The following is a 72,089-nucleotide window of genomic DNA, read 5'->3' as shown; positions in this document are numbered from 1 at the left end:
GAGGCCAGGCACTTAAACTGAAAGGCCTCTTACAGTTAAGTGGCCAGACTCTCAGCAGAGGGTCACTCTCACACTTAAGGGTTAGGCACACATTTTCATTGGCCAGACTCTCACACTTAAAAAATAGACTCTCATATTTGGGGGCCAGTTTTCACATTTAAGGACCAGGCTCTCACACTTGAGGGCTAAACTTTCAGACTTAAGACAAACTTTCATGCTTAGGGACCAAACATTCACATTTACGGATCAAACTCACCTTTCAGAGCTAGACTCTCCCCCTTAAGGGCCAGAGTTTCCCCTTTAAGGGCTAGAGTCTCCCCCTTAAGGGCCAGACTCTCACTCTTAAGGCCCAGCTAGCTATTGGTTGTGGGAATGGTTGGCGAGAGAAATGAAAGATGAATTTTTGATGGTGATCCAATGGGGAATGACCGGTGAGTGAGAGGGGTGGGGGCTGTAGGAGAGGGGTGAGTGGGGGAGAGTGGAGAAGAGATGTGATTAGGGGAGAGTGGAGAAGAGTGAGTAAGAAAAAGTGGAAGAGAGGGGTGAGTGGGAGAGTGGAAGTGAGTGGGGTAGTGGGGAAAGTGGAGGAGAGAGAAGAGAGGGACTTTAGGGAAATTTAGGAACAGACTGAGTGGACCTCTGAGGGGGAAACGAATATGTGAGAGTTTAAGGAGAGCTAAAGTGGGAACTGAAGGAGCGAGGTGAGTGGCGATTGCAGGAAGAGGGAGAGTGAAATATATGGAGAGGATACGTGGGAATTTGAGAGGGAGTTTCTCATTACGAAACCTACCTGGAATTAGTAATAAGTATCAAGAACGTCTATAATGAAGCTGGGAATTACTGCAGTTCTGTGTAAGTGAGAATTTAAACAAAGATGTGTTGAGGAATCAAAGTCTTTTGAGGCCGAGTTTAAATTTGTAAGTTTTTAAATAGGTTAAGTGAGGATTTTTTTGGAATAGAAATGTTTTATAAAGAAGGAAACGAGAATTTAAAGAATTAGCAAAATTCTGAAGGATAATTGTGAATTTGTGGTGAATAAAATCAAATCTAGTTCTGCAGGTGAATAAGCATATACCAATAAAACTGATCTAGTAAACTTTATTGTTAATCTAATACCACGTGGTAATTTATGGCCGGAATGGAGACTTGGAATATGCAAAACGTTTCTGGAAGTGGAACTTGGGATTAGCGGTGAGGAGTTGGAATTTTTGTGATGGGAAACAAGAATTTATGGTTACGGTGGCAAATCTGTGTCACAGCCAGTAGAAGTTTCCACTGACAGAGTGAAAAATAGTGCAGCATGGACCAGGAATTATTTTAATAGGGTCCAAGCCAATTTACAGAAGGAAAGGAAAATTTTATGGAATAGGAGCCGAGAATTTATTAACTGGATGGACATGTTATGAAAAAGGGATGAGGAGTTATCACAGGAGAGAGACTTTGTGGAAGAAAACCGGGAATTTGTAGGTAATAAGAATTTTATGAAACTGATAATTGTAAAGTTTCAGCTGGTTGGCAATTTTGTGTGAAAAAGTAGTGAGAAACCATGAAATAAGTCTCACAATTTATAGTAAGAGAGACAATTTTAAGAACAAAGGGGGAGTTTATGTATTGGGTGGGAATTTGGTCATGTAGGAAATACATCTTTGCAATAGACATGTGAGAATTTTTAGAGCGAGAATTTATGCGAAGATAATTTATGAAAGAAACAACTGTAGAGAAAATTTATTCAGCGAGAATTTGCAGAGTTATTGTACAACGAGAATTTATTCCGTGAGAATTTGTTTAACGAACATTTATAAAACGAGAACAGAATCTACACAATGAGAATCTGTTGAGAGAAAATTCCTGAAACGATAACGTGTGGAAAAGAAATCTGCAGAACGAGAATTTTGGGAAAACGTAAGAGAGAAAGAGAATAAATGAAGAAATAGCCAGAAAATGTGAGGAGGATTAAACGAAGATTTGTGGAGATAAATGAGTGATAATTTGTGGAAGAAGAAAGAGGGGGAAGTGTAGGAAGTGAGAGAGAGAATTTATGATATCAGGGGAGAGTTTGTAGTTAGGAGGAGGGAATTTGTGGTGGGATCGTGGGAAATTGTGATGGATCAGTGGGAAACTGTCACATAAGCCGTAGGAATTTGTGACAATACGGTGGGAATTTGTGACAATACGGTGGGAATTTGTAACAGGACCGTGGGAATTTGTAACAGGACCGTGGGAATTTGTAAAAGGACCGTGGGAATTTGTAACAGGACCGTGGGAATTTGTAACAGGACCGTGGGAATTTGTAACAGGACCGTGGGAATTTGTAACAGGACCGTGGGAATTTGTAACAGGACCGTGGGAATAAACGTCAAAACCGTGGGAATTTGTCGTGGGACCGTGGGAATTTGAGGTAATAGAGTGTGAGGTCATAATGCAGTATACTAAGAAATCTCTATCAAAAGAGAAGAGGAAGAGGAAGATGATGATAAATGAGTGAAACGGAGAGGAATCTAAGAAGGAAGTAGACAGAGCCGATGAAAAACGAAGGAATGAATATATGAAATTCTTATAGAGATAATTCATTTAAAGCAATTGGAGAATGAGAAGATAAGAGGAGAAGAAGAATCAGAAGAACGAGAACAAGTTGATCAATGGAATGAAAAAGGAGATGGAGTGAAGGTGTTTAAGTAAATAAAGATGGAAATTCGTAAGGAAATGAAGGCAACCACAGAAGAAGGAAGATAAGTGAATCCATCACAACGGAATAAGAAGAAGAAGAACAAGAAGAACAAGAAGAAATTAAGAGGAAATAATGATAACGGAATAGTATGAAATTGCAATATATGTATAAAGATGCAAGGAAGAAGGAGAGAAGATACAATGAATAAAGGAGAAAAGGGGGAAGAAAAGAACACAGGATAAATCACGGAAGAAAGAAAGAAGAAGGGGTAAGCGAGAGGAAACAAAGGAGAAATAGAAGATGAAAGAATATAGGTAGACCAAAGGAAAATGAAGTGAAAAAGAAAGAAGACAATGGGAAGAAAGAAGGGAGAGAGAAGAATAAGGAAAGAGAGAAAGAGAGAATGGAAGAGAAAGAGAGACGTTGGAAGGAAGGAAAGGACAAACACAGAACAACGAACAAAAAGAAATGGGAGATGGAACAAGGAACAAGAAACAAAGGAGAAAGAGGGAAATACAAATAAAAGGAAATGGTACAAAACCTAATAAGAGTAATATTAAGGACAAACAAAAACAAAAACAGTGATATATAAGAAGTAAAGAAATGAAGAAAACGGGATGAACATGTGAAAAGATAAGAGGAAAATGAAGACAAGAGACGATATTATATGAAAGACTACTGCAATCTTACGATAAATGGGGAAGAGTAGAAGAGACGAGAAACAAGGAGAAAGAGGAGCAGACAAACTTAGGTAAGAGGAAGGAATTGAGGAGGCGGGTGAAAGTGAGTTGTGAGAGGGAGAGTTAGCCCGGCTGACGGATGTGAGAGAGGGAGGAGGCGAGGAAGAGAAGAGCCGAGATAGGAGAAGAGAAGGAAGAGGAAGAGCGGGAGGAGGAGGAGGAGGAGGAGGAGGAGAGTAGATGAGAAGAAAGAAAACAGCTAAGAGGGAAATGAGAGAGAGAGAGAGAGAGAGAGAGAGAGAGAGAGCAGGTATAAGGGGGAGGGAGAGGTAGAGTAAGGAAGGGGGAAGGAAAAGATGAAGGAAGATGGGGAAAGAATATAGTGAGGGGGGAAGGAAAGGAAGAAAAAGAAAAAGGCGAAGAAATGGAAAGGGAGGGGGAGAGAGAAAGCAAGAGAGGGGAGGTGTTGAATGATGGGAGATTCAAGGGAGAGAGAGAGAAAGAGAGAAAGAAAGAGTAAATACGAGAATAAAACTAGAGAAGGAAGAGAGAAAGAGAGAGGTGGAGGATGGAGAAGAAGAAAGATCAGTAGAGAAAAGAAAAATAGAGGGAAGAGGATGACGGGAGATGAGAAAAGTGAAAAATCATTAACAAAATACATAAAGACGAAAGCCTCCAACAATAGCTTTCTATCAGACACATACTTGCTTGATCAACAGTTAACAAAAGCAGCGCTCGCACCCTCAACAAAAGCGGTGAACCAGACGAAAAGCTATTAATCAATGGCTACGACATACACTGCACCGCCCCTAAGAGGAGTTATAGCCCCAGGTAAAAGCTACAATAGTAATTCATGGATCTCAATAATAGCTGTAAACCAGATATAAAGCTATAAAACTAATTCATGGTTCTCAACAATAGCTGTAAACCAGATATAAAGCTATAAAACTGAGAACCATAGCTGTAAACCAGATATAAAGCTATAAAACTAATTCATGGCTCTCAACAATAGCTGTAAACCAGATATAAAGCTATAAAAGTAATTCATGGCTCTCAACAATAGCTATAAACCATATATAAAGGTACAACAGTAATTCGTGGCCACACATAACCCAAACGCTGGGGAAAAAAGGCAACGCTTGACCGCGAACAGAAGCTGCGTACAGTACATCAGGCGAAACAATCTTTTACATGAAGCTCGAGTAACAGTATTATTATGGTCGAATTTTAAAACAAGTAACAAAAACGGAATCATTTTATACCATATAATTCTTGAAGTGGTGTTTATGGAGAGAGACACACAGACAAACATACAGAGAGAGAGAGAGAGAGAGAGAGAGAGAGAGAGAGAGAGAGAGAGAGAGAGAGAGAGAGACCCCCAGAAAGCGAACCTCGGAACTGACAATTTCCTTCACAAATTGATCAGATTAAAAGTGTGTGTGGGGAGGATGTTGTGGGGAGGGGGGGTGACTCTTGAAATGGAGGAGGGGGTGGGGGAGATTTTGCTGTCGGATCATCGTGTTAGATACAGGTTGATGTACATTCACACGCAAAAAAGTGTGTGTGTGTGTGTGTGTGTTCCATCTATACACTCACTGCTTCCCACCACACAGTACAGCACTGGGTCAGGTGCTACTTTACACTCCTGCCATCAGTACAGGTCGTTGGCAGTAATAATGGATATTATTATTTTTTTTTTACGGGAATAGCCCACCCGGGCACAGGTCATCGACCCACAACGGGGCCCAGGGGGCGAAAAAATAAAAGTAAGAATAAATTAAAAATATAATAGGAAAAGGTTATATTAATCTACATCACAAAGATGCCGGAAAACCAGCTTTTTTAAGAGGGACAGATTGTATAAGTATGGGAACACAGAAGAAGGCAGAGCATTCCACAGTTTAGCTGTGTGAGGAAAGAAGGATGTACTATAACGGGTTATTCTAGTGTGACCGACATCCACAGAGAAACGGTGGGCACCGCGGGCAAGACGTGTGTTACGAGCCCACGGCCTTGCCGGCGGTACACAGGATGCCAAATCCACCGAACATTGCCCGTTAAAGTACCTGTAAAAGAGAGATAGTGAAGCAACATTGCGGCGAACAGAAAGGGAAGAGATTGTCGACTAAAGGACGAGAGTTAATAGGACGAAATGCCTTTGATTCCACCCTATCAGTTGGACAGAAGAGCCACCCCCAGATATGAGAGCAGTACTCCAAGTTAGGACGAATGAATCCCCCTATAAACTTGAAGCAACTGCTCGGGAGTGAAGTAGCTACGGCATCTGTACAATATTCCCAGCTTTCGGGAGGCAGCTTTAGCAATGTTGTGGATGTGTGGCTTCCCTGACATATTAGAGGAAATGGTGAGGCCTAGCATATCTATTTAAGAACTTGGCAGAATGATGGTACCCTGAAATGTGATTGGTGGGAGATCATCTAATTTGGAAAGTGTGATTGGTAAATACTGAGTTTTATTACTATTGAATTTCACCTAGTTTCTACCTTCCCATTCGGAGATGCTGCACAAATCCGCATTGGGAGATGAAATGATATCAGCTCTAGAAACAGATCTAGTTTGAGAATTAGGGGGAAGGGAAAATGTGAAGAAGAGTGAAGAGTAGAATCATCAGTGTAAGAATGGATAGAATTAGAAGGAGTGTGAAGGAAATCATTGATAAAAAGAAGGAAGAGAGTAGGAGAAAGAACAGAACCCTGTGGGACACCACTATTGATAGAGAAAGAGCGAGAGACCGATCCCTCGATGAACTAATTCCCAGATTCGTAACTGGACTAAATTTTTCACACTAGAATCCCGAGTTTGTTTAGGCTTAATTAGGTTAGGTTTGGTTAGGTTAGGTTAGGTACAGTCAGTTTCAACTGGTGTTTTCAGTTACACGAGGTACAGTCAGTTTCACCTGGTGCTGTAAGTTTCACCTGGTGCTGTAAGTTTCACCTGGTGCTGTAAGTTTCAGGTGGTGAGTGAGTGGGAAGGAGGCGGGTGACCGACACACCTTGAGGACTCGTGAAGAAATAACAAGTGTTTTGGTTAACTCTGCTAATTCACTTACCTCCTTCCACCACTCGTGGAGTCTCACAAGTTTGGGACGTGATGCTGCTCTTGTGGTGGTGAGGCGGGGGTACGGCTGGTGGTGGTGGTGAGGAGACGGGTGTTGGTAGTGGTGGTGGTGAGGTGGGGGTACGGCTGGTGGTGGTGGTGAGGAGACGGGTGTTGGTAGTGGTGGTAGTGAGGTGGAGGGATGGCTGGTGGAGATAATGGTATAGGTGGTGCCGGAGGAATGTTTGTAATGGTGGTGATGATGCCAGAACGTCAATGTGAAGCAGCAGTGTCATTGGTCACTCGCATGAATGCCACTGTTGATACTATTTTGTGATTGGTTGGTTGTCTGTACAATATTTCGGTAAAAAACACGCCACTTTGTTAGGATAATGGCGTGGTGTCTGATTTACACCTCCCGATGACGAAAACAGGAGTAGGTTTATTATGAAGCTTTCCAAGTGGTTGGTCTACAATATGTCATTGTCTACTTACGTCTAATTGGTCAATCTACATTCTGACACTCCCAACACAAGTCCTGATTGGTCAGTCTGCATTAAGTCATTACTCATCCTTGCCCTAATTAGCTACACTACTTCACTGCCATAAACACGCACCAAATTTGTTAATACCCATGATCCACCTTGACTCATCACCTGCCAGCATGTCACTCTAAATAGTTGATCAACACGAATCGTCCTGGTCGGTCAACCTACGGTACGTCATCACCTTGATGCCCTACCATTAGCTGACACAAACGACTTAATTGCCGTGCACTAAATCTCCTTCTCTAAAATCATGACGTCATTGTTCATAAACTGTTCTGATTTGTTGACATTATCACGTCATGGTTTATATAATCCTCTGACTGGTTGACAGCATTATGTCAGTGTTTATTTCGTGCTCTGAATGGTTGAAATATCATGACGTCACTGAACATAAAACGCTGTCATTGGTTGATCAGAATGACAAGGCAACATGGCGACCCTGATGAATGTTTGTTTGCTTCGTGCTTTAGCGACGAATTTACCTCTTTGTCAACTTGTTTCGGGTGACTGTGGAGAATTATAAGTGACCTGAACTTAATTTAAACTAACTTTACGTAACGTACGGTAATCTTACCCTAGCTTAAACTGGGATATACCGAAAAAGATGATAATAATACGGCAATAATAATAACAAAAACAACAATAATAATTACTAAAAAAATACTGAAAATAATAATAATAATAATAATAATAATAATAATAATAATAATAATAATAAAAATAATAATAATAATAATAATAATAATAATAATAATAATAATAATAATAATAATAATAATAATATAATAATAATAATAATAAAAAAAATAATAATAATAATAACAATAATAATAATAACACGCACAAACATCAACATTACAGACCATAACAACAATAATCTACACAACAAAACCAAAATCCTAAGTACTGTACACTGTAGGAGTCCTGATCGACCACAGACCTGACGCAATGGATAGAGGGAATCAATCGGTGTGTGTACGGAGGGAGCCTCACACACCACCACTCAGTCTATTAGTGGTAATTGGGCGCCAACACCATCAAAACACACGGTGTAATCTTACTAATCATGGTAAACTAAACCACTATTTATATTTTACCTCCTACCCCCACGATTGAAATTCTTTACTTCGTTAATATTGAAAATCTAAACAAAAATATATATATAAACAAGTATTTGGGAGGATGTACAGTACGTTATGTAAGAGTTGTTCACCGAGTTGTAAAAAACAGTAAATAGAATAAATTATTTGATGATATTTTATGTTCAATTGTTCATATCTGACAATTGTGTTCAACTATCCGTCTATCTTTAAACTCACACAATAAGAAACTGATGCATGAGCAAAACCTGGCTGTGGTTATTTATATATTAATGGTGTAAAGTCTCCGGTGAATTGTTTCCTGAAGGACTTTATCTTAACTAAGTCGCTGGTAATTACCGGCTAATTGGTACTGTTGGGAAAAATACTGTAGATACAAAATAAAGCCAGGATGCATTTAGATTATTTGTTTGGAATTTTAAATTTAGAAAATCATGCCCAATAGGTGAAACAGTTTTAATTAGCGTATTATCAATATTGGTCACAATCAAAGAGAACTGTAATCTGACATACAGTTGTGGATTATTTAGTTCATTGTTGTAAAAAAAAATATGTACTTTTCTATCAGTAGTTGACGCACTACTGGTTATGGTTATACAAAAAAATAAAATCACATCATATAAAAAACTATTACAAAGCAAATTGCAAAGAATCCTCTAATGTGGCAGGCGGTAGCTCTGTATGAGAGCCATATTGAATAGACACTCACAACACACACACATGTATATATATATATATATATATATATATATATATATATATATATATATATATATATATACACAATTGAACAGTAAATTATTGTTTACCTGGTCCTGAATATATTTTTGTTATTTTCTAAATACAGAGAGTGTTACAGAGAGTGTTACCGATGAAAGAGGTTGTGTGACCTATGATTGTATTCTTCCTACAGTCTGGGTACTATCTGGACCCTCCCTAAAACAACCTCCTCTTACTGTTGCACGATAGTTTGACGATTGGCAGTTTTTTGGGGGTGTTACTTCCCTCCCTCTCTCACGCTCCTCAGATGTTGACAGTACTGGCGGGCGTGCCCCTACCCCCTTAATTTCAGCCTTCTATTATTGCCTGTAGACTCTTCCCGGGGACTGACACCCTACGTGCCAAGTTTGCCGGCGTTAAGACGAGACTTGCAGGATCTATAAGTCTAAATAGACACACACTGTGCAGATAAACAGAGACTGCAATATAACTTAAATCAAAATATGCTAAAATTAGTTCTTTTTTACAAGTGTTACTTGAAAGTTAATATACAGTACTGAATTACCTAAGCCATTAATATAGTATTTTATTAAAGTTCATATTTTCATGACATCTAAGTTATGTTTATGAAAAAAAAAAGATAAATTCCATTGGCAAACGTATTCTGTTTATTTCAGCATAAACTGGTAATCGATACAAAGAGTTATCTGTAAAGTGATACAGCGGTAGAGTATGTAGGCTGTTAATACATCATTTGGTATTGCATTTCTTTTTAGGTGAATTTGGTAATATTTGTAAAAAACAAAAAACCGTCAATCGGAAAAGAATATTATCTACAGAGAACTAAATTGGGAGACATTAAATATAATTAGATAATTTAAATCTAATGCAGGATATAGAGAAAGGGAAGGAGAGATAGACAGTCAGAGCAGAAGAGGTGGAGTGACAAAGAAAGAGGCAAGGACACAGGACACATAATGAGACACACAAGCAGACAGAACGAGAGAACAAGAGAAAGGCAACACACACACACACACACACGAGACACAATCTTACCACCACATCACATAAATACTAACCCAACAATTATTTCTGTCTCCAGCACGTCTAGAATTGCACACTAGGTAACCCACCCAAAAAGACAACCGCGTGAGCAAAGGAGAGTTGTTCCGACCTGTGTGACTAAGACAGGAGAGCCTTACACTGTTTAATAAGCACCATGATACAGCTGTAGTATAGTTCTTAGGCCCCTTTCACACTAAGCTGTTTCTCGCCGCATCTAGATGTGGTGCGGTGCCGGACACAGCAGTCGACTGATAGTTCTTTGTACCTCTTCACACTGTGCGGTTGTGTCGACTTCGCCGGTCCGACGCCGTATTGCATGTGCGGCGTCCCACCGGACTTGTCCTGTACCGCGCCCGTTCGCTGCAAACTGTAGACAAGAGTCCAAAGTTGGGTTTCTGTACGCGGCAGCCGGAAGAATGTGCGGCAGAAAACCGTGGTCTCTCCGGTGCGGCGACCGCATCTAGGTGCTGCGAAGAACCGCATAGTGTGAAATAGGCCTTAGGGTCGGAAGAGCAAGATCACCTGCAATGCTCATTAATATTAGCATCGACAACCCCAAAGGTTCTTTATGATTTTAAGGTCAAAGCCGCGGGTTTGAGGGGAAAACGAAATGATTTAGCACCTGGCTCGAGTCCACTTTGTGCATGCCGGTAAAGAACAGTAATAGAGAATGTTATATAAGCTGTGTTAACTCTGGTTGGACAAAAATTTATCTCAGTCAGTCAGTAAGTCAAGACTCGTATTCATAGAGTTGTCAGACGCATTACCAGTTACCCCCATGACCTGGACCTTTGACCCATGACTTTCAAAGGTTAGTCAGGCCTGGAACACCGCAGTAGCACTCGCTGTATGTGGTTAGTCAATTTTCATTCATCCAGTTTTAATATATCTTGTATAAAAGGTCGAGACGGACGGGCAACCAAATATGTCTGGGTATCGTAATGGCAGGGGAGGGGGTACAAAAAGCTATACTCAGAGAACAACTAATTCTCAAATGTACGGTATATAAACACAAACAGATAAGGAATCTTGATTACGATGGATAACAGTGAAATGCTTTAAATACAGGCACAGTAGTCTCAATATTTCGCAGCATTTGAGACCAAGCTCAGTGCGGAGTAGTGAACTTTACGGAATAATGAGAGTAGATCCACACAACCCTGACAGCCATCATGAATAGTCTACAACTGCATGTATGTATGTATGTATGTATGTATGTATGTATGTATGTATGTATGTATGTATGTATACTGTCATGTAGTAAACTACATCCAAAAGTATTGTAATGTCAAGTTCCTGTATCGACGGTGATATGGCAGGTGGTGAATGACTTTCTTAAATAACATGTACTGTAAATGGGAAAATTATTTCGTCCCCAGCATAAGTAAGTTTGTCTGGTCAAAGGTGAAAAAAAAAAGATTCTATAAGAAACCTTAATAAATCTCTTATTAATAAACTATGTGCTCTAGTGCCACCGTCATAGTAAAATGTCCCAACATAACATACTATGAAGTGCCCCAACACCGACACACTACCCAACATTAGTTTCTGTTGTCGTATAAAGTAAGCAAGCCTCTGCCGCCTGGCGTCACCGTCACCGAAATCATAAAAGAATTACACAGAAAAATTCAGATTTTTTTTTAAGTAGTTAATTTTTGCATACATAAACATATTAAGATAAAATTTGTTTGGCGCAACACAATGAAGAAGAAAAAACATTAATTAATTTTTAGTAAGAGACAAAATAACACTATTACGGCATATATTTTTTGCGTAACACAAGGTAAAAAAAAACACTATAAATTAATTTTTGCGTAACACAATTAAAGTAATGAGGCCACTTTTTCTGGTGAGGGGAGCCCTTAAGTGGCGTTCTCCATTATTGTACACACGGTAATTATCCTGTTATCTGGGTCGTTCACATCTCCTTCATAAAGTACAGGTGGCGTGACTCCCGTCTTATCCCACCATCTCTAGCATTACAGGCGGCAAGAGAGAGCTATACAGTGCTACGTGCTTCTGTGTGGATAAAACACCGCAAAATGTGTTGCTACGGCCCTTTGTACACACACACACACACACACACACACACACACACACACACACACACACACAAGTTGCACACATGTGTGTGTGTGTGTACACACTTACACACACACACACTACTTTCACACACCCTCACCTTACCCTCCCCTTACCCCTCCCTCCTTCTAACCATCCATGGCACTTCTCCTTTCCGTATCTCCCTCCCTCCACCTAACCATCCACACAAACACTCTCTCTCTCTCTCTTCCCCCCCTCTACCTCCCTCTCTCCCTCTTTCCCCCTCCTCCCTCATCCTCCGTTTTTTCCCTCTGCCTTATCTCCTCCCCTCCTCCATCCTCTCTAACTCTTTTGTTAAGCTTCTCTTCCTACCAGATTTATCCGCTGTGTCAACCTCTCCCTTTTTGTTTCTTTCAGTCTTCTTTTGTCTCTCTCTACTCCCTGTTTTATTACCGTTTGTCTCTCTCTACTCCCTGTTTTATTACTGTTTGTCTCTCTCTACTCCCTGTTTTATTACCGTTTGTCTCTCTCTACTCCCTGTTTTATTACTGTTTGTCTCTCTCTACTCCCTGTTTTTGTTTGTCTCTCTCTACTCCCTGTTTTATTACCTGTCTCTCTACTCCCTGTTTTATTACTGTTTTGTCTCTCTCTACTCCCTGTTTTATTACCGTTTGTCTCTCTCTACTCCCTGTTGTATTACCGTTTGTCTCTCTCTACTCCCTGTTTTATTACTGTTTGTCTCTCTCTACTCCCTGTTTTATTACTGTGTGTCTCTCTCTACTCCCTGTTGTATTACCGTTTGTCTCTCTCTACTCCCTGTTGTATTACCGTTTGTCTCTCTCTACTCCCTGTTTTATTACCGTTTGTCTCTCTCTACTCCCTGTTTTATTATCTTCTGCCTCTCCTACCTCTTTTATTTTATCTTTCTATCTTTTCATATTTATGTATATCTTTTAAGCGTGTTTTTGTATCTATCTCATTTATCCTCTTCTTTACCCTCAGCACAACATTCATACCATTATTGTTTTCTTTCTCTGTATGTATCATCCTTTATCAGCTTTTTCCTATTTCCTTCATTTCTTCATTGTGATTTATTCGTTATTAAGTACCTCTCTTCCTGTCATCTGTGTGTTGGTGCCAGTGTCAGCCTGTCTGTTGTTCGAGTGTCTGTCTGTCTGTCTGTCTGTCTGTCTGTCTGTCTGTCTGTCCGTGTTTCGGTCTGTCTGTCTGCCCGTGTTTCGGTCTGTCTGTTAGCCTGTCCGTATGTTGATCTAGCTCTCGGTGAGTGGAATAGGTGAGAGAAGAAGAAGAAGGTGTAAAGGAAGTAGACGGGGCCAAGTGAGAAAGAGAGGGGAAGTGAGAGGGGAAGAGAAAGGGGGGAAAGGCGGTGGAACAATGAACCATGATGAGAGAGAGAGAGAGAGAGAGAGAGACGTAACGAGAATACAGCAGGATACAAACAATATGTCTCACTTATCTTATATCTCTCACCTTCCTTCCATCTCTCTCACCCTCCCTTGTCACTTGTCCCTCTCACTCGTCCTCTCACTTTCCCCTGTTCCTTTTATCTTCGACCTCCACTTCCTATCACTCTTTTGTTTCCTTTTCCCTCTACTTCATCGTTCTTCCTCCACATACACCTTTACCCCCCCTCCCTCCCTTATCTCTCACCTCCCCCATTATCCTATCTACTAACCCTTACTTTTCTCCCTTCTCCCTCCCCATCCTTCCCACTACCCTATCTAGCACTCTCTCTCTCTCTCTCTCTCTCTCTCTCTCTCTCTGTCTCTCTCTCTCTCCTTTACGTCTCTCAAAAAGTTGTGTTATTGTTTCATTCCCAGGATTATCTCCGAATACCAAAAGTAAATGTTTATGCAGAAGATATAACAATCCTGGGGGAAAAAATCAAGCCAAAACTTGGGGCAGAAAATTGAAGATCATATGAAACCGAAAGTGAAAGTTTTAAAATAAATCTACAGACTTGGTGAAACTTTCCGGGATTCTTTTTTTTTAAATACGAAAAAATGTAATTGGAAGTTTTGAACCAGAGAAAATAATTATAGATTATTTTCATAGTTAAGTGATCTGTAGGTGAACGCCCTAATTTAGTGATTATTATACGTCCTGGACATTTTTTTTTATAATAACAATAATAACAATAATAAATAATAATAATAATAATAATAATAATAATAATAATAATAATAATAATAATAATAATGATAATAATAATAAGAATAATAGAACAAGAACAACAACAACAACAACTATGTAACAACAATAACCATATAACTGAACTGTGCAACTATTAACAACAAAATATAACAACAGCAATAATTATAGTAGTAATAATGACAAAAACTACACGACACACACACATCCTATACAGACACACTAACTAACATCCTTCACAGACACACTAACTAACATCCTTCACAGACACACTAACTAACATCCTTCACAGACACACTAACTAACATCCTTCACAGACACACTAACTAACATCCTTCACAGACACACTAACTAACATCCTTCACAGACACACTAACTAACATCCTTCACAGACACACTAACTAACATCCTTCACAGACACACTAACTAACATCCTTCACAGACACACTAACTAACATCCTTCACAGACACACTAACTAACATCCTTCACAGACACACTAACTAACATCCTTCACAGACACACTAACTAACATCCTTCACAGACACACTAACTAACATCCTTCACAGACACACTAACTAACATCCTTCACAGACACACTAACTAACATCCTTCACAGACACACTAACTAACATCCTTCACAGACACACTAACTAACATCCTAACTCACTCGTTTCTCTCATGTGTTCGCAGGAGGGAGAGTGAAGATGTCTTCCAAGCTGCTGCTGTACTTGACGACCACCATCCTCCTGAGCAGGGGTGAGCTACCTTAACTTTACGAGAGAGAGAGAGAGAGAGAGATGGGGGGGTACGGTAAATATTAGGAGGGAGGAGAATGAATAGGGAAAGAGAGGAGTTGGAAGGTAAAAGAGGAGAGAGAGAGAGAGAGAATATGAATAGAAGGAAAGAAAGAAGAGATGGGTAAAGACTGGGAAAGGATGAATAGAAGAGAGAGAGAGAGACAGAGAATATGATTGGGTAGAAGTAGATGGGTAAGACTGGGAAAGGATGAATAGAAGAGGAATGTGGGTAGAAGTGAAAGAGCGAGAAAAGAAGAGATGGGTAAAGACTGGGAAAAGATGAATAAGAAGAGTAGAATGGAGGGATAAAGGATGGATATGGAAGAGAGAAGGTTGGGAGGTAAAGGAGGGATGAGGCAGAGCAAGGAAGATAGAGAGGGGTTGGGGGTGGGAGTTCAATCACTTTATAAGGGATTCAGTACATCTCGTTATGGACTTAATGGACTTGAATACGACCTTTGCTGCTTTCTTGGCGACCTGAGATGGATAGTATATACTCCTATAGGTATATACACGTGTTCGAATTACTCAAAAGATATTCGAATAGTGGTAGACACGTGTTCGGATATATGTAATTTGTCTAAACTTTTTTCGAATGTGGTTATACAGGTAATTGGATATATGTGTTCGAAATGCCTATAGGCTTTCAAATATCCACTCACACGTGTCCGGATTTATCCAGAGATGTTCGAAAATGCGGATACACGTGGTCGAATATGTGTTCATGTGCTCGTATTTTTCCCCAAGATGATCGAATGTGTTCCAATATGTGCACATACACGAATTCCAATATGGGTAAACGCATAGAAGGAGCTTAGACGGAAGTGGTGACCGAGGCTGACCGAAGGTAAAAGGAACTTGGACGGAAGTAACAGAGGCTGGACGGAGACGAGAGGAACTGGGACGGAATGATAGAGAATGGACGGAGACGAGAGGAACTGGGACGGAAGTATGGGCCTTATGCGTCTACTGGTGGACAGGAAAGAGATGGACGGGGAGGGATATGTAACACCTCTTATTGTAACACACTTGACACGAGAGGCAGACAGACAGAGACAGACAGACAGACAGACAGACAGACAGACAGACAGACAGACAGACAAACAAACAGATAGACAGACAAACAAACAGATAGACAGACAGACAGACAGACAGACAGACAGACAGACAGAGACAGACAGACAGACAGACACAGACAGACAGACAGACAAAGATCTAGAAAGTGATAAAAAGAAAGAGTGACAGATAGATAAAGACAACGACAAACTGATTAATTTATAAAGATAAATACTGAAACTGAGACTGAGAAAGAGACAGAGTAGAAAGAGAAAGGAATAGATAGAAGGAAAGAATTGCAGATAGAGAGAGAGACAGGGAGGAGGAAGAAGAAGAAGGAAGTGTGAGAGGGAAGAAGAGAGGTTGGGAGAATGAGACGGGATAAAGATGTAAACAATAAGAGAGATGAGTACACACACACACACACACACACACACACACACACACACACACACACACACACACACACACACACACACGCGCGCGCGCGCGTATACAAAGATGGAGACAGTCTGTGAGATAAAGAGAGGCAGATAAATGATAAGAATAAGAGAGATACAAAGAAAAGCTGTAATAATGAGAGAGAGAGAAAGAAATGGTTTTGTTTCTGATATTTCCACGACATCTTTAAAGCCTGTCACTTAAATTATCAGGAGTCAGGAATATTGTGGCAGAGAAAGAGAGAGAGAGAGAGACGGGAAGAGGACAGATAGAGAAACAGAGAGAAAGAGAAACAAACTGAAAGACAGACAGAAACAGAGAGAAAGAGAGCCAGACAGACAGAATAGAAGAGAAAAAGAGAGAGAAACAGACACAGACAAACAAGAGGAGAATAAGCTTATTGTTTCTGATTCCCTCCATTTTTTTTTACCTCTGTCATAACCAAACACACCCAACCAAACACACCCAACCAAACACACCCAACCAAACACACCCAACCAAACACACCCAACCAAACACACCCAACCAAACACACCCAACCAAACACACCCAACCAAACACACCCAACCAAACACACCCAACCAAACACACCCAACCAAACACACCCAACCAAACACACCCAACCAAACACACCCAACCAAACACACCCAACCAAACACACCCAACCAAACACACCCAACCAAACACACCCAACCAAACACACCCAACCAAACACACCCAACCAAACACACCCAACCAAACACACCCAACCAAACACACCCAACCAAACACACCCAACCAAACACAGCAACCATTCAATCATCGTTTCAACATCATCACTTGCTTGCAATCTATTCATCCATCACAATTTTCTCCATGCGTTAGTCAGCAGCTATATGAAGGTCTTTTTCCTGACTGACTCGTTCACTGATTGACTTAAAAATTCTCCTACACCCCTGGGCTTGTACGCCAGGCTCCCCTCACTAACGCAGCTGATGACGAAATCCAGTATGTTGTACCTCACATCAACTCATAAAGTAATCATTGAAACAAAAATCTTACTTTCGTTGATGTATGGTCAGACAAAACCAATCCTGTAAATTATGTATCTACTATATATTTTTATCTATATCTATCTATCTATCTATCTATCTCTCTATCTTTGCCACGCAGTATCTGTCTATCTAATTTCTCACTTTATATCTATTTATCTACATACCTCTTTCTCTACATGTTAGAAAAAGCGTATTTAATGAGAAATTTCTGGAGATCCAACACTTGAAATACGCCTTTCAGTATGTTTGGTGATGCGTACCTGGAGGGTATATGTAGTGGTGAGCCTCTACCTGACTATATATATATATATATATATATATATATATATATATATATATATATATATATATATATATATATATATATATATATATATATATATATATATATATATATATATATATATATATATATATATATATATATATACGACAAACGTTTAAATTTTGTCCGTCATCTCTCTCGCCAAATTAAAAATCTTCCCTGGTCGTCAAGTTTTAATTCAACGACTGAAGGTCAAAAAACATGACCAAAAATGATCCATGACTTACACAGCGAGGTCCTAAAAGTGTAATATTGGCGGGTTTTAAAGTTAACTAAAAGTATACACAATAACCTGAGGTATATATTTATAGCGTGTGTTTGTTGGCCACAATGAGCTACAGGTTATATATTACAAAACTATCACTCAAAAATATTTCCAATTGCTACCCAGTAAAAGACGAGCTTGACACAAAAAACACTGGCGGGGTTATTCTATGTCAGGTTAAATTTTTTGACAGGTGTTTTTTAATAGATGTCACATGTGGCAAAACTAACGTTGTATTTTATTGTATCTCCTGATATTTTATGTTGATACACTTCATACTGGAAGGTTTCACTACTCATGTACTTTATATATATCATAAATTATATTAGTAACTCAGTATTTTGTAGTATTTTATTAACGCTTTTACTGATATTTTATACCGAAAAAACTTATAAATGACTTAGTTTATAGTTAACACAAATAAAAAGATACTCGGTAGTTTGGAGAATCGTTTTATTGTATTATGTAATGACATTATATACCGAAACTTTTAATATATAAGCGGTATATAGATAAGAAATAGAACAAAGATATTATTGAAAGACAACACAAATAACAAAACCCAAACTCTTTAACAGGTTTTAAAGTCGATATTATTTTATACAGAAATTATTTTATTGAAAAAGTATTTTACAGATGCAAGAACCAAGACTATTATTGTATTATATTCTTATAGCGCAGTTAACATTTATATTGATATCATCTTTCGTGTTATGAAGATGTTCGGCTCTCTCTATCTCTCTCTCTACGTTTCTTGCTACCCTTTCTCTATTTGTTTATTTCATGCATCGCTTCCCCCTTTACTTATTTTTCTTAGTATTATGTCTCTCTCTCTCTCTCTCTCTCTCTCTCTCTCTCTCTCTCTCTCTGCCTAGGTATATTTTCCAGTAACATCACTCACCCTATTTTTTTCCTTATCGTTCATATTTCTTCCTCCTTCTTTCCTTCATTGTTCCCATCTCTCAATTCCCTCACTAGTTTTCCTTTATTATCTATCTACTTCATTCCACTTTCTACCCATAAAAATTTACCCCAAGTTTATCGTTTTTATGACATTTTTCTCTCTTCGTTTTCTTTCGTTATGCTTCGTATTTCATCCCGTTTCTTCTTTTTTTTACACTAAGTTTTATAAAAATTTTCTTCAGTGATCTGTTTATCTCTTCTCAGTTTCTATCAAATTCCTTATATTTTCAAATCGCTTTTCTCCTTCTCTTTCTCACTTCCTACCACAATTCTCTTTTTCCTCCGTCTTTTCCTATTTTATCAAATTATTTTCATTTTTCTCTTTTCTTTCCCCTCATTTCCTCTTACGACTCGCAATCTTTCTTCGTATATTCCTACTTCTCCCTTTTAGTTTGCAAATCGTTTCTCTTTGTCTTTCTCTTCTTCATCTCCTACCACAATTCGCTGTCCTTGATCTTTACAAATATCCTTCCTTTATTGGCTCACCTGAAGAATCACCACCCCAGCTTATTTCACCTAAAGATTAACCACCCTCACCTAACCCAGCCCAACCTAACCTAACACTATCTAGGAGGGACGAGGTTAGCATCAGGGCGGTTAATATTATTCTCTCTATCACTATACATCATTTCGTTTCATGTCTGGGAAATATTTTAATCACTTCTTTCTAGGTATTAATTATTTCTGTTCATTATTCTTTTTCTCTTATTACTTCTTCGCAGTTCTCGACGATTTAAATGCTCTCTCATATATTGATTTTTTTCCGTTTCTTCTATTCTGTTATCATTGCTTTGTCACTACTATAGTTCTCATTATTTTGGTTATTATTATTATTATTATTGATATTATTATTATTGTATTATCATTATCATTATTTTATTATCTGATCATTAATCACCCACACCCCCCCTAAATCAACTAACCCTCCCTCCACCATCCTTCCCCTCCCTCTAACCCCCTACCAAGAACAAATTTCCCCTCTCCTTCCCTCCCCTCCCTCTAACCCCCTACCAAGAACAAATTCCCTCCCTCCCTCCCTTCCCCTAAAAAAAAAAAATTACCAAAAAGCCATTTGCATATTGCGATACACCAGCGCGTCCCTTTAAACTCTCAATCCAGTTTAGAAATCATCAAAGTCTGTAGCTGGTCCCGGAAAAGGAATACCCCGCGGTTGACCATTAGCGATGCTTTCCTGAAGTTAGTCGTCGAAAACCAACCCACCCCTCCCAACCCTCCCAACCAACCCACCCCTCACCCTCCCACCCTCTCCTCACCCTCCCAATTTTCCCTACTCTCCCACCCTCGCCTCTCCCACCCTCCTCCTCACTCCCACCCTCTCCTCACCCTCCCACCCTAACTCTCGCTTCACCCCCACCCTCACTGTCCCCTCACTCTCCCATCCCCTCCTCTCTCTTCCCCTCCCACTCCCTCCTAACCCTCCCCCTCACTCTCCCACTCTCTCCTCCCCCCTTGCCCTCCCACAGCGGAAGGGGAGAGACGAAGAGAAAGAGGTGCGGTGTGGGAGAGGGGACGGAAGAAGAAAGAGGTGATCAGGGAGAGAGAAGGAGGAAAGGAGAGAGGAGGGAGAAAAAGGGATGTGGCAAGGAAGAGAGGAGGGAGAGAAGAGGTGGCAGCAAAAAGAGAGACGAGGAAAGAGAGAGGGAGAAGATATGGAGGTGGGAAGAAAGGGAGAAGTGAAGGAAGAGAGGAGAAGGGAGAAGAAAGGGAGAAGGTGGGGTAGGGAAGGACGGCCAGGAGTGAGAGAAGGGATTATTTCAGAGAGAGAGAGAGAGAGAGAGAGAGAGAGAGAGAGAGAGAGAGAGAGAGAGAGAGAGAGAGAGGATAGAAGGAGAGGAAAGGAGTAAGTGTTTTGCCATTCCATTTGTCTCTCCCGGAAATGTTAACTTGATAAGTAGAAATGAGTGGGAGAGGAAAGGAGAGGAGAGAGAAGAAGAAGAAAAATGGAGAGAATAGGGGGAGGGAATGAGGGGGAAGGGAAGGGGGGGAGGGAGGGAATAAGGAGGATGAGTAAGAAGTGGAAGTGATAATAAAGAGGAGAGAGAGAGGGAGACGGAGATTGGCAGGTGTTTCTCTCTCTCTCTTTCTCTCTCTCGCTCTCTCTCTCTGACGGCCTACAGATGAGTTATGACCTCTGCCTCATCATTAACTATGTAGATGTTGTTTTTATTACGACCTCTTGAGTTAAATTCTGATATATTACCTTCAAGAGGATCTACTTATTTTTTCTTTGTATACATGACGATTTTTTTTTCGATTTACACGATATTTTCCTTCCCAATATATGCCTCTAGTTTTCCCGATATACGACACGATTTTTTCACGATATAAAAGACATTTTCTTAACTTAGCCAGTGTAACCTAACCTAACCGAACTAGCGTAACGTAACGTAACCTAACCCAAACCAACTAGCGTAACCTAACCTAACCTAACCTAACGTAAACGAAACGCTTCTCATTATCAACACGAAGTCTTCTCACCATACAAAACTCGGTGACATTACCCTCAGGTTCAGTTTATTACCCGGACATAGATAATAAACAAGACCCAGGAGAACACGGCCCACAGCAGTAATACAGTACCCCGTAAATATGCTGGACCTCATCAACACCTACAGTACAGCACAGTTGATGTTATCGTAGATCAGGGCAACACGGCAGCTACTCTCACCACTACATAAACAGAGCGAAAATATCCTTAATCTTCCGGTTTCATCAACACAACTAACTGAGAGGGAGATTATTCCCTCAGTCAAACAAATAAAGTGACCAGAGGCGATATTCTCAGACACACAGTAAGTTAGTTGGCATGAAATAGATAAATATAAATGTATATTTACTATAGCATCAACCCTTATTATAGTTATAAACCTTTATTATAGAATCACCCTTTATTATAGCAGTGGGGTAATATAGCACGGGGAGCCTCTCATTATATTGATTGTGTTTAAGTCTATTACAGAGGTGCTCACGCTTTACCTACTTCTAATTATTTACCTTTTTTTCAATAATTCAATATATATTTTTTTAGTTTTACCACTTTTTATTATTATCAATTTATTAATTTACAATATGCTTACTAATTATTATTTCTGCGTGCACATACAGTATACCTTTATACATCAATCACTAAGTGCTGACCTCCGAACACACACACACACACACACACACACACAATCAACCATCCCCTACAACACATTTCGAGGTAATTCTCCCAAGAAGGGTTCCTGACCTTGAGACGTCTGAGATTAACCTAAAAAGTGGATGATGGGAGAAAATTACTTAATTTCTGTGTGGGTCCTGAGTCCAATTTACCACTACCTCGAGTAGGTCGTTAAGTGAGGTGTCCGTGAGAGAGGAAGGGGAAAGTGGGGGGAGGGAGGGAGGGAGAGTAGGGGGAGATAAGGAGAATGAGTTAGGGGGAGGTAGAGATGACAAGAAAAAGGAAACAAAGAGATGGCGAAAGGGAAAGAAAAGAAGGGAGAGAAAATGAGAGATAGGTGAGGGAGGGATCAGCGAAAATAGAGGGGGAGGGTGTGGGAGTAGAAAGGTACACGTGGTTATGATTTGCGCACACATACACACACACACACATACATACACACACATACACACACACATACATACACACACACATATACATACACACACATACACACACACATACACATACATACACACACATACACACACACATACATACACACAGAAGCTGAGAGAGAGAGAGAGAGCCATATACATCTCTGTTGAACTTTAGATTTGTATAACAGACAATAAAAAAAACCGACGAAAATATACAAAATAGGAATATTGGGATAACAAATAAAATAAAAACTAATCAATTAAATTCTGATTAAAAAAGAATTAAGATTACAAGTAAATCCTCATAAAACTTAACGAAATAAGATAAGCAAATTTTAAATGTCAACAAAAATAAAAGACATAAGAATAAAAGAAGATGATAAAAAAATATAGGAATACATTAAAATAAAATAGAGATGGAAATAAAAATAATCCAGAAAAAGAAGTACCCAAATTTCCGAGTGATAATTATATAATAAACTAATAAAAAGCAATAACTACTGTACACAAAATTACATAAAACAAGAATAAACAAAATCAGTTACTTGTTATATGAATATAATAAAAACAAATATAATTATATATAACAAGTACAGAAAATGAAATACGAATAAACTACAATAATACAGAATTACTGAAAATAAAGAATAATAAACACAAAACAATTATACGAACTAAGAGTAAAGATAATAATACGAAATTATACAGAAATAAAAATGAGTAAAAAATAAGTCTACTAATAAGAGCGTTGCATGACACCATCTCGTTAAGGCCAACACCACCTGTACCAAGTGGTCCCCCTCTCCCTCTACGTATATTAAGGCATTTCCCACATTTCCTCCTCTATTTATATTTCCATCTATTTACTTTCTCCGTCCAGTTACTTTAATCACACTGACCCATACCTGTACTCACATTAACCCATACCTGTAATAACACTGACCCATACCTGTACAGTTGTCGCCAATAAAGAATACTGTACATTGAAACACAAGTTGCAATAAAAGTTCCATCGACTTTTATCGTTAGAGAAAACAACATGCACAGTGTTCACAACATTTACACCGAGAAGATTGGCAACATTGTTCTACTTAATAAAATCCTGGAAACAGTTTTCATCTTCATATTTTGATGGAATGTGAATTATTTATATGAGCCTTAAGGTGAAAACTATGAGCGTGGTTGAAACGTTTAACTGTTCAGACTCAAGTTATTAAGTACAAATTTGCCTCAACCTTCTGTTATATAAACAAAAAACAAATAATGAATTATTTTACCTTGTGTCTGAGCAGTGCTGACGTCACCAGCGTGTCCCTTTTCTTCTGCCATTAAACCTTCTCACTGTTTCTTCACTTTGTCTTCTTTACATCTTGAGGTGAAGTGACATAAAACTACTACTCATCTGTGCTGACCACAACACAGACACTAGGACCTACCCTGTAAATGTGTGTTAGTAGAACTGATCCCTAAAGCTGAACATTTTACTGTACAAGCCTTGGTGTGTCTCAACACCTGAAGTTGGCACCGTTATACGTTTCCAGCACTGGCGGGGCAGGTGTTAGTACAGTACAGGCAAAGAACATCTAATATCCTCCCCTGACACATCAAGGCTCAAGACTCAACAAATCACAAATTCTGGATGTGCAGATTTTAAAACTGCAACACCTTGTAATGTTACGTTAATCAGTTAAGTTTCTAAACCGGTAAACTTGCACTTACCTTAACCCGTTCTTGGCGCCCCGCGGATATTTGGCCTCCTTATTAATTCTTGACTGCTATTCTATTCTCACCTGTAAAACAAAACAATATTAGATGTGTGTTCCTCAGACGGCTGTTTTATGAATCAAATATATGTATTACAACTAAAACAATCTTTCTTAAGAATATATAATAGTTCCCTGCGTCGTTAGGCTCCCCTACCCGGCCTACCAGAGTCACTTAGTATAAACTAAACCAAATTCTACTCAGCTGTAAACATGTTTGTCACCAATGGTGAAGTCAATGACGTAGGGAAATTTAGTTGTGATAAGCTGCTAAACCGATCAAACCCACATCATATATTCATCTCAAACTAAAGTCAACGAAACTGAACTAAACTAGACGAAACATGAGCCCTAGACATGGCATTGTTACGGTCACTCATGGAGAACAAATATTTAGCAGTTCTGTAAGTTTACTGCCAGCAATGATTATTTAACACATATCTCTATATAATTTATGAAAATGTTTTCTATAATATCCATCATTAGCCTGTAACATATTATGGGTCTTATGGTAGTGATAAGGCTAAGTGTAACTACATCATATATTACGTTAGTAAATATTAGATTGGCGGCTGACCGTTCTTGTTCACATTTGCTAATCATTGGTCTTATGTTCTACGAAATAAAAAGAATCTCTACTCCAAATTGGTTATCACAATTTACTGCAATTTTCTGAACATTCTGATTTTCCAGTCAAAGTTTCATTTCCTTCTGACGTCAGTAAATGCAACCATTATTATTTTATTGTGTGTGTGTGTACGTCTTTGCCTATGACACGGTACATCCTCTTTCATTTCACCTGTAATTCAGACACACTTTTAACATTTTATACAGCTGGTTTAATAAGTGTTTAGACCTGCTTAAGAATGTACTTCAACTCCTATTCCAAATAAAACTACTGTAGACATTCCGCTACCCACTTCATATATCATTATTTAAGACATGCTTTAATTCATTTCTACCACTACTATTTCAGAGACAGCTTCCCAATTTCAGAAAAAAATCTGATATAGCTATACATATTTCTGACATATTTAACCTATTTCAAACATACTTTAAACTATTCCCGACATACATATTACCGTTATATCTTTTCCTCGTTTGACAATTGCGTCATATATGCCTCTACCTATTTCAGAAATACTTTAACCCTATTCCAAACTTACCCATTTCAGACATACTTTCTCTCATTTTCAGGAAATTCAGCCTATTGGCTTTCATATCATAACACCATCGTGTATGTGGCAATTCCAACAATACTTTTACGCTTATTGTAAAACTGATACATTCCATTTGCTCAAAGTTGGGAAGTTCAATAACCATAAACTTTGAGAGAGAGAGAGAGAGAGAGAGAGAGAGAGAGAGAGAGAGAGAGAGAGAGAGAGAGAGAGAGAGAGAGAGAGAGAGAGAGAGAGAGAGAGATAATGTATTGTCTGCATTCGTTGTTCAGTGTGTTCCTGGCTTATAGATCATTATTATTATTATTATTATTACCGGTTTTATTGTCATTACTATTCTTCTTATTATTATTGTCATTGCACACACAGACAATAGGTATAACCAGGTGTGTACAGTATGAGGTAGTATTATTTTGTCTCACTTCTGTAAAATGTTCAATCAGTAACCATGAAGAATCAGGGACTTCGGTTTCCAAAGGTTCGTACGTTTTACTTTCCCGCAAGCTGTAAATGTGAAGACGCATCTGATGGGTCCCCTTAAGTGGCATTACTAAGGTGGATTCTCAAAGGGTCGTACGTTAGATTTTTCTCCTAACCTAGATGTCGATATAAGAACACCTTACTTATGTTGCGACAAGGCGAATTCTTACAGCTTCACGGGTTATTCTTCCCCTGACTATGGATGAATAAACGTCTTGATCTGGCTATTTTGGGCGAACAAAATGGAGTGGAAATTACAATAGGACTCTACCTGACCCCGTTGTGCTGAGATTTGATATACGAATATCTTGAACATTATTTATCTACTTCAAAGGTTCACTATTACTGTATAATCTCACATATTCAATCGTAACTTCCCCTTGGCCACCATCTTCGGGTGAGTCAGCTAGATGTGTTCTTATAGCATTAACTACGGCTCAGTTTGAACGTGCGAACCATTAAGAACCTCTATTCGTATCGCAGTGAACCAGGTAGATACGTTCTCACATCTGTAATTTAGAAGAACATTTAACATAGAACCACTGAGAATTTATTGTTGTATCACATTTAAAGTAAAACAGATAAAAATGTTCTCGCATCTCTAGTTTGGAGGAAAATTCAAAGCACAATCTCTTGAGAGACCATCTCTGTGTCACAGCTTGAGCAAGTCAGATACACTCTCTCGTCTCCAGTTGGAGAAATATTGAGTACTTCAGCCCACGAGGCTTTGAGAATCTCTCTAAGTTGAAGCCTTAGTTAGATACATTGGGAGGAAAATTTTTACGGGCAAAATTTAAGAATCCGCCATTGAACTAAAACATAAATATACCAGTTAGATGAGTTTTTACATCACTAGTTCGGGTATAAATTGACTGTCGGAACGAAGGTCGCAGCTAGTCAGATAAACACGTTGTCACATCTCCAGCTGTGAGAGTGAAGGAGTCTTGTACAACAGGGACCAAGGCTCAGGTGGGGCCAGCGAGGATCTGCAGTGCTCACCTTGTTAACAGAGACACAGTAAAAGCACAGATTTATCTTTGCTTCTTACAGTCAAAGTCAGGTCAAGGGAGTGCTTGTGTACATTGCCCTGGCTCTTATGTATTAGAATTTATTTAAAATTAATATTTATTCTTATTTATGAGAGGTAGAGAGGTGGTAATTTTTTTTACATACAAGTTCATCATAAGACGCCACTCCAAGTCCTACAACCATGTTATCCCAACCACCAATTATGTCTTCTGTCTCTCTCTCTCTCTAATAATAATAATAATAATAATAATAATAATAATAATAATAATAATAATAATAATAATAATTATAATAATAATAATAATAATAACAATGATATTAATAATAACATTAATAATAATTATGACTGCTAATAATGAGCATGGTGACGATAATAACATAAGTATATATTTGTATTAGCTGGTGAGGTCGTTGATTTTATAAATATATATATATATATATATATGTATATATATATATATATATATATATATATATATATATATATATATATATATATATATATATATATATATATATATATATATATATATATATATATATATATATATATATATTCTCCCATGTTTAACTCTATTATCCTCAGGTAAAATTGAGTATAACAACTTCCTTTGATGTTGCAATTTTGTGGAGGCATTTCACCGTCGGCGACTTGAGAATTTACTACATAAACACCAGCGTCTGTGTACACTACAAACACCACTTCATTTCGTCTGAAACTTATGCACAAAGTCAAATGTTTCACTTTTCTGTAATCTATCTCAGACGAGGCCAAGATGACAGGAGCTCGGGGAATTATGTCTCGAAGCTTCACAACATGCCTGAGGTTTACTAAGTGTGTGATACAGGTGATGGACTAAGTGAGTGAAGGGCCTTGTTTTCCGGGGTCAGATGCTGGTGATTGTAAGTTAGTAGTAGTGGTGGCGCCTTGTGGAGTCGTGTTGTGCGTTATGATATACCACTCGTGTGGTCTTCATGAAATGATTCAAGACCCGATTTCACACACACACACACACACACACACACACACACACATATATATATATATATATATATATATATATATATATATATATATATATATATATAAGAGGCACTTAACGTTTTTCCCAAAGGAGGATAAGTTAATGTTTTACTTTCTCTAACTGAACAGACAAAAACAAACTCTATGAAGACAATATCATAACAAATCGACACCACACCTAAATTATGATCTAGGTTAAGTTGTCAATCATACCGTTCAATTATAGTTTGTAATATGTAATCAATACACAAAAAGACTACAAACTACGAGATGAGTCATGCGTCTTCATAACTGTGGAAATACATTGGCCCGCGGGTAAAGGGTGCGGGTATACCCCTCCGACACTGGACGGTGTACCACCTACCCGAGGCTGTCCGCACCAGTCTACCAAAAACCACACAAACAAAATATATATATATATATATATATATATATATATATATATATATATATATATATATATATATTATACAAATCATCTCCAAAAACGCAACATACACACAAATACAAATACCACACACACACACAGACACACACACACACACACACACAACGTGTACACCCCACCCTCCAAACACATTACACTATTTTCACGACGTTTGTACTAAGCAAACCAATCCAAGAAGCAATCAAGGCACATTTTCTCCACATTTTCTGGGCCAGAGAGCTCGGCGTCCCCCAGTGGGGCCGTGGAGGAGTGGGCACGAGTAAACTTCATTTCATGGGCACCAGTTCGAGCACCGGGATTCACATGAAAACGTCTTTGATGCCCGACTTCGTTTGGTTTAAATCGGTTTGGTGCCTTCATATTACTAGCTGGTCTCTCTCTCTCTCTCTCTCTCATTAGTGTGTGTGCGCGTGCGCGTGTGTGCGTGCGTGCGTGCGTGCGTGTGTGTATGCGTGTGTGTGTGTGTGTGTGTGTGTGTGTGTGTGTAATAAACAGCATATTATACACATATCTATCTGTCAATCGCTGTTCATTTAGCTATCACTCAATCTCCTAATCTGGGTAAAGACTTAAGATAGAAACAAATGTAAATCAACAAACAAACACACATGTCTCCCCTCCCCGTCCCCGCCAAAACACATTTCACACACACAAAAAAAGAAAAAAAATCGCGTTTTTCTGTAAATGTTTAGATGAAAAAGGACAACGATTTACGCTCTGCTCGCCGTCTCATCAAAAGCCATAAGCTCAAATAATTTCACGGAGATCGGTCAAGTGGTTTCAGAGATGTGCTTCGGACATGTTTGTTGGGGGAAAAAATTTGAATAAGATTAACTCTAATGGACGATAATATTAACGAAAATAATAATAATAAAAGTAATAAAAGTAATAATAATAATAATAATAATAATAATAATAATAATAATAATAATAATAATATTAATAAGAACTACAAGAATTACACTAATATTAATAGTAATAATAATAACAATAACAGTAATGATAACAATAATAAAAGTTCTTGAAACAGGAAGCGACTACACAAAACAAAACACTACTAAACTAAAGAAGAAAGGTGGAATGGACGTACGGAAGGAGAAGAGGAAGAACCGATGAAGACATAATGAGAGCGAGGGCGGTTAAATGATGATGAAAGAAGAAAGAGAAATAAACCGAGAATAAGAAAAACCGGAAAGAGGAGAGACTAAAACAGAGGAACCAAATAAAGACAATAATGAAGGTGAAAATGAGGATAAAAAGTGGAAACGGGAGACAAGAGAAAAAGTTACGAAATGAAGAGAAAAGAAACACACAGAGACAGGCAAAACAACAGCCGTTTAATGGAAATGGAAGAAAGAGAACAACAACAAGAGAAAAAAGAAGTAATAGAGAGAAGATACGTAAAAAAAGAATCAGAACGAGAGAAAGAGAGACAGAAAGAGAAAGAAAAGGAGAGTGAGAGAGAGAAAGGGTGAGGGGGGGAGGGCAAGGGATCGTTCGTGACAGGGAAGTCGACAATAAAACTGAGAGACGCGACTCTATAAAACACTGGAAATACCTGTTTTGTTGTGTACTACTGAACTTGTGCCATCTAGGAACATGGGAGAGAGAGAGAGAGAGAGAGAGAGAGCTGACAATACAGTTCAGTTATATAAAGTTGTCCCACACATCATAAAGATAAATTTTGAGATAAACAGAGATAAAAGAGATAAACTACAACAAAGAATAAAAGAAAAGTGATTAAGGAAGAAATAAAAGAAAATTTGAGACAAACTGACAGACTGGCAGACAGAGGCATAGAAAATAATGAGATAAAAAAAGGCTATGGAATAAATGAGAGACCGTAGGAATAAAGTACAATAAAAAAAAAAAAAAATAATAGAGAGATATTTGAGAAAGAGAGAGGATAAGAGAAGATAGAGATAGGATAAGAGAAGAAAGATAGAGGACAAGAGAAGAAAGAGAGAGGATAAGAGAAGATAGAGATAGGATAAGAGAGGATAGAGATAGGATAAGAGAAGAAAGATAGAGGACAAGACAAGAAAGAGAGAGGATAAGAGAAGATAGAGATAGAGAGTACAAGAGAGAGCAGATCTTAGCCAAGGTGTACTCAGGGTAATTTCCTAGCTGACAGAAGAGCACGCCCCTTGTACCTGTGAATTAGTCAGGTAAGGGTATATCATGTGAGGAAAGGAGGAGGCCGGGACCCCCCAACCCCGGCCTCTCTCTCTCTCTCTCTCTCTCAGGTATTGAAAAGCCTTCCCAAGAAATCTGAAACACTCACTCCATCTACCTATAGCTTGTAGTAAGTTAAACAGCTCAGAGTTATATAAACCACGAGCCAATTACACATAAACCAACTCGTTACATACATAAACCACTGAACGACGTGCAACAATACCACCACCACCAACAACAACAACAACAACAACAACAACAACAACAACAACAATAACACCACAACAACAACAAAAAGAGAAGCAGAAAAAAGACAAAGATCAGATAAAGATGTTGAATCAAGATAATGTATGAATATGCAAAAGAAAGACTTGAGGCAGAAAAGATTAATAATAGTAAGAGAAAGTGTGTGTGTGTGTGTGTGTGTGTGTGTGTGTGTGTGTGTGTGTGTGTGTGTGTGAAGGAGGGACATGGAACAGAAGCAATAACAACAAAAACATCAGGTTAGAGACAGACAAACAGAAAAAGACAGAGACAATAAGACACAAAAAAAAAGGGAAGAGAAAGACATATAAGAAAAAATAAAAAGAGAGAGAGAGAGAGAGAAACAGAAGAGAAAGTGAGAGAGAGTGGGTGTTACTCCGCGACGATCAGGCAGGTTTGGACACACAACAAAAGCAACAATAATAGAAATCTCGTCAGCACAAAGGCGACTAACAGCAGGAAAATGGGAGCAAGAACGGGAGAACAACGGGTAAAAGAAGCAGAAAATGGAATAGGAGAATGATAAGAAGGAACAGAAAAGGGGAAAAGAAGAGGAAAAAAAAAGGTTAATAAAATGAAGAAATAAAAACAGTAGAAAGGGAATACAAAAAATAAAAACCAAAGACTAAGTAAGAAAAGAAGAAGTAAGAGTAGAAGAAATATATAAAAAATGGAAATAAAAGTAAAAGAAAGAGAAGAGGAATAGAAGATGATGGAAAAGTAGAAGTAGAAGAACGAAAGAGATGAATTAAAGAAAGAAGAAGAGACGTTTAAGAAAGAGGAAAAGAAGAAACAAAAGCAAGGAATTAAGGAACAACAAAGAGGAACGAAGGAAACGAAGGAACAGGAAAAAGAGAAGGGGTAGAGGGGAAAAAAGAGCAGAGGCAATAGGAGAAAGAAGAGGATGAGGAGTAGACAGTGAAAGTACCGGAGAGAGAGTAAGGACCGCAAATTTGTGTGTGTGTGTGTGTGTGTGTGTGTGTGTGTGTGTGTGTGTGTGTGTGTGTGTGTCTTTTGCTTTATAATTGAACACACGCAAAAACTTACTTGTAAACAACACAGATCATCAAAAAAATAAACAAATAAAGTAAGAAAGTGAGGAATAGAAGCAAGAGAAACTTCACAGAGGAGAGGTGTTGTCTAGCTAAGTGAGGAAGGAAGGTAGGTGTGTGTGTGTGTGTGTGTGTGTGTGTGTGTGGGGGGGATGTGCAACAAGACACACAGCAGGGGACATCTAAAAGGAACACAAGGAGGAATAGACGTAAGGAGGTAGAAGCAGTGGTAGGAGGAGACTAGAAATTGAAGGTGTCAGTCAGCAGGAGATGGGAGGGAGGAAACCAGTGTGTGTGTGTGTGTGTGTGTGTGTGTGTGTGTGTGTGTGTGTGTGTGTGTGTGTGTGTGTGTGTGTGTGTGTGTGTGTGTGTGTGTGTGTGTGTGTGTGTGTGTGTGTGTGTTCAGAGGAGCAGGAGGAGGCAGCTTGCGTTAATAAGAGAAGAGACAAAGCAGAGAACCAGAATGTGTGTTGACAGGAACATCGCCACTCAACACCAAATCTATCAAAAGGGGGAACAACTCTAACAAGACACACGTGAATTTAGTGTCATGCAGCACTTTGTCTCGGGCTGATAAACACCTGAACGAAATTGCATCAAAATAAGTATACAGACACCAGGGTTATGGTCCGCACAAGGTTTTGACCTCTGACCTTCAACTGTGACATTAAACTTTGGTGTTGTGTTCACTAGTCTAGTGCTGAAGCATATTCATGGCGCTACATCATATTGACTCAAGAATGGTCCTCTTGGGGAGGTTTTGACCTTTGATCTCTGCTGTGACCTTGATATTTTAATGCATCCTAATGCCAAGAAAGCTGGTGCATCTGTACACGATGGTTATTATGTCTTACAAGTTTGAAGTTAATTCACTTGAAACTATAGTACTGGTTAGGTTAATAATCTTGTCGAGACGGACGAATAAACTGACGTAGGGGCGAACAGGGAAATCGGAATAACAACGAAAACGAAGCACCAACAGCAGAAAGAGGAAGAATAAATGTATGAGAAGTATAAACAGGAAGAGTAGGAGGAGGAGAAACAAGTGTTGTCCAAGGTGGGTAAGAGGGGCTGTGTGTGTGTGTGTGTGTGTGTGTAGGAGAAGGAGGAACAGAAGTAGAAGCAGCCACTAGAAAGAGGAGCAAAAGGAGGTGAAGGAGGAGGATACATAGCAGCAGCAGCAGGAAGAAGATGAGGAGCAGTCGACACAAAAGCAGCCGTAGAAGCAACAGGAGGAGGAAGAGCAGGAAGAGGAAGAAGGGGAGGAGGAGGAAGAAGAAGAAGAGGAAGAGGAGGAGGCGGAGGAGGAAGAGGAGAAGGAGGAGAAGGAGGAGGAGGAGGAGGAGGAGGTGTTATCCAGGGCGGGTGAGAGAGCGACGGGGCCCACTGTGTGTGGTGGTGTCCTCTCGCCCGTGGCACTAGTGAATAATTCTTGGCTGATGCGACTTCCAGCCTTCCGGTCTGGCTCCATTACCACGACGGCTGGGGAGAGGGGTGAGAGTGGGAGATGGCTGAGAGTGGGAGTGGGGTGAGAGTATGAGACGGCTGAGAGTGAGAGAGGGATGAGAGTAGGAGAGGGCTGAGAGAAAGGCTTAGAGTAGGAAAGGTGTAAGGGTGGGTGAGAGGTGGGGGAAAGAGACGATCTGAGAGTGGGAGAGTAGAAGCGAGGTGAGAGGGGATGAGTGGTAAAAGACTGAGAGGGAGAGGATGAGTGGGAAAAGGAGTAAGAGAGAGGGGATGGGTGGGAAAAGGAGTAAGAGGGAGAAGATGAGTGAGAAGATGATTGAGAAGGAAGGGATGAGAGTAGGAGAGGAGGGAGAAGAAGAAGATAAGAGGAGAGAGGGAGGAAGAGATGAGAGTAATGGAGATGGGAGTAATGGAAGAACGGAGGGAGAAGATGGGAAGCGATGACAAGGTATATGATAAAGAAAGATAAGTGGAATAAGAAGAAACAGCAAGAGCGAGAGAGAAAAAAGATGAAAGAATTGAGGAAGTAGGGAATGAGAAGAGAGAAAAGGTGTAAGAGAAGAAGAGATAATAAAAACGAGAAAGGTATGGAGAAATAAGTAGAAGACGGAGATAATTAGACATTAGACATTAGACGGAAGAGTGGAAAAGGCAAAAGATGGAACAGAAGCAGAAACAGGATAGAGGTAAAAGGAAGAGGAGATGGAGAGAGAAAAAAGTGTAAATATAAATAGGAATAATACCACTACGAAAGAGGGGGAGTGGTAACATAATAAAGAGTTGAATAAGCGAATAGGGTGAACATACCAAGGAGCAGAATAAAAAGGAGTTAGAGGAGGGAAAAGATGAGGATATGGATGGGACTTTTTAGGGGAGAGGGAGGTAAGAAAAAAGTGAGAGGCGAGTAAGGGACGGAAGAGGGAGGAAAGGGAGAGGAGAGAGGAGGACACAATGAAGGAGTTTAGTACAGAGACAAATGAGGAGAGTTTGGGCTGAAGAGGTCGGGAGAGGAGAGAGAGAGAGAGAGAGAGAGATGAGATAAGAAGCAAAAGAGAAGAAGACAGATGGGAAAAAAAAGGAAAAGATTGATTAAAAGTGAAGAAAGAAGGCCGGGTATTAGAAATAAAAGAAGGTGTACGGAAACATAGAAATTAAAAGAGATCAAGAAAAAGAGAGAAAGAAAGAAGAGAAAGAGAGAGAGAGAGAGAGAGAGAGAGAGAGAGAGAAGAGAGAGAGAGAGAGAGAGAGAGAGAGAGAGAGAGAGAGAGAGAGAGAGAGAGAGAGAGAAATTGAAAAAAAGAAAAAGAAAAAATGACCAAAAATTACATCTATTGTAGAGAGGAAATTAAAAGTCAACAGAATGAGAAGAGAACGGATACAATCTTGTGTGTCTGTGTGTTAGTGTGTCTGTGTGTTAGTGTGTCCGTGTGTTAGTGTGTCTGTGTGTTAGTGTGTCTGTGTGTTAGTGTGTCTGTGTGTTAGTGTGTCACCTGTGTGTAGTGTGTAGTGTGTTAGTGTGTCTGTGTGTTAAGTGTGTCTGTGTGTTAGTGTGTCTGTGTGTGTGGGTATGTGTCATGTTAGTGTGTCTGTGTGTTAGATGTGTGTGTGTAGTGTGTCTGTGTTAGTGTGTCTGTGTGTTAGTGTGTCTGTGTGTTAGTGTGTCTGTGTGTTAAAGGTAATGTTTGTATGTTAGTGTGTTGTTTGTGTGTTAGTGTGTGTGTTAGTGTGTCTGTGTGTTGAAATGTGTCTGTGTGTTAAATGTGTCTGTGTTAGTGTGTCTGTGTGTAAGTACATGTCTGTGTGTTAGTGTGTCTGTGTGTTAAGTGTCTGTGTGTTAGTGTGTTAGTGTGTTGGTGTGTGTGTGTGCAGTGTGTCACCAGCTGTGTTAGTGTGTGTGTGTTAGTGTGTCTGTGTGTTAGTGTGTCTGTGTGTGTTAGTGTGTTGTGTGTGTAGTGTGTCGTGTGTTAGTGTGTCTGTATGTTAGTGTGTCTGTGTGTTGGGTGTGTTTGTGTGTTGGAGTGTGTCTGTGTGTTGGGTGTGTCTGTGTGTTAGTGTGTCTGTGTGTTGCTGGTGTGTGTCTGTGTGTTAGTGTGTTTGTGTGTTTGTGTGTGTTAGTGTGTTGGTGTCTGTGTGTCAGTGTGTCTGTGTGTTAGTGTGTCTGTATGTTGGAGTGTGTCTGTGTTGTTAGATGTGTCTGTATGTTAGTGTGTCCTGTGTTAGATGTGTTTGTGTGTTAGTGTGTGTTAGTGTGTCTGTGTGTTGGTGTGTCTGTGTGTTAGTGTGTTTGTGTGTTAGTGTGTAGTGTGTTAGATGTCTGTATGTTGGAGTGTGTTTGTGTGTGTGTAGTGTGTTAGTGTGTCACCAATGTGTTCAGTGTGTTCTGTGTGTTAGTGTGTCTGTGTGTGTTAGTGTGTTTGTGTGTTTGTGTGTGTGCATTGGTATGTGTCTGTATATTTAGTGTGTCTGTGTGTTAGTGTGTGTGTTAGTTGTGTCCTGTATGTTAGTGTGTCTGTGTGTTAGATGTGTTTGTGTGTGTGTGTTAGTGTGTCTGTGTGTTAAGTGTGTTAGATGTGTCTGTGTGTTAGTGTGTTGTGTGTTTGTGTGGTGTGTTGGTGTGTGTGTGTCAGTGTGTGTCTGTGTGTTAGTGTGTCTGTATGTTGGTGTGTCTGTGTGTTAGTGTGTGTATGTTAGTGTGTCTGTGTGTTAGTGTGTCTGTGTGTTAGTGTGTCTGTGTGTGTGTTATTGTGTTAGTGTGTTAGTGTGTCTGTGTGTTAGTGTGTCTGTGTGTCAGTGTGACTCTGTGGTAATGAGTCTGTGTGTACAGAGACCTGGTGGCCGGTGTGAGGGCCGGATAGACAGAGACGGTTGGTGGAGGGCCGGGTAGACAGTGAGGGCTGGTGGCTGGGAAGGGCTGGTGGCCCGAGAGGGCCGGGTAGACAGAGAGGGCCGGTGGTCAGGGAGGGCCGGGTAGACAGACAGGGCCGGTGACCGGGGAGGGCCGGGTAGACAGAGAGGGCCGGTGGCCGGGGAGGGCCGGGTAGACAGAGAGTGCCGGTGGCCGGGGAGGAACAAGCAGAATGAGTTATCGCATGAATAAATCGCCTTCTTAAGCCCACGTCGCCGCCACCGTAACACTAGACGGGATATTGAGCACCCTAGCTCCCCCGCCCTAGATTTTCCTCGTGAATAGACAACTTCCTAACACCGTCTTCCCCTTCTTTCCTCCTCCTCCTGGGTGGTGAAGGAGGGCAGGCGTGGTGGTGGTGTGGTTGCGAGTAGTCGTTTCCCCTTAGTAACGGTGGTAATGAAACGGGGTGGGGGTGGGATACACGTCCTCCTAATTGGTTTATCGCGAAATAAAGCCCGACCTTTCCCCTCTCTCCCTTCCCCCCGGGTGTTCAGGTGGGTGGTATTGTCACTAGTGGTGCTTGAGGAGAGTAATCGCGTCTCTCCCTTTTTCCTGGGTGTAAGGGAGATCCCTCTCCCTTCTGACTGTCTCGTCAATACTAATCACAAAAATTTGACTCAGACAAAAACAAGACTTTCTCACTTACACTAACACGATATTATTTGATTTTCACACAGGACAAACTGTCTCATCTGCAAGAACCTAGAGATACTTTAATTTAGGTGTAAGAGACTGTCTCGCTCTTGTTAACGATATATATTTTGATTCAGATAAAGCCTGGTGCACTCATACGAAGGAGTCATATTCTGGTTGAGAGAAATTGTCTCGTTTAGATAAATAAGAAAGATTTTAATACAGATACAGAAGAATCTGTCTCTCTCACACTAAAACAATAATATTTGATTTGCACGTAAGAGAGAGAGACTGTCTCCACCACACGAACGACAGATCAGGCAGAGTTAAAGACAACCTCGGGGTCAAATATCAAGGCATTATGTTGCACGGGCAGGGGACGTCTGCCAGGTGTAATTTATAATTTGTTGTGCAAACTTCATCATCCTCCCAAGTTGCTGACATCCTCTCTCTCTCTCTCTCTCTCTCTCTCTCTCTCTCTCTCTCTCTCTCTCTCTCTCTCTCTCTCTCTCTATTAGGAAATATATCGTGGGTGGTAAGAGAAGATACGGACAGACAGAAAAGACTGGGAGGCACAAAACAGATACACATAGACAAAGACAAATACCCAGACAGAAGGACATACCAACAGACAAAAGGAAAGCCAGAAAGGGATATACGTAGATGGAAAGACAGACATGCAGACAGAAAGATATACAGACAAAAGGAGAGCCAGAAAGACAGATACACACAGATGAAAATACAGACGCATATAGACAGAAAGACAAACAGACACACACAGGGACGGGACAGATAGGTGGAGAAATGAAAATTTCTTTACTATCACTTCCTTGGATAGACATCTACACTGCAATAGGATAGAGTGAGAGAGAGAGAGAGAGAGAGAGAGAGAGAGAGAGGAGAGAGAGAGAGAGAGAAACACATGTAACATATCCAGACTCGCTCGTGGACAATCTATCCCTTGTGTATGGACAGTATTTCTATGTTTACGTTGGACATAATTCCCTATTTATTATCGCTATGTGTCGTGCTCTTCCCTCGTCTGTTACCACACGACACATTTATAACCTCGCTCAAAAGAGGAACAGGACCCCAATTCTCAAAGGCTCGTACGGGAATTTTTCCATCCAAACTGGTCATGTGAAAATACATTTAACTGACTCACTTAAATAAAGAACCACACAAAGGTGAATTCTCTTAACGTTTAGAAATATCCCCTTATCTAAATGGCTCACTGAAGCTACGATACAAATATGGGTTATAAAAGATTAGTACAATATATAAAGTTCTGGGCGTTAATGGTGTGTCTACAGTGGCTATAGTTTGCGTTAGGGTCTCGGTGTAATTTCGACGCCATTTTCGCCTACACCTTTGGGGCATAACCTGAGTGAGGCTCTCGGTCCAGATGCGTTCTTACATCTTCAGTCAGGAGGAAAATTCGACGTCTAACCTCTGAGAATCTATCTTGTGTCAACGCTTAAGTGAGACAGTAACATGAATGCTGATATTTTCTGTGGGAGAGAGAGATAATATATATACAGTATATATATATAAAGAGAGAGAAATACAAATGAAGATATATGAACAGATAGATAGACCGACCGACCTACAGAAAGGTACACACAAGGATAAGGAAACAGATAGTAAGGCACATAAGTTGACAAGAACTGAGACACATAACTATAGCTTGACAGAGATCAAAACATATAAATAAATAAATAAAGATCCAGAAAAAGACTAAGAGACAAGAGAGAAAAAACAAAGAAAATCACAGACAAACTATGAACGGCATTTTTACACTTTCACGAGTGTCAAAAACCAACAGAAAAAAAAGCTTGGTGAATTGTATTGTTTTCTACGGGTCGTTGTCTGTGTTCCTTCCGACCCATTTACAAAGTGAGGTAAGATGTCCCTATACCCTTGGCTACTCGGTATCCAGTTCTTTTACCTCTGAGAGTCCATCATTGTCACTGTATAAGACCGCTACTTCTCCCTCGACTCCAACAACTAAGGTCTGCCGCGATAACTTAAAAATCAGTTCATACACTAAATAAATATTCTTAAAAGTCAGGTAAGGTTGAGTTGGGTTAGATTAAGTTAGATAAGTTAAACCAGATTAGGCAAGATTAAAATCAAGGTTAAAATAGGATACGTTAGGTTTCGTTAGGTCAGGTTAAATTACATTAGGCTAGGTTAGATCAGTTTAAGTTAGGTTAGATTAGGTTGGGTTAGGTTAAGTTAGGTTAAGTTAGATTTAGTTACGTGTGTTTTTCTCTTTCGGCGTAAATTAAAGTGTCGTTACGTTCTACGAGACATCTTTCATCGCATGTCTGACCAATGAGAGACAACGTCCACCCTTCTGCTCGGAACCGTACCAATCCCAAATGAGATACTACAGCACCGTCTATAGTTAATTAAACGGTTCGAAGACTCTTTCCAGCGGTTCGGAGTCTCAGAGGAGCAAATGGCTATCCGCACAAGGTCGACCCGTCCGGCACAAGAGGAATAGAGAGAGAACTTTGCACTTCATTGATCGTATACCTAAAGGTTATGTTTAAGTTAGCAGTGAACTACATCTCTGACTCTCCCCCTCTCTCTCTGTATCTATCTTTAACTCTGTCTCTTTCTTCACTCTAATCTGTTTGCAATACTAAAAGAACGAAAAAATAAATGAGAAGAGCAGGTAAAAGAAAACTGAAACGAAGAAAAGAAAAGAAAAGCAGGAACAAAAAGAAGGAAGGAAGGAAAATGATGACGAAGAGAGAGACAGAAAGAGAGAAAGAGCTAAAGAGAGAGAGGCGTACCTTATAACATTTTAATCGAACAGTAGAGAGCAACATAACACACCTGCCTATTACTGTATTGCTTCATATCGGTTCACTGCACCCGCCATACAGCACCTCCCTGTGTAGTTGCCACACAGATGGGGTGTAAAAAAACGACTTTATTTCAGTATTTTCAGTTATCCCTTCGCAATCTGTGTCATTTTTCAGACAAAAAATGGAATGTCATTTACTTTTAGATTTCAAAATCGAAATTGACGGTCAGAATTAAATGTCGCTGCCTTTTTCGGTTGCAGAGTTTGTACAGTATTTGATATTTCCATATGCGATTATCTGTATGTAGAGCATGCAATATTCTTTCTGTATATCTGTTTGCATTTTTTACCAGTATTAATGGTATTATTTTCTTTTAAAGTAACGATCAACATTCAACGTCGAAGCCTTTACGAGTCATAAATCTGCAATAATATATTCAAGGTATAACTCACAAATAAATAATCGTATTTATATTCACGCAAACTCTCTTTTATTTTTGCTAACGTGTAACTTACTTAATTCAACTTACTAAACAAAACAAAATGAAGTTACGCCTACCATAATTGACACGCACACTGAAGCCTATACAGTACATTAAAAAAAAAAAGGTTACAACTCTTTTCTTCTCCCAACTTCCGGATTTTCTAAGATTTTTAGGTCAAATTCTCCTTTAACTAACTGACTTCCTTAACTTGCGACACCTAAATGAATTCCAAGAGTTTCCTACGTGAGAAAGCATCATCTGACTGCTTCACTTCAGCTACGACACATACAGCATACGTCAGGCCCAAATTAACGTCGGAATTGCATTGAAATTCTACCGTAACCTAGATGGGCTCTCCCGTACTCTGTCAGGGAGAAACATATAACATACGAATTAATGAGACGCCTGATCTAAATTAGGTTAGGTTAGATTAGGTTAGGTTAGGTTGGGTTATAGTAGCTTATGATTTGGTTAAATTAGGATAAGATTAGGTTAAGGCCACCTTAAGTTTGGTATGGTTAAGGATTGGTTTGTTTAGGTTAGATTAATACAAAGTTATGATACGTTACTTTAATTCTAGGTAATGTTTAGTTGAGTTAATTCTAGGTTATGTTAAGTCAGGTTAATTCAACGTTATGTTGGTTAGGTTAATTCTAGACTATGTTAAGGTTCGTTAATTCTAGGTAATGTTAAGGTTAAGTTAGGTTCAGAAAAAAGGTGAGACACGTGAATCAATTTTTCTCCAGACATTTGGAAAAGAACCAATGAGAAAATGTCACAGTCAGTTGGCTCGGGGTCAACCTTTCTTTCTGGCCTTAGCTTGTACGTATACATTAGGTGGACAGCCAGCTTGTTCTTCCGACTCCACCACCACAAGAATTTGGTAGCCGGTACATGTTTAAGGAGTCATTGCTATTTTTTTTTGTGTGTGTGTGAGTGTGAGTGTGTGTGTGTGTGTGTGTGTGTGTGTGTGTGTGTGTGTGTGTGTGTGTGTGTGTGTACGAGTAATTTTCATCTAGTTTGAGATAGGTGGGAGTAAGATACATTTTTGACAGCTCTCCTCTCAATCTTCCAAATAGTGAGGCAATCACCCAGTGACTCAGGAGTGAGAGCTATAGGATTGTAACTGATTATATGCTATATTATCAAATGAGCCCCAATGAGTCCTAATGGTCTCATAGTAATGGATCCCGGTCATTATACTCCCCATTCATAACAGAACCTAGGCCTTATAATCCCCAATCATAATGGGCCCATCTGACCTACTACGACCTGGCGAACACCTGGGTGAGTGGTAACACGTGAGTTTCCCTGACGTGTTCTGGTACTTGTTATCACTTGATCATTCGTTCAATAAAAGTTGTGTGGAGTCATTTAAACTACTGTACTGTACTAAGAACAGGTAATAAAACAAACTGGTGAGGATGTCGTTAGGCCAGATATTACGACAAACTGGTGGAGGTGTGGTCATACTACTATCACTGGCTCAAACCGCACATCAGTCACACACTGCCTCCTCATTGGGGATCCAAACCAGTGATCGGTAAATCACCAATACAGTACGATAACCACTCCGCCACCGTACACACGCCCATCAGATTAATGGTTATGTCTCTACACATATGTTTGGCAATATTGCAATCGGATCTGCTCTTGCCCATCTGTCTGACTAAATGGATTTAAGTCACTCCAACGAGTATTTTCCCCCAACTTTATCTGTGAGATTAATTGCAGATCCGCATATACAGTTTTATAGCCATAAGTCTGGTCTACATTTTGTACTTAAATAAATCTTATTTGGAGAGTTTAGGAGTTATATAATTTAATACGTAATGTCTGAGTAGTTCTGTGTTCTATAACTACGACTGTGGTGACAATTTTATTCTTAACTAATATGATTTTCTTTTTAAGTTGAAGCATTATAGCTGCGAGGATGGTTGTTAGCTTATCTTATGTGATTCTTTAAGTCAAAGTATTGGAGGTACAAGCTTTGTTTAGGGCTTCGTGCTGAAGTTACGTGATTTTTTTCAACAAAGTTGTATAAACCAAATGTTACTCGCAATAATGATTAGGGCTACAGGTTGATGTTGTTTATCAGATGGGTCAACTGCTGAGGTTATATGTACCTGTTTTTAGAGTGGAGTGTACTAGTGATAAATATAAAGGTCTTACCCATAATATTCCACATATAACCATGGATGTGGGTGGGTCATTGGGTGCTGTTTCATCTTAAATGGGTCACCGGTGCTAGTTGGTGCCTCGTCAAATTGAATACTCGGGAACTCGCACAGTTCCAGCTCGTAGTTTTATAGGCCACTCACCCTAGTAGTAGAGTAATAAAGGCTGGGATAATACCGTTATTACACCGACGTCAGTATACCTCTATATACCCTCTGCTATCAATAAGTAATACATTACGCTTATCCAACAGGGGACTGATAAAGACTGGGGAGCTATTACCCACAATAATAATACATTAAGGCATACGGTAACCAACCTAACTCCTGATACAGTTATGCAGTTTTATCCCACAAACAATACATTAGTTGAATGACAAATACAATCAGTGAGTATTAATTAAAAATAATAATATGAGAAGCCCAAATTCTATACAAAAATGGCATCGTAGGTTTTTCTCTTAACCTAACAGAACCAAAACTAATCTAACCTAACCTAATCTAACCTAGGATAATGCGGTCATAATTCAATGAAAAGAGAGACTCTTAATAGCCCATAAACCGTCAATTATCAGTACACTGTAGTTCCCTTTAAAACATACAATATACTGAACATCATGGCCATAACTTAACGCTCAGCCTTTATTAATACCCCGATTCCTCCGGTTTCGGGTCAAATGGGACTCAGTTCCAATGGGCCCCATTCCTAATGGGTATCAGTCCTAATGGGCCCCATTCCTAATGGGTCACAATGTTAATACCCGTTAGTCACACTGGGTCCCAACATAATCCAAACTAACCTCTGGGATTGGGAACCAATTCTAAAGGATCCGAATCCTAATTTTGGTCCCACTCTTAGTGGTATGTTTGGGCTAAGGTGGGACTTATTAGGAGTGAGCCCCATTTCTAATTTGGCGTGTTTAGTTTATGCTAGGGCCTATTGGGACTGGGGCCTATTAAGATTGGGAACCATTAGAACCGGGACCTATTATGATTGGGGACCCATCAAGACTGGGGCCCACTTGACCTGTACCTTAATCCCCCTAAACCTGACCTCTTCATCGCCCATTCGTCTTGGGTTACCGACAGCTGAAGTGAAGTTGCCTCTGACTCACGCCGGAAGGTTGGATGCGAAAAATTATCGCACGAAAATGATCGTTACGTTACTATCTTGTTATAGTTTGTTTTATCTGGCAATTAATTTATTTCACGAAGTCGGTGATTAAATATTTCTGGCGCGGTTTAATAGATGTGATCCCTGGTGGAGATTAAGGGAGAGAGAGAGAGAGAGATTCCTCGGCGTCAACGACTTGGGGGCGGGGAAGACGAGACAAGAGAATCTTTTTACAACATGAAATAGACAGATACAGAGGTAGAAAAATGTTGGTAACTTGACCACATGAGAGAGAGAGAGAGAGAGAGAGAGAGAGAGAGTTCTTTTAACAACCAGACCAAAATGAGCAAGCTAGCTAACTAAACCATCTCTCCACCTACGTCATTCCTGCCCCAGATACTGAAGCTACAGTATAATGCATTTGTGGACTTAAACAACCAACTACGGTACGAAATCAAAAAAAGAATTAAAAACTAACAAGTGACAAATTCCACAAATCTCTCTTCCTGCTCCAGTTATTGATGTTACAATGTATTACTACACCTCAACACCTAATTAGCTGTAAGTCATCAATAACTAATTCCTAAAGGAGACAAATCACTTTTCCTGCCCCCCAGATGTGAGGTGCTACGACGACAAGGCGGTGGAGATCACGGAGCTGCTGGTGCCAGAGTCCCCAAGAAGCGGCGACGACGTCACCCTCACCTGCCGCTTCCGTCTGGTGGGTTACAACCACCGCCTCTACACCGTCAGCTGGTGGCGGGGCAAAGACCAGTTCTACACCTACAAGGGCACCAACATTGACCCCAAACACGCTTACACCTTCAACGGTATACAGGTTAAGGTAGGTATACATGTGTGTGTGTGTGTATGTGTGTGTGTGTGTGTGTGTGTGTGTGTGTGTGTGTGTGTGTGTGTGTGTGTGTGTGTGTGTGTGTGTGTGTGTGTGTGTCTGTGTGTGTGTGACTTGAAACAAGAATGAAATATATATCAATAACGTGTATGATTTTCAACAACAGGCATGCTCTCTCTCTCTCTCTCTCTCTCTCTCTCTCTCATAATACCTGTATCTCCTTCCCTCCCTCTCCACATATACATTCTATCCACCTCCATACCCCCTCCTCTCTCTCTCTCTTTTATCCATCCAATTACTAATCCACATTAATTATTCCTCCCTCCGCCCATCCATCCGTCCGCCCGTCGTCCCAACAGAAGGATGAGTCTACGGAGGAGTCTGTGGTGCTGGAGAATGTCTCAGAAGACACCTCGGGCCTCTATAAGTGCGAGGTGATGGGGGAGGGACCCGCCTTCAGAACAGCTGTCGAAACTAAGACGATGACTGTAATAGGTGAGTGTGCATTTATGGGGGAGGAATGGGTGGTGGTATTCGAGGGGTAATAATGGGTGTTGTTTGGTTAGGTTAGGTGCATTAGGGGAGGAGGGGGGGGGATGGGGTAGAATGGGTGTAAGATGTAAGGGTGAGAATGGGTGAATAGGGTGTAAGACGTAAAACTGAGAATGGGAGAAAACATAAAGGACTTGATAGGGGAAGAATGGGTGTATGGGTGACAATTGGGTTAAAGGTGTAAGCAAGAAATGGGTGAAACATGAAGGAGGTGATGGGGGATGGGGAGAACACAAACACCTCAATAACCATCACCCACAAATACTCCCCCCTCACCCCACCATAACCAACACCCACAAATACTCCCCCATAACCCTCACCCACAAATACTCCCCCATAACCCTCACCCACAAACACCCCCATAACCTCAAGGTGATCACACAAACCCATAGCACTGATCTACCAAACTGTTCCTTCATGCACATTACATCATCACACGTAATTGGTGGAGAGCCAAGTTACCGCACAGTGGGATTTGCGTTATTGCCACATTGCATTCGCGAGGGGATTTTGGCGATGTGATTCTCATAAATTTGGCGAGAAGATTCATTAAATTTGGCGGGATGATTCATAAATTTGGCGAGACTATTCATAAATTTGGAGACGGTGATTCGTAAACATTTGGCGTGGCGTATAAAAACTTAGTGAGATGATTTATAAAGTTGGCGATGTAATTTACATATTTGACGGGATGACATAAATATAACGAAATGTTCAATAATTCTGTGAGGTAACTAAAAAAACAGCTGAGTGACTTAACACCTAATCCTTAACTCACTCACTCCCTGTAGACACTCCGCCTCCTTTACTCACACAATTCATTAAAGAGAATAAAGAACATTACAATATAATAAAGCAAAATACAATACACGAGTATAATTCAATACACCAAATACAATGTAACCAAAGATTACAATAATACCAAATAATACAACACAATACAATATAATACTAGTATATCATACAAAACAAAGCATACAGCAGCAAAATTTAGTACAACAGAATACAGTATAATACAAGAGGACCTCCCTGGGTTCCACGAGTAATATACAGTAGTCATAACTCATTTAAACCAACTCCACACATTGTCAACCTTACCCCCTCCCCCCTCCTCCTTCACCCCTCCTCCTTACCCCCTCCTCCTTCACCCCTCCTCCTTCACCCCTCCTCCTTCACCCACACACCTAACTAGCCTTCACTCTCTATTTTTTTTTTTTTTACTCCCTCTCAATTATGACTCTTGTTTCAACTTCGTTCAGCGACGTGTGGGAATTCTGGGATAAGTTCACAGTCATAAATTCTCCAGCTTTAATTTCCCGTGTGATGGTAAGCATTTTCTTCATCGACTTGTTTTATCTAAGAATTCTTGTGGATCTACAAATGCTGGCTGTCCCTTCAACTCCCATAAACACTACGAGAGAATTAGATTAAGTTCTAAGGCTCGTAAATTACGTAATTATGTCTTCGCCGTGCTTCAGAATTTCCTCAGCGTAATTTTAACACGAATATCAGATGAATCAAGAATTTTTTTGTCAACTGCCAAGGACAACAAAACGGAATTTGATGAAGTTCCAATGTTTGTAAATTCTCTAGTGCGCGTCTTCCGTCAAGTTTCGCATTTTCTTGGCAACTAATTTATATAGAACATAAAAATTCTAGTGGACCAATATTTACTGCACTTTCTAATTCCTTTATCAACATAAAAGAAGACGGATAAATTCACAGACCATAACAGCCTTTAACTACATCTAATAAATTACATTAAATATTCCAAAACTCATAAATTCTATATATTAATGACCCATAGAAAATTAATAAACTCCCATACATCATCTTCATAGTGTACAGAAAAAAAAGCTAAATAAAAAATCCTAGATATGGTAACCAAAACAATCTAGAAATATGGCATCCTAGACAATATTTGTCTATAACACCCAATATAAGACTATGGCAAGGCTAGACAATACAATAGCATGAAAAATCAAGAAAATATGGCAACATAGAAAAAATATATGTGGTAACTAGGATAACATAGCAAAATGGCAACCAAGGAAATATATCAATATGACAATGGACAAAATCGAAGCAAATCTGACCGCTGGACGAAACTTACATACGGTACATATTATATTGTACCAGTACTGACCACACCAATGTTTACTCTTCGTTAAACCATATTGCGATGATTTTTTTTACGGATTACTCTATGTCTGAGGCCAAAAAGAAAATTATACCAGCATGACATCGGACAAAATGGCACCAGATCTGACCAGTGGACGCAGAGACAGCCGGACACATCCCACACGGCCGCCGGCGTTCATTTGGAGGGCGAGATTGGCAGTAGAATACACCTCTCACTGCGGTAATGCCCTCGTTAAGCCTGGCTGACTCAACCACACCCCCCCCCCCTACGGTTCTGTGGTTCTACTGGTAGTGGTGGTGGTAGTTATGGTGACAGTGGTTCTCAGACACCATTGCTGGTTTATGTTGGTTCTGACTTAAAAATCCCCATAATGACGCTAAAGAACCTGGTTGGTATTATTGTGATGCTGATAGTGGTTCTCAAACACCACTGTTGTGTTCATGCTGCTTCACTACTTCCACGCACACATTATTTTCAGTTCAATCCTACTGACAACACCTATAGGCTCACAGTGCTGGACTTCACCATCACACACACACACACACGAGTAATATAGGGGAATAGGTTATATGTTCAGTAATTGACACGCCCCTCCTATCTCTGGGGCGCGCTGGACCAGTAACCCCACCTTCTTGTATTCGGGTACTAAAAAAAAAAAAAAAGTGTGAACATGCACGTAAGTAATGACAGTGAGAAGGTATGAATGACTGTAAATGTGATGTGTAAGGATCCACCACGTCCTGATTTTACGTTAAACTGTAGAGCAAAGAAGGGGTCAACTGGGGACAGGTGACGGGAGTAGAGTGTGGTGGTATTGTTGTGTAAAGAAACACGGTGATGTGTGATAAATATAAGAGAAACAGTTCCAGAATATTATGGATGATATCAAAAATATCGAGTGCATGATCTGTATACAATAGGAAATGAGAAGAACTACGAGGAAAGTCAGAGGTTCTAGGAAGACCTGATGACTGTACAAAAAGCTTTAGTGTGAGATATAGTGATAATAATAGAAAATTTAACTGCAAGATCTAGTACTAGAGAAGAGAAGAGGATTGTTGGTGAAATAATGATGCACCAGGAATGAACGGTAATATAGAAAGACTGATACAAATACATGCTGAAAGAGGGTTGAAAGTAAGGAATAAATGGTTCAAAAGGGAACAAATTCACAAGTCTACCTGGGGGCAATTTAAGTCTACCTGGGGGCGGGATAACAGAGGAGAAAAAGGTTTGTTTGACTACGCTTTGGTGGGCGTAAAAATAAAACATAAGTCGACTTTTTTGAAGTATTACGAGGGGCGACACGTGGAGTCTTTGACCATTATGTGGCAGAAGTGAGATAAATAGTGAATGGAAGGCTCAGGCAGCAAAAGAATCATACGAGTGCGAAGAAACTTAACAAATTCATAAGTTAATGAATGAAGGTGAGGACGTGTATAGGGAGTCTTGAAGAGGTGTGTGGGAGCAGGATAACAGTGTGTGTGTGTGTGTGTGTGTGTGTGTGTGTGTGTATTTTGCACTTACAAGTCATAGTTCCCTCGACATAAGCAATTCTCAGTTCACAAGAAAGCTGACATTGATTTACATGAACTGACAAACCGGAATAGTTAATAAATATACCATGATGTACTGTGCGTCAGTTCTGGGATCAACCTCGGTGTTTCAACTACGACTTGCAATATGTTACGAATGAATGCAAATAACATTCTTTTGTGGTCGTTGAATAGCGAGAACCTATAATATAACTACACAACTATGGTATACTCCATCAATTACAAGCTGCCCAACAACAGCCGATGGACTCACATTATAAGATAAATGGTAATTTTCTTTGTCACTAAACAGGAAAAAGTTTTAAAATTATAGACCTATGGTACTTCACATTCCACAAGGTCACCAGGAAATACAAAAGGTGGTCGGGGGATGTATGGAGAGCATGAGTAACCAATCTTCACTACGCCTGTTGCTATACGCATAATAGAGTTCCATTCGTTTGTCCTAGTAAGTTATATTCCCCATTTGTGGTTGGGTTGGCTTAAGGGAAGGGAAGGCTTTAAGTAGTTTAGGTGATTTAAAGTGTTGGGCTGCTTTAGGGGTGGGTCTTCCTTTAAGGGTGGGACTGGCTTTAGGGGTGGGTCTTCCTTTAAGGGTGGACTGGCTTTAGGGGTGGGTCTTCCTTTAAGGGTGGGACTGGCTTTAGGGGTGGGTCTTCCTTTAAGGGTGGGACTGGCTTTAGGGGTGGGTCTTCCTTTAAGGGTGGGGCTTTAGGGGTGGGTCTTCCTTTAAGGGTGGGACTGGCTTTAGGGGTGGGTCTTCCTTTAAGGGTGGGACTGGCTTTAGGGGTGGGTCTGCCTTAAAGGATCGGGCAGGCTTCACGGAAGAAGCTAAGTTTAAGGAACAAGCTGGCTTAGAGAGGTCAAACAGGCTTTAGGGGTCTGCAATTATTGTTCTTCATTAACAGTAAACAGAATCTCAGTGTAATGGTGACGCCGTCTGTGTGTCGCGTACCACCAGTCACGAGGGAACTAAACAATAGTGTTTGTGAGACAGGCAAGTACTCAGATGGATAAACGGATAGTTAAATAGATCGGGATGTGTACTGATAGATAGGTCAGCAGATTAAAAAATTTGCATAGATGGATAGATAGATATTAAAACTTCAGATAGATAGGCTGGTATTGAGATAAGTAGATATACATTTTCACAATTAGATACTGTAGAGACGTAGACAAAAGGTATAACCATATATCAATAAATGTAGAGATAGATAGATAGATAGATAGATAGATAAATATTTATATAGATAGATAGATATTTAGATAGACTACTGCAGCCACTAACACCCCACGTTCACCCCGGCAGTCCCACCTAAACAAGTGGACCTCAGCGCCTGGTCCAACCCGGATCCACTGACTTACCGCTCCGGGGACATGGTAGAGATTAACTGCACCGCGACAGGTGCCAAGCCCAAGGCCAATATTAAGTGGGAGATCAACGATTTACCGGTGAGCTCTCTCTCTCTCTCTCTCTCTCTCTCTCTCTCTCTCTCTCTCGATACAAATATACTCACGGTAAATAGTCAGGAGTTTAAAGGTCTCCCCAATTTCATTCACCCCCCATGTTGTTGACAGTGACCTTTAACTTAATGTCAACACGCTCACTGAATGGTGCATGTTTAATATCGGATTCCCTTTAACTGATTTACTCTTTATCTCAAATTATTTTTGTATCGTCTGTATTGGAATTCTTTTTCTTCTTCTCCTTCATCTATATTTCTCTATCTGGTATTATTATTTCGTGTTTTTAATCCTCTTTATTCCTCTGTTTGTCTGTCTCACATTCTCTCTCCTCTGTATACGTATCCATACAAATATATACGTGTCATTCCATAATAACAGCCACCCAGTCTAATCATCACCCAAATCGCCCACCATCGGAACAACAACCCAAACCAACCACCACCGCCCTAACTAACCACCACTCAAATTAACCACCAACCAAACTAACCACCACCCAAATTAACCACCACCCAAATTAACCACCAACCAAACTAACCACCACCCAAACTAACCACCACCCAAACTAACCACCACCCAAACTAACCACCACCCAAACTAACCACCACCCAAACTAACCACCACCCCCGCCACTTCCCCAACAGGTCAAAGAGCGTAATCTGATGAAGTACTCAGATTTTGAGGACAGTCGCGGCCGTGTGACCTCCAAATTGGGACTTCGTTGGAGGGCGCCCGACTACTTCCGCAACAACCTGGCTCGGGTCACGTGTATTGCCATGGTCGGGGGTCACGCTACCAGGGGCTCCAAGAACATCTATCTTGACCCAGCCTCCAGTGCCGCCTTCAATCATCAATTTGGGGCTGCAGGTGAGTTTTTTTTTTAAGTGTTTTGAAGGTCATCACATTTTTAAAGTGGTTGAAGTTCTTTTTTTTTTAAGTGATTTTGTTTTGCGATTTTGGTTAGAGATTTTTAAGGGGGGTTGGAGGTTATGTTTCTTAAGGTATTTTGGAGGTTAAATATTTTTTGGGGGTTTCGGATTCTTATTTTTTAAGGATATTTTGTAGGTTGGTTGTTTGGAAGGGGTTTTGAATGTTTTGAATGTTGGATTTTTAAAGGAGTTTTGGAAGTTACTTATTTCAATGTGGTTTTCGAGGAGGAAACTGCGCAATGGTGTGGTTTTGAAGGTAAAATTTAACCACTTAATCAGTTTTGAGAATAATACTAATTTTCCACATAAATAAATCACATGACGACTGTACAAAACCTGCAGGAAAAAATAATTTCCATTACAACTATACAACAACTGGTGGGAAATATCACAATAATATAACCAACCAAAGAATAATTTCCATCACAATTAAAACACCCAATGGAAAATGATCCTTTGTTTAATAAAAGCACAACAGTTTGCAGGTAAAAAATGCACAAATACACTTGAAAACACATTTATTTTGATGATGACGAAGAAAAAAGATTGAGAGGACTAATCTACCCCCTGTGTGGACGTGGTAATGAGGTTATGTACCCGCTTGTAATTATCTGCCACACATTTCACCTCTGCATTCTAGTAACTCATCTCGTGGGGTATTTCGTTAGGTAGGTTCAAGTGTCTTCCCTAACTCGGTGTGGGTCGCGTAGGTGATACTGAGAGTGTGAGGGTGTGAGTGAGAGGAGGGTGAAGGAGTTAGCTAAAGTGAACAAAAACTAAGGGCAGGGAAGCAAGCTAGGGTGAGGGAGCTAGCTAGTGACGTGCCAGCTAAAAGGCGAGACAAACAAGTTAGGGTAAGGAGCTAGACTTAGGGTGATAGCTTACAGCAAGACTCGGCCACAGTCACTTATTTAGAGGCGACGCAGGTCAGGTACCCCCAAGACAAGTTAAGAATGCCGGGGCTGCCTCACTCTTCCTCCCCTCTCCACCCCCTCTTCTTCTCCCCCCTCCGCCTCCTGCATCCCCAGGTATAAATATCAACTCAGGCGGGTTATCTTGTTGTTCTTCCTCCTCCCCCTTCTCACTTCTCTCCCCCTCTTTCTTCCTCCTCCACCATTTCTCCCTCTTCAACCTCAGCTCTCTTCCTCTCCCTCTCTCTTCTTTATCCACCCCCCCCCCGTCGCTTCTTCCCCATCCCCCTCCTCCTTCGCTTCTCCCCCTCCCCTCCCTCACCCACAGGTACAGACACAGGTACTAGTACAGACACTTATCAACACAGAAACTATAACACAGGATCAAGTACACCTACATATATCAGAGGAAATTACAGCAAAGGTACAGATTCAGTGACTACAAAAGGACACCACACACAAGCATCTCTTCACGATGATCAGTGGACCTAACCTAACCTAAACTTAGTGTCGTTTATAAGGCCATCGCGTGCATGTATAGACAATAGAGTTACTTGTCAAAAATTCTCTCACATCTAAACCGTACACCGCCTCACCATCTCCCATTAAGGTGGCGACTATTAATTAATGAAGTACAGGTTCGTATTTAATTAACTGGTATATATAAAAATATATATATTCATGACTAGAGAGCATTATTTTTTAACTTATTTGCGATAAAAGGTTTGGATTTCAATAAATTATCTGGGGATTTTAATGACTTTTCCATAAAACTGTCCGGATTTTCTGTACGAATTGTAATATTTTAGTGAAGGCGATGGGCTACGGGTGGTCATTTTATTAAGTGAGTCAGACAGTTCTTTGACTGACTGACTGACTGACTGACTGACTGACTGACTTACTGATTGATTGATTGAATAAATATCTCATTACTTAACTGCTTGATATTGACTAACATATACTCACTCACTCACCACATCACCAACTGACTGATGCACTGAGAAAATTTTTGACCATCTTTCTCTGATCCTACCCCACGACTAAAGATATCTTGAAACCTTCTTTATTTATTCCGTTTAATGCCTATTTAGAACGACCTTTCTTTAGCACACGTGAATGTCATCCCGGAGAAGCAAGATGCATTATTCACCAGGGAGAGTTAGTAAAGAAGGCAGAGTAGTGAGGTCTGTCTGAGCGCTTTTGGGACAACCCTGATTTAAATATACGCTTAACAGGTACCAGCTACACCAGGTAACAAAGGTGATATTTTATTTCGGGTTGTGGAGGGAGGCGTGGGAGATGTGTTGGTATGGGGGTGTGTGGGCTGTGTTGGTGAGGTGTTGCGGGTGGAGAAGGATGTTGGGGTGTGGGGATGGGGGGTGAAGAAGGGTGTTGGTGTGGAGGAGGGTGTGTTGGGGAAGATGAGGGGGAGTTTTGGGGGAAGAGGAGAGGATAAGGGTAGCAAACTAGTTTCATTTTCAGGGGTAAGCCAGGTTAGGGGTAGGTTAAGTTAGGATAGGTGTAAGTATAGTAAGTATGGTCTAGCTCTAGTTGTGCTAGATTAGTTTTCGAAAAGTTAAGACAGGTTAGGTTGGGTTAGGTTAAGGTTCTAGGTCCGATCCAAAAAATATAGTTAGTTTCAGTTTGGTTCCTCGCTTCGCTAGATCAACAGAACTAAACACAGACTCTTCACTGTCTATCATTGGTGGCATCGACAAACCTTTGAGCGAATAAACAATGTGCTCAAAATCAGGTAATGAGTTAGCGAATGAGACGGGGCCAAGTTTGGAATACTTTTGTTATTTGTGAAATATGAAACTTGAGGTCATGTTCTAAGGTAGCTGGTCAAATGGGACCCCAGTCTTAATAGTCTCAATCTTACAGGCCCTCAACCAATCATAATCGGCCCCATCCTACATGACCTATTGGAATGCTGCCCAGACCTATTACGCCCAAGTTCTACTGTAATAGGTCAAACCTGATTAAACCATCTCGTTTGGGGTTGAGTCCTGTTGGCACTAGTCCAAAGGTGCCTTAACCCAACTAAGCCGCCATCGTAACTCGCAATGATCTAACGGGCTAAGTTAGGTTACACTAAGGTCTATCAGGACTGACGCCAATTTGTCTTCCAAACAATTCTACGATTCAACAGGTCTCAGAAAGTTTTATCCATTCGTGATATTACTGAAATTTCTGGTAAATCAGGAGTGTAATAAAAAAAATCCAATTACCTTAAGTTTAGACACTCTAGTTTATTTCACTTGAACATTAACTCCTAACCTAACCTAAACTAACTTAACCTACCCTATAGATTTTCTACTCATGTAGCGTTATGACTTTATGGTGATTAATCTTGAGGTGAAATAAGCTTGGGTGCCTAATCTTCAAGTGATCCTCAATTTCTTTAGATCTTTAAAAAGATATCGAATTATCTTGCAAACTATTAAGTGTGTTTTTCGCTCATAAATCTTATGTTTCAATTGTATAGTTTTAGTGTATTATTATTATTATTATTATTATTATTATTATTATTATTATTATCAATCCCACGATTCCCACATACACAAACATACACACCCACCTACACGTGTACAAAATGTTGTTATTGCTTACCCTGGACCAGCTGGTGTCAAGCCCCCACAATACCCCTCCCCTCCCCCCCCCTCCACATCCTCCGCCGGCTATTCTCAACTCGTCTCCACCTGACTTACATTCTGACTTATTCTTGTTCCCTCAGGAAGTCAGCTGCCAACCACCTGGACCATCCTGAGCCTCGCGTCCATCCTCATCGCCCGAAGTTTCCCCTAGGACGAGGAACTTACTAAAACACAACACGAGGAGGAAGATCGAAAAGGATGACGAAGATAAAGAGGGAAGCAACGCGAGGTGGACTACCTCCCCCTCCCTGCCTGTATGTTTTAGGTTCTACTTGAGCACAATTTTGGATTCTAGGGAAAGAAAAGGTTGAGGGAAATAGGAAGTGCACACGCAGGGATGAGTTCCCTCCGCCTCCACAGCCTCGTGGTAGGACCTCATGACAGAGCGCCATCTTGGGCCTCAGGAGGAGAAGGGGTTTAAGAAAACAACGAAGGACATAAACACGAGGTGGAATCTACGTGTCGTCTTTCTTCCATCAGTCCTTCTCTGTTGAGTCTCATACATACAACACCTTCTTGAGGGTGACCAAGAAGATAAAAACAAATGATAAATAAGACAACAACGAATTATAAAGATGGCGAAAATAAAGACGAGAAGAACAAACACGAGATGAAATTCACATACTGCGGCTTCTTCCACTTCAGCAGGACCTCAGGACCACCATCTTGGAGACGAAGTGGGGGAATAAAAGGGTGCGGCTTCTTCCTCTTCGACTCAAGCTCAGCTAGATAGGACCCTCACCAATTTGAAGTTGGTAAGGAATAATAACACACGAGATTGATATTGAGTAAGATAAAGACTTGCCATGAACATAAGCTGTAAAAGGGGGATGGAGAAGAGCCAGCGTGCGTGTGCGTCTCCCTGGTGCTTGTGTTTTAGGTCGCTTGACTGCTGCTGTGTTTCCTTGTGTGCTCCTGCCTGCCTCTGGCGTCGCTCTCTCCAGGTCGTGATTTATTCCTGCCAGTGTGAAAGACAGTGGGAACGCGTCGTTATCCTGCACCTCATGAATTTATTTCTCGAACGCTTCGAAAGTGACGATTGTAACCCGCAAGAGCTCGGTGCACCAGGTGTATTTTACCTGTCTACGCCGCACCACCATTGTGAATAAGGTGGCTTTCCTGGCAATCTTTGTTGGGGTTATAAACCGTAAAGCCTCACTGGACAAGGTTTATTTCTTCTAAGGCTGTATGTCGTAAGAACACACTAGCAAAGGTATATTTCCTTGAATATATAGCGCTGGATGTATACGTCTTAAGTGGAGGTTTGGTATGATGACAGCGAGTCTCGATACATCCATACTGGATGGGGCTGATAGCCCAGTAGACTGGCAGTTGTCTGGGTCGTGGTGTCCTCAGGAGGAAGAGAAGAATCAGCATTGCATATATTACAAGAGAGCTTCAGTTTTACTTTAAAGGGTGATCTATTTCACAGTGAGCTAATAAACTTTTTTTTCTTTCCCAGATCATATCTGCCCTGGAGGCTCTGTCGTGGTTATCTCTTTACAAATGATCCTAAATCCCAACACACAAAAAAGAAACAATTATATAACTGAGACCCTAGTATGCATATAACATTCTACCATATGTGTTTTTCTTTCCAAATTTTTATGGATCCAATGATAATTGAAAGCAAAATAGCTTTATTTACTAAAATTATTTCTACGTTCGAATTTATTATCTATATGCAAAATATTATCAATCATTTAATATATCTGGAGTATTAAAGATTGATTATGTTGAATTTTTAGTATCTATTTCGGCCTTTGGTTACATTACACCTGAAAATCCCAAATGACAAAACTCCCCCATTATTTCCACATGGATACAGTCCAGATGAAATACCCCCAAAAAACTTTACATTCAAACTAAATGTTATGTTCCTCTTGTTTACTGTGTTACTTAGAGGACCCGTAATTAGTTACACGGCTTATCGTAATTGAGACTCACTATCACTCGGTACCCGGACAAGGAACCAAACCAAACTGAACTGAACTAAAACTAACATATCCTAATCAAACCTAACCTCCCTTAATCTAATATAAGCTACCTTAACCTTATCTAACCTCTCTTAATCTATCTTAACCTACCGTAACCAAGCTGACCTTAATCTAATTTAACGTAACCGAACCTAACCTAACCTAACCCTTTCCAATCAAACTTTAATCTAACTGAACTAACCTAAACTAACCTAATCTAACCTAACCTATTTTAACTTAATCTATCCTACCTCTAGCATGACTTGAATGGATTAGTTAAGGCCCGTCGTCATTTCCCCATCCAGACCTCACACACACACACACACACACACACACACACACACACACACACACCGCCTGTACTCGCTTCTGCCTCGTTATCATCAAGCACCGCCACCGACATACACTTCTGTGGTGTTTTCCTTTGTCGTTGAGTACTTGCTGCTTCAGGACACACTCACTACACACACTATACACACACTTACAGTAATACACACGCTATACACACTTACAGTAATACACACACTATACACACACTTACAGTAATACACACGCTATACACACTTACAGGAATATACACACTATACACACTTACAGGAATATACACACTATACACACACTTACAGTAATACACACACTATACACACACTATACACACACTTACAGTAATACACACACTATACACACACTTACAGTAATACACACGCTATACACACTTACAGGAATATACACACTATACATGCTTATAGTAATGCACACGCTATAGTCACTTACAGTACTATACACACAGTAATACACACGCTATATATACCTACAATACAACACAAATTTGTCTGTACATGCTATACACATACTTACTATACACACTTAACAGACACCCTTACTATATACATTTATTCCACACATTACACTCATACTTTACACCTTAACCTACTACACACTGACTACTACTTTACCTTACTATACACTTTAATCTACTACTACACACACACACACACACACACACACACACACACACACACACACACACACACACACACACACACACACACACACACACACACACACTTTAACCTACTCAATACTTGACACACACTTCCTAACTTCTCCCGGCCTCAAGATCTTTCTCTCTGGTTCCTGTGTTGATATATAAAACAACTTGATACTCCAGTCTTACTTATAAAACAGAACTTATTGGCTCGTTAAGAATGATAATTATTACAGGACTTAAGAGCTCGACATAAGAGAGAAAAAAAAATTATTGGCTCATCTTTAGTGAAAAAAATTATTAGCTCAGGAGTACAATAATAAAAAGTATTGATTCAGTAACAGAGAGAGAGAAAAAAACAATAGAATTTCATTGCTGGGAAGTCAATGCAAACCCCAACATTTCGCATGGGGCCTGAGACATAAATTTTCGAACAGTTGTCTAGAGAGAGAGAGAGAGAGAGAGAGAGAGAGAGAGAGAGAGAGAGAGAGAGGAGTTGAGTCGACGTGAATAAAAGAGAGACAGACACTGAGGGTTTGGATGAACAATTCCGAGAGACGAAAAAATTGCCACGAAAAAAGAACACGTGTCTAAAAGTTTGGTGAACAGTGCCAAGTGAGACAAAAAAAAGATAGTGTAAAGCATCTGGTGAGCAATTTTAAGAAACAAGAGAGCAACTAAAACGCCAAAAACAGACAATTAACAGGAAGATATTGTGATAAGTGAACATTTATAGGTGAGAAAATAATTAAGTGCCACGTGTAGAAAATTTGAAACTCACATGAAAACATTTTGATGGACATTTCTATAAGTGAGAAATAAAGAAAAGTGAAACATCTAGTAAACTTTAAAGACAAGACATGAAAGAAAATGTCACATATAGAAAATCTCACAGGAAAAAATTATGAACATCTTTGAGCGAGACAAGAATAATACATTCTATGATAACATACTGAAATATCTCCGAGATATTTTCATATACAGATAAATAAAATGCCAGGGCACTTACAGGTCTACTTAATATTTTAATTTAGGATAAATGCCACAAATGCCACACATAATTCCAGAGAAGATCTTAATATGAAAATAACCCAAACAAAATCGTATTTATAATGTGTGAAAATTTAAAAAAAAAATTTAAAAATTACAGAAAATATTTGAATGTAAAAAAAAAATATCAAAAGCACATTTTAAGTTCCAGAGATTTTTAGTGTGGAAAAATGCCACAAAAACAATGAAAGCTCCAGTGAACAAATAAATGTGGAAAAATGCCAAAATTAATTCAGAATTCCAGGAGATTTCCACTGGATAGAAATATAAAATACCATATATACATTTAAGGATTTACTGAAGCCATTTCGACATGAGAAAAATGACCGAAAAAGACAAAAACTGTTAAGAAGAAAATGCTTCAGTGTGTGTGTGTGTCACTCATCACAACATGTTCCTATGTACAACTGAGCGTTAGCTTGTGAAACCGTGTGTGTTTGTTTGTCTGTCTGCTAAGAGAAGTAAGAAAGTAGACTTCATGAACATTACAGACACAGACGACACACCTTAAAACTTTAGATGAAAAGAAATCGTTGGTGAGAAACAGGAAACAGAGTTAATTACAGAAAACTGTGAGAGACAACATATGTTGCCACACATAAAAACGTTGTTAGACACAGAAACGTTGTGAGGTGTTTTACATATGAACGGAGTGAGACAGAAAACGTGGTGAGTCAGAATAAACGTATACACAGCAAACTTTGTGAGGCATATTTAATGTTGTGATACAGAATACATAGTGAGTATCTATATAAGAACATTGTGAGATTAGTAAATAATAGGAGACACTGTCAGTGTAATTATGTACTCATAGAATGATGTGAGGCATAACATCTGTTGTGAATCATTGAAAATGTTGTGACAAAACAATATGAGTTATGAGAACGTTGTGAAACAAAGCATATGTTCTGAGTGTATTCATATAGATGTCGAGAGGCGTATCTACAGTATACACCCTAAGCGGAGCGAGGCATAGAAAACGCTGTGTCAACGTATATAAGGATATGTACCCACAACTGCTTTACCCGTTGATATACGCGTAGGGATAAGCACTGTGTATAGAAACACTAATGAAACGATTGGTAACCTTTGCAAAGAAGGAATTTGACTTTCGAAGGGGCGCCATTGGAGAAAATCGTGGAATAAATTGACAGTCGTTGAGGTTTCACTAGAAAAATAGTGAAATTAGTAGAGGTACCGCTGAAAAAATGGTGACCTTAGGTAAGGCACCAATGGAAAATTTTTGACTTTCTGAGGGGTACCACCAGAAAAATTATGACCTATGTAGAGATATCAGTGCAAAGAGTGGTGACCTGTGTAAGGATACCAATTTAAAAAATTAGCAACCTTCTTTGAGGTACCACTGAAAAATTAATTCTTCCTACCGATACCACTGGATAAAAGGTGATATCCCTATGTAAATGCATCAATGTAAAAATGGAATGGTGGTTACATGGCTACTTCGCGTTACAACTAGAGAATAAAGCTTGTCTAATCTGAGAAAGAATATTTAATTTTATTTAAAAAACGAGCTGAAAGATAATAAAATAATGTGTTACGAGGGGTGAAGAAAAGTAAAATTAAAATTTAATAAAAAGATGGATTGCAAATAAAGAGAAAGGGAAATTAACGATAAAAGAATATGTAAAATGTGAAACAGAAAGGGAATAAAACAGCCAATGAAAAAGTTACAAAAATGTGACACAAATATTAAGAAAAGATCAAAATATGACAAGAGACGTACTGTAGTAACAAAATATAACACAGAAGAAATCGAAAAAATATGACACAAAGGCTTGTTGAAAAAATGTGCCACTGACACACTTAAGGATAAACATGACACAGAAATATACGAGAAATGTGACCGGAAAATTATAATTCACGAACATCACACAAACAAGAAATCAAGTTACAGTCACGACAACAACAAAAATATAAATAAAACGGCGAAGGTAAAACAGAAAAAAAAGAATATGAAGGAGAAAGAGGAAAACAGAGGAGAATAACAGACAAGGATAACAGAAGGGAAGGGGTCAGGTTGCAACAGAATTAACACTGAATAAAAATAAAAGGCACGTATGACATTATGTTAATAAGAGGCAGCGAGTGATGCGGTAAAACGGTTATTACTGAAGTGTGAGAGGTAAATGAGCTCTATAAGCGGCGTTTAGTATACATATACCTGCATACGTTTAAAGTGTTATTCTAAAGGCAAGGGCGAGGAGGGAGGGAAGGAAGGGGGAGGGAAGGAAGTGGGAGGGAAGGAAGGGGGAGGGAAGGAGGGAAAAGAACTGAAATGGCTATGCTTCTTCCTCTCTCTTATGAAATTGAACTGGATAATTTATCTTTATTTATATACATTACTGAATTTAATAGGTTCTGACGGAAGATTCATATTGTTTTATCAAGGAGGTAAAAATATCCTATGTCAGTATTTTACGTATTAATAAACTCATTCTCTTATTTACTCCGGAAAATCCCCCAGTCATTTAGAAGAGAGCAAAATAACCATGTCTCTCTTGAACGCAAAATTCCTCCGTGTTTATTTTGTGCATTTATGAATTCTTTCCATGGACTGTGGTTAACAAGTGATACTACACATTGACCTAACAGATAGACAAGAGGATAACTTTTTGCTAAGCAGTAATTCAACGAGAAACCTTTAGAAGAAAAAAAACTTGTCTTGCTGTTACGTGATATGGATTTGTGTTTTTATTCTATATAGCATTAAATTATTTCCCCTGGTAGTGATGAAGGGTTCGTAATATATTTAGTTTGATAATTAGTGAGGAGAAGGGTGAGAGGTGTTACTCCAAGGCAGGCAGAGAGCTGGGAATAACATTGAGTTTTGTGAACGTAATATTCATTTACGTTCTTATTGGTGCGTTAGTATGTTCTTCCTCTGTTCTTATCGGTGCACTAGTGAGTTCTTCCTCTGTTCATATCGGCGCGCTAGTGAGTTCTTCCTCTGTTTCTAATGGTGCGTTAGTCAGAACAGTTTCACAATACATTTTAGCAGAAAATTTATTGTAAAAAAAAAATATCTATTCCAAGGAAAATTTAGTTCTAAAATAATATTTGTTCTTATGTAACTAAAACAGATTTTTTTTCTCATGTGTGCAGTCATGTATACTTTCTTCTCGGTGCAAAATTAAATTCCTCTATATTTGTTAAACAAGAGATCACTGTAGGAAAACTTATCAGAATAATTATTTCAAGAATGATAGGAAATTGTAAAAATTCTGTCTCTTGTAAAGTTGAAATGGAAATGCGACTTCATCTAAGTAATAATGAATTCTTTCCATTGGTTCTGATGGATCGACTCATACTATATAATGCAGGAGATCAGACGAGGGAAGATTGAGAGTGATTCTAAAGCAGAGAGAAAGCTGAACTAATTTTGTCTTGTGTGTGGGGAGAATCCAAATCTGTTATTACTTGTGCAATCGTGCATTCTCTCTTTGCACTGAAGTATATAAATTCTACGCTATTTCTTTTGCAGCAAATTTATGTGAAAATTTTTTGAAAAGGGCTTTTTCGCAGAAAGTTGCTTCCAGTTTATTAAAATTTTACTTAGTATTTTTTACTTGTGCATTAATATATTCTCTCTATGGCCCTGAGATAACCAAAATTCCTCCATATGTGTCTACTAACAGGTCTACTGTATGTACAAGTTATTTCCACTTTTATTTGTGCATTTGTGAAGTCTGTCCATAAGGTTGATACAAATGTTTTATCCGTACGTTTTTATGTGAAACTGAGATCCGATTCGTGAATTAGTGAGTTCTTACTCATGGTCCAAACACTGTATCTGCGTATGGAGAAATTACCCCTTATATTTTATTTGTGTGATATTGATTCTTCTCTTGGGTGACGTAGTCAAGTTTACTCATATTTGTTGAGGACTTCAGTTTAGGGAAAGCAAAAACCCGTAGCTAGAGTTTTAGTACAATTTACATCGCGATTAAATCAAAAGTACACTAACTAACCCTATGAATGTATGAGCGAAGGAGCCAATGAAAAACCACGACCTAACATTAATCGACCAACGAATGAGCAGTTATTGATGCTATAGTAGTGTTTGAGTAGACTGACCAATGAGAAACCACTTTTTTTGTAGCAGGAAACATTCTCAAATCGAAGAAACAACAACGAGCGATAAAACAAAACAAAAATACTAAGGATTATTTTTAAAAGATTGAGTCAATATACTTTATGTTTATACAAATGTAGAATATTGAGTAAATATTTAGTTAACTGCAGACAATATCAAGATTATGATGTCGGAGTTAAACTGAACATTAACAGGATATATTTCACTGCCTCCGTTCACACAAGACATACAAGACACTGCTATATCATGCATGAAGTAAAGGGAAAAATAAAACGTGTATTTACTAATTACATGAAACATTCCACGGGATCTTAACTAACAGACCACCTGGCCAAAGTTATGGTAATTGCACTGACGCGGCATAGGCACCGGAACCTGGGGATCACCGAGAGCATATTAACCACCCCTTAACCCCTTAATAATTAGAGCCTGCCATTTTTTCTGTAGGCAGTGTATCCCAAAACAAAGATTGAGCACCGTCAAAAGTGTGCCTCAACAACCCCCAACCCTCTTAAGCAACAAACATGTTCCTACGCCTATGTGTGGGTGTCATAACTATGTAAATATTGTCAAAATAAAATATGAAAAAAAAACACTTCAAAGTTCACCCAACCGTAAGACCCCGCCCTCTCCTCAAAGCTTCCCTCCCCAAAAAACACACAAACATTCATTCTTGGAGACATTTTGAAGCGACGATTTTCCAAAGCTATTTTTGTGACAAGCTATTGTATAAAACTGTATTTTTCTTTCTTTTTTCCTGCATAGTGACACATAAGGGCCTTGAAAGTGAATCTAGTAACAGTTCCTTCATGTGATAATGGGACGAAAATATGAAGAAAATTAGTCAAGAAAAACAAGAAGCGATTAAAAGCCCACAAAATACTTAATAACTGATCAAGTTATTAAGATCGTGTATTTCACAGTGTGTATGAGCGGATAACCAAGATATATACGAGTCCATGTAAACACCACTAGCAAGGCCCATGAGTTGGAGTGCCTGTATGAGCAAGTAATACACACAGACACCACTCTCATGGTCCCCTTTAATACCTCACGTGTAAATTGTATTGTAAATTACCACGTTTCCTCTCTCACGCTGATGCTCCCACAACAAAGAGTGCCCTTGTTGTGGAAGAGGACAGGCGAACGTTCGTCTGGTGTAGCTTTCATTACTGTCATTGCGGGATGAAGTGGCACGCCAGGCGCTGTTGAACGCTGGTGCTGTCGTTGTTCCTGTGTTAAGGCCTCAGTCAATGTGGCTTCACCAAAATAAGAGAAGAGCTACAGTATAGTGGAAATTCTAGTGACTTACAGAGTACTGACCTCTTTATATATCTAGTTTCGTGTGAATAACGTGCTCCACCATATACGTCAGTGGAGTTAAGGCTGACAAAATAGGCAATGGCATAGTAAAATTAATCTCTATGTACGTTTATTTGGCATACTCAAATTAATTTACATATACCGTACATCTCGCTAATAACTGACAATAGCACTCCGCTATAGAAGCCCCTGAAGTTGAAATCGAGAATGTAAAAATTTCTAACCAACGCCATGAATTCTGAAGTCAAAATATAATTAATTGTAGAACCAATTTGGCTTCAATATATATTTGTTGACTTGATTACTGCTGAGTTATCGTACTTCACCTATAAAGCCCAAAATAGCATGAAAATACAGATGTATCTTACGTAAGGTACAGTAGTTACGGCCAGGAATAGCTAAATGCAGCTCAAAGGTTAGCTTAGTTGATATCAGCGAAATTATTCTAATTTTATTTCCCATAAATAGAGAATTGTAAACTCAACATGAGCGATACACGAAAAGAGTTGAAACGATATGTTTAGATGATGTCGCTGTATTTTAGTGAGACAATATACTTTTTCTCATATCTATAAATTTGTTTTCTAAATAACGAATTGTTCTTGATTTTTTAGTTCATCATTAGTGCTGTGTAACTGAGTACATGAAGTATCAAAAGGCTGTAAATTGATAATTGCATTGTGTTCATTATAGAAATTACAATGATCTATCGTAGCAAAATGTACATTAATCAAGAAGCTACAAGCGTAAAACGGATTTCTTCAGCACCCAGAAAATTAAGGTTCACAAACTGTAAAATAGAGACCGTGAAGTGTTATATTCTGCCTCAGATGATACCAGAACACCTACAGTATACCCCGAGCCTTGTATATTATTTTTAACACATGCCAGAGACACTAAAGGGTCACAAGAAATGAACGAATGCCAGTCTTGTGAAAATGCTAAACTCAAGGACACAAACGCATTACATTATGTAAACATAGTATTGTCACACCTCACCAGAATCCACCTTCTTGTATCTTTTTGTATTTAAATGCTTAAGATTCAAACACCTGACTGGTCTAGCACTATCATCCCCCAAACACACACAAAACTCCACCCATTGTAAAGTTCCCGACCAGTTAGGTGTTTCATGATGTAAACAGTGGAGTCGTGTAAGGTGGATTTTTGGGTCTTCAGCTATTTTTATTTGATTTTAATCAGAAATGTGTAATATTTGACGCTTGTAACATTAAGTTCCCTGCACCTGTTCACCTTACCTGAAGCTTTTTGAGAAACTCAAAACTGTGAATTACCTATAACAATGAATTACAGTTTGATGCTGTGTTAAGACTTAATGTAGAAGGTGTTCTGCTTGTCTTATCTGCCACTACCATATTGTACATTGTATTATCTAATATATAAAAGTGTGGATGTGTGCATATATATATATATATATATATATATATATATATATATATATATATATATATATATATATATATATATATATATATATATATATATATATATCCGCATCGTTTAAGTTGGAATATGTGTGTAAAAATGAGTGTCATAGTATATACAGGCACAACTATTTTGTTAAATATGAATATACTGTGTAAGGTATATATCTTCTTAGTCCTGTCATGCCACTGTGTCACACTTTATCACACTTTGTCACACTTTCCTTTTGTATGCCTATTGCACCCCTCCCCCTTCTATCCCCAAAACAAAAACAAAACGGTTGATAAACACAATTTTTAAAACACATGCCATTTAGACTTACTCCTTAATACCACCATTACCCCGTTGCTGAAAAAGCTGATGTACGAGTATAAATGTTATTCCTATTATCACCATCAGTTATCTTATTCATTTGTATAACTTATGAGAGAAGAGTAAGCAATATTATCATTTTTTAAGTCTCCCTTGATCTTATGTTCGTTTTCTTTTTCTATGTTGTACAGCTTCCATCCCCGAGTATATACTATTTTTGCCCGCCCCCCCCCTCATATATATATATATATATATATATATATATATATATATATATATATATATATATATATATATATATATATATATATATATATGTATATATATATATATTATATATATATACACAAGTATAAGTATATAATGCCTGCAGCGGACGTGAAGTATATAACGTACTGGCTGTTGTTATAAAGCTCCGCTGACAGGCTCCATGACGCTCACAACAAAACTGAAAATAATAATAAAAAAAAACTTTGTAACATTCTCTCGTGTGTTTTATTTTGCACCTGAGTGTTACTTGAGTGATATCTGTTACCTGTGCCTTACATGTGTGGTATATGGTGTTATTTAAGTGCTACTTGAGTGTTATCTGTTACCTGTGTCTTACGTGAGTGGGATTTAGTTACCTGAGCGTTTGATTGATTGATACGTTTATTGAGATACAAAAATACATCTCAAAGGGATGAAGTGACATAAGTCATCCCCACCCAGTCCAAGAATGTCCCTCTCCGGACTCACATAAATCCCTTATACAGATATATCTCATATAATCAATTACAGTACAAGCAATTATATTATATATGCAAAATTTCTTTATTTCTTTAATATTTCATCTATTTTCCTATTTTTAAACATCCATTCTATTTGCAGGGGGACATTATTTATATGGTCATTTCTATATACATTAAGCAATGGGCATTCCAGTATATAACGTGGCAGGGTATGGGATCTGGATGTTCTACAAACTCTACATTCTTTATCCCGTTCACTTCTCTCAGCTCCAAGTTCCTAATAATATTTATATCCCAATCTTAACCTCATATACACTGAATCTTTCCACCTGCTCCTATCTTCCCCATCTGTAAAATTTGTGTTCATGAAAACCTGATGGTAATGTTTCATTGCTTCACTTTTCTCATATATTTCATTCCTTTATAAATTATCTTCTAGTGATTGCATTTTCCGTCTTTTGCTCCTTAATTGTTTCAAGATTTTAATACATATTATGTCGATCTCGGTCTTTTCCGTCGCTTATTTTGCTATTATATCTACTGTTTCATTAAGACCAATGCCCACATGTGAAGGGACCCATACAAATCGAACACTATGGCCTACCTGAACGATTGAATGTCATTTGAGTATTATATGAATTTTACCAGTCTTATTAAAATGTTACCAGAGTGTTTCTAGGTGTTACAACTCTTAACACGACCCCAGCGACCAACACATACAAAGCACACCAAAACATGAGCCTCCCGTAAGAGGTGAATTTTCATATACCTTTAAAGGATCACATCTGACGTGACCTTGCATGGCAATAGTACGTCCAACTAGACCACATTTGGGGGTTATCTGGCCGATGACAAGGCCTTATCCTCGTACACAAACAGTCCTTACTAACATGCCACTGGTCAACCTTCCCCAGTGAGAAAAAATAACATCATACAAACAATTTATTCACCAGCATTCCTTATATAAATAAACTCCATTATCTCCATTTATTCTTCAATTATATACTTGCAACAGTGAAGATAAACTAATGTATTTTAGATCAACTACAGAATACATGATATACAAACAATTATTACTGTAATATGTAGCTAAAAAAGCGACCCTACTATGAGCACTTCAGGAGGATCAGCTGAAACGAGTTACGTTAGTGACAGCAAGCAGTAATGGCGCGAGAGGCCGAAACCCGACAATCAACCCAAACCAAACTTCTGTTGAATATTTTACACTATTTCCCGTGGACCTGTGTACGGAGTCTTCTAATTTTCATTACAAAATTAAATATTCTACAGCCGCTCCACTTATATGTAAACGCTTCCACTAATGTCTTCTTCAGGGACCGCTAACAACAATTCCATATACTAAGAGAGAGACGGCACCTCTTTTTGATGGCTACTTGAGGAGCCTTCAACAAGACCACTTGCACATAGAGAAAAAAGTAACTCTCTGCAATGAATTCTTCAGGAGACTTCAAGGACGCTTCCACACAAACCCGTTGGCTTCCTCAGGAGGCTTCAACAACATTTCCAGGGAGAGAGAAAGAGAGAGTTTCAATGACACTTCCACGGTGAGAGAAAGAGAGAGATAGCACCTAATGGCTTCTTCAGGAGGCTTCAGCGAGACCGTCACCTTGTCTACCACTGTTACGACATGGCCCGAGGCTTCATCCCCCAGAGATGAGAATACACAGCCTCATTTTCTTAGCCATTTAGCTTCATGCCTTTGGTTCTTAGCTTTTCTTTCCACAAGGCGTCCATGGCTTAGCTGTCAGGACGTCGTGGAATACCAACGATCAATCCATCAATCTCCATATATAATAAACTAAAACTACGACTATAATGTTTCATTTTCTATAAATTTAGCATTCCACCAAGAAGTCAGGTATATATAGTTTCAGTTCCTATGGTTTTAGCTTTACCTTTTAGACGTCTAACAATATTTATAAGATTTCCTGAATATCTAGTAACGCATCTGGTAACTAATACAGTATCGTCTTACCCCATAACGCACTTGTCACACCCAGTAACGCACAGATAGTAATGCACTTCGTAACACACTTATTAACTTAATCAAGCATTCAATAACCAATTCGTTACGTACTAGCTATTGCTCAACTAAAAACACACTTTAAACGCATCCATTACTGCACTTAATAGCTCTCTCTCTCGCTCTCTCTCTCTCTCTCTCTCTCTCTCTCTCTCTCTCTCTCCTCCATCCTCAGCTCTATCTTTTTTTCTCCCTCTCGCACGCGCACGCAAAAACGCACACAAACCTCACCCACTTCTCTCTCATTTCACACACACACATACTCTCACACACTCTTCCGTCCTTACCACCCCCTCTCCCTCACTCACACACACACTCCCCCAGACTGTGATTCCAGTTTTATGTGGGTCATTCCGTGTGTGCGTGTGTGTGTCTGTCAAGCCTAATGGTGAAGTCTAGCAGCCATTACACGACTCCTATCTTGGCTTCCTCGAAACCCCCTTCCCCTTCAAACATGCAAATTACATACAAAAATATATTTGTATAATTTTGCCAACCTAAATACGAAATTACTGAAAATTTTACATGGTTTTTTACACACACACGCACATACACAAGCACACACACACACAATCATACACACACACACACACACACACACACACACACACACACACACACACACACACACACACACACACACACACACACACACACTCATACACAAACACAAACTCACACACATTTAGGTTACCTATGAACAATAATACAAAAAGTAGTATATAAATTTTGTTGAGCTCACTTTTAGACCATTAGATACATACCTAACTAATGCAGATTATCCAAAGAACATGTATTCATTGCACCTTATGTATTACCTATAAAGACCCTAAGATGATAAAGATCTTACCTACCTAACACCTCCCTCTCTCTCTCTCCCTCTCTGTATCTCTTTCTCGTCAGATCTACGTACGTCGACCTTCTAAGAAAAACTGCTAATGGAGTACTCCTGAGTGAAGGGCTGCCGGCTATTGTTTCATTTATTTTATTCATTATCTAGCGAAGGAAGCAGAGGAAGAACGCCGTGTGTGTGTGTGTGTGTGTGTGTGTGTGTGTGTGTGTGTGTGTGTGTGTGTGTTGTCTCTTTAGTTCTAAGAAATATAAGAAATTATATTACTATTGAACGAAGCAGATTCATAGTAAAAACTTGTCAAAATAACTTTAGCAATGGTCGTGTTTCGTCACAGCGCCACTGTTGGGAAAAGTCAGGCGAGTATTAGTCTGGTGCAAATCCCACAAGCATGTCTTCACTGGCTGGCACAAAGGCGCTGCTGAATGCTCATGCTGGCAATGTCTGACGTTGATCTTACAGGTGTATAATTGTCGGGTGGAGGAGTAGGTTACGTCAGGCGCTATCAAATGCCCGTGGTGGAGATGCCTGCCGTAAGTCCCGTCAGTGTGTCTTTACTAGGCGGAAGTGAACGCCAACAGTTGTTGAATGCCCGTGCTGGTAATGTTTTTTCTGGTGCGGGTGTTAGAGTAATCTGTCTTCATTACCCGCCTTGACAGCCAGCGGGTGTGTGGGTGATGCTAATTTCTCCCTAAGGTCATATGATACTCCCGTGTGTGTGTGTGTGTGTGTGTGTGTGTGTGTGTGTGTGTGTGTGTGTGTGATGGTGAAGTCAGGAGGGGTGTAATTATGAGCCAGCACTGTGAGCCTATAGGTGTTGTCAGCAGGACTGAACTGGAAATGTGTGCGTGGAAGTAGTGAAGCAACATGAGGCCATACATTATCCATGAACAACTATTCGTTGGACCAGCCATGGACGGCAGGAGGCTGCCAAAGCAGCAACTCTACTGTCATAATGACGGGCTACGGAAAGGGTTTAAGGATAGTCTTAAGAAAACCTGAAGAGGTACCAAATGGAGCCCCTCACCTGGGAGACGATCACTACCCACCATAGTGTATAGAGGAGCACCACACGAGGTGTTAATACTTTCCAGTTAGCCCGACTGCATAATGAAGAAGACAAGCGCCAGTGCCAACACTGCTGCCCCCCGCACTAGATGCAGCCCTACACACTAACAACTCATATCATTGAGTCATCCCTGGATGATCGTCATACACGATTCAGAGTGACAACAAAGCAGTAGTAGCTGTGTGTGTGTGTGAGATTATCACACACACACACACACACACACACACACACACACACACACACACCAGATGCAAAAAACTGCAAAAGAGAGAGAGAGAGAGAGAGAGATTGAACAACAATAACATGCTTTACAAAACAACGACCTCCTGGGAAATTTCTTATTCGTGTTGCTGTTCTTCTGAGTGGCTGAGGAACACTGCCACTCAGAGGGAGGGAAGGAAGGAGGGAGGGAGGGAGGGATTTACTTGCCACTCAGAAGCAGAGAGTTATCTGCCACTAAGAGGGACGGAGGGAAGGAGGTACTAACCCACCACTCAGAGGGAGAGACTAACCCACCAATCAGAGGGAGGGACTAACCCACCACTCAAGAGGGAGGTACTAACCCACCACTCAGAGGAGACTAACCCCACCAATCAGAGGGAGGGACTAACCCACCACTCAGAGGAAGGGACTAACCCACCACTAAGCATGGAGGGAACTAATCCACCCGCTCAGAGGAGAGTTAACCCACCGCTCAGAGGAGGACAACCCACCGCTCAGAGGGAGGGACTAACCCACCGCTCAGAGGGAGGACTAACCCCACCAGACTAACCCCACCGCTCAGAGGAGGGACTAACCCCACCGCTCGAGGGAGGGACTAACCCACCGCTCAGAGGAGGGACCCCCACCGCTCAGAAGGGGAGGGAGGAGGGGGAGGTAAACTGTACGGTAGAAGTTCAGTAGAATAGGTGAGAATAGAGGGAGGGAGGAGGGGTTGGTGAAGGAGAGATACATAACAACAATGACAGGAAAAGACGGAAGAAACAAAGGGAGAAAGAGAGACGAGATAAAACAGAAGAAACGACAGGAAACAGGAGGAGTGACAGATGAAAGAAAATATAAAGACAAGGAATAAAAGTAAAACAAAGAGAAAGAGGATAAGAGGAAATTAAGTTGGAAATGAGAAAAGGAACGAGTGGGTTAAGGAATAGTAAGAATTCTCTCTCTCTCTCTCTCTCTCTCTCTCTCTCTCTCTCTCTCTCTCTCTCTCTCTCTCTCTCTCTCTCTCTGTGTGTGTGTGTGTGTCGAAATGTACTTTAAAGGTCTCGCTCTTATTCTCTCTATCTCTCACTCACTTATTTCTCTCTAGAAGATTTTGGCGTCAGAGAGATAGAGTGGGAGAGGTCTTGCACACAGACACAGCAAAGCTCTTAAAATGAGTGCTTTTAGTGGGGTGTTCGTCCTAGTTTGGTCAACTTATTAGAGTACGACCATGAGAGGAAGGTTATGACGGGAGCTACTGTGTCATGAGTTGCTGCCTTGGGGGTCATCAACAGTCATAATATGCTGCTTTAAGGTCATAAACTGTCAGAATCTGGTGTCTTTTGGTCATGAACTGTCGCAATTTT

At 39.7% G+C, this 72,089-nt stretch overlaps 1 protein-coding gene across 1 annotated transcript; it reads left to right on the top strand.

Moving 5' to 3' along the window:
- Nucleotides 1–14,748: 14,748 nt before the first annotated feature.
- LOC121863755 (cell adhesion molecule 2-like) lies at nucleotides 14,749–57,120 on the top strand. The gene is made up of 6 exons (XM_042362525.1): nucleotides 14,749–14,810; nucleotides 44,171–44,397; nucleotides 44,766–44,901; nucleotides 49,967–50,109; nucleotides 50,766–50,988; nucleotides 54,699–57,120. The coding sequence occupies exons 1-6, from the start codon at nucleotides 14,759–14,761 to the stop codon at nucleotides 54,767–54,769; spliced, it is 852 nt and encodes a 283-aa protein (XP_042218459.1). The 5' UTR covers nucleotides 14,749–14,758; the 3' UTR covers nucleotides 54,770–57,120.
- Nucleotides 57,121–72,089: the final 14,969 nt, after the last annotated feature.

The sequence above is a fragment of the Homarus americanus genome, unplaced genomic scaffold (genome assembly GCF_018991925.1).
Source record: "Homarus americanus isolate GMGI-L3 unplaced genomic scaffold, GMGI_Hamer_2.0 scaffold48354, whole genome shotgun sequence".
Lineage (NCBI taxonomy): Eukaryota > Metazoa > Arthropoda > Malacostraca > Decapoda > Nephropidae > Homarus > Homarus americanus.
This window is presented reverse-complemented; position numbering and strand designations above follow the sequence as displayed.

Coding starts and splice junctions, on each gene's coding strand:
- LOC121863755 (XM_042362525.1), top strand. CDS start 14,759: ATGTCTTCCAAGCTGCTGCTGTACTTGACGACCACCATCCTCCTGAGC. Junction 14,811..44,170: donor CACCATCCTCCTGAGCAGGG/GTGAGCTACCTT, acceptor CCTGCCCCCCAG/ATGTGAGGTGCTACGACGAC. Junction 50,989..54,698: donor TCATCAATTTGGGGCTGCAG/GTGAGTTTTTTT, acceptor TTGTTCCCTCAG/GAAGTCAGCTGCCAACCACC.